Below are 72089 nucleotides of genomic sequence, written 5' to 3'. Positions count from 1 at the left end.
AATAAATATTAATAATATCTTCCTTTTAAGTACTAAAAAAATGAAGTACTGATACATGCTACAACATGGATGAACTTTGAACACATCTTGCTAAGTGAAAAAAGCCACAAAAGACCACATATTTTATGATTTCATTTATATGAAATGTCTAGAATAAGCAAATCTATAGAGGATAAAAGTAAATTAGTGGGGGAAAATGGGTAGCATGACTGCAAAAGGGTACATGGTTTCATTTAGGGGTGATGAAAATGTTCTTAAATTGAGTATGGTGATGGCACAAGTATGAGAATATACTAAGAACCATTGTGTTGTTCAATTTAGGTAAATGGTTAAATTATATGGTAAATTTTCTCAGTAAAGCAGTTGTTCACCCCCAAAGCAATGATCGTACAAAGAAATAATGATAAATATATAACTATATAATTATATATATGTGTGTACTAACGCGTATTACACATAGTCATGAAAAGGCAGTTAGTAAAAACCAAACCTGAAATGACACAAAGGTTATACTAAACAAATACAGATTTAAAGCATCTATTAAAAATATCTTTGAATAGTTAAAGCAAAAAGTAGTCTGAATTAATCGTAAATGCTAATCTTATCTGATAAATGGAGAAAATAATAATGAGAAGTTTAGAACTAACTAAAATTTAAGAAAACTATTTGATGGTCTTAGCAGATTACAGGTGACAGAATAAAAAAGTCAGTAAATTGAGGGCAGGTCTGTAGAAATTATCAGTCTGAAGAACAGAGGGACAAAGAACGAAGAAAAATGAGCCAAGTTTCTGGGGACCTGAGTGGAACAATATCAAACAATAAACTAATTGGGACAAAAAAAATTTGAAGAAAAAGACTAAAACCTTTAAAATGATATGAAAATTACATTTAGATTCCAGTAGCTCAGTCAACCACTAACAGCATAAATATAATCAGCAGGCACATTAAGGAAAGTTAGTCAAATTGTAGAAAACTAAGATAAAGAGAAAATCTTGAAAACAACCAGAAGGAAAAAAATTATATACATATGAACAATGGGAAGAATTTTTGCTGATTTCTCATCAATAATGATTTAAGCCCAAAAGAACAAAATATGTCCAGTGCACTGATGGATTTATAACATATGTGGAAGTAAAAGATCTGACAACAATCATCAAAGGATGTGAGATGCTAGACGGAGTTATACTGTTTAAGGTAATTGTATTTGCAAAGAAGGAAGTGGGAAATTGGATGTGAGGCTGTGAAGTGAGAAAGGGAATATAAAGTAATTGCATGAAGATGATGGAGCTGTTACTATTACAGGAGACGCTGTATAATAAGTGCGGACTACATTAGTGAACAAGACACTTTGTCCCTATTTTAAGTAGGGACAAAATAAAGTGACATAGTGAGTCTTGCAAGGAAGACAAATGAATTACACCAATGTTTATTTGACTGAGGTTGTAAATAAGTAATAAGGAACATTACAGTGTAGAATTTGATAAAGATGATATGGAGCGTTATTTGTGATAGTGATACAACAGCAGGTGGGTATTATATTTTATAACATTCAGCAATTTTTTCTATAATGAAGTTTATATATTGTTTTATTCTCAATTAGTGGTGACCTTCTTTGAGGCTATAACTCTCTTGTTCATCTTTGGATCTGTAACTACACTTAACCCTGTGTCTGACACAGTACAGACTATACCTTCAAAGATCATGAAATTTTCAACAAGAAAAATAAATTCCACAATAAAATAATTCCTATACAGATTATTGCCTTCTACCAAGTCCTGAAAAAATAAAGTGTTAGGTAATGGGTTGAGAATAACGTCCAGGTATATTTTCAGGATACCCAGGTTGGGAGTAAAACTTAGAAACAAAACAGACTTTCTTTAGTACAGGTTCTTAGAATGCCCTTTTCTATTAATAATTTTAAGTATTAGGAGAAGTTTGGTCTCCTGACTTTGAGGAAACTTTCTAGTATTTCCTTTGTGAGTAATTTTGGGAGCCTGGTTTTCACCAGTTTCTCTGATTTGGCCCAAGTTTAATCATGAGTAATATTAAACAAACTTGCAATTTTAAAAAAGTGAGAACTACATGCTGATTACTTGTTATTTTATGATACATGAAATCAGAAAAAGTCTAACTCTATTGTATTTATTATATTTTGTTTACTTTGTATAGTATAGAGAATAACATAAAGTATGTGTTATCATATTAACTTTAATTACACATTTCTTAAATTACCATGGTTTTATAACATTTTTTTCCTCTTTGGTCATTTGAAACTGTTTTGAAAAGAAAAACCATTAAAAAAAAAAAGAAACATTGAATTTTTATCTCAGAAGTTTCCTTTTACAAGTGATTGGCTATTTCCTAAGTGTAGAGCAGGGGTTCCCAACCCCTGGGCCATGGACCAGTACCGGTCCGTGGCCTGTTAGGAACTGGGCCGCACAGCAGGAGGTGAGTGGCCGGTGAGCCAGCAAAGCTTCATCTGTAGGTACAGCTGCTCCCCATCGCTCACATTACCGCCTGAGCTCTGCTTCCTGTTAGATCAGCGGCAGTATTAGCTTCTCATAGGAGCGCAAACCCTCCTGTGAACTGTGCATTCAAGGGATCTAGGTTGTGCGCTTATTATGAGAATCTAATGCCTGATGATCTAGGTGGAGTTGAGGCAGTAATGCTAGCACTGGGGAGCGGCTGCAAATACAGATTATCATTAGCAGAGAGGTTTGACTGCACAGAGAATGTAATAAATCAATTGCTTGCAGACCCATATCAAAACCCTATCAGTGAGTGGCAAGTGAAAACAAGCTCAGGGCTCCCAGTGATTCTGCTTTATGGTGAGTTGTATAATTATTTCATTATATATTACAATGTAATAACAATAGAAATAAAGTACACAATAAATGTAATGCGCTTGAATCATCCTGGAACCACCCTCCTTCCCCGTTGGTGGAAAAATTGTCTTCCACAAAACTGGCCCCTGGTACCTAAAAGGTTGGAGACTGCTGGTATAGAGTATGATGTTAATATATTTCTCTAGTTCCAATAATTCATTTTAACACTTATATGATAATTTTTTACTTTTTTATGTTAAGACAGTTAATTTTTTTTGCAAGTGACAGTTGGAAGAAGGAGATTTGTTCAGATTTTTTAAAAAGTTTCAATTGAATCTGTTGACACAACTAGCAAACATATGGCAAAGTAACTTACTTACATTCCAGTAAAATGCTTTCATCTTCTCAGATCTTAGCAATGTCATATAGCTTCCAGATATATAATGTAAAACTGATTATAATACATTGGACTGAAAAGTAAACTAAGGGCTGAGGGTATCAATATTATAATACCAAACCTTTCCCATCTAGATTATTTAAATTTATACCAACTAGGTTAGTAGTTTTTCTTTTTTTTTTTTTTTTTTGTGGTACGCGGGCCTCTCACTGTTGTGGCCTCTTCCGTTGTGGAGCACAGGCTCCGGACGCACAGGCTCAGCGGCCATGGCTCACTGGCCTAGCCGCTCTGCGGCATGTGGGATCCTCCCGGACCGGGTCACGAACCCGTGTCCCCTGCATTGGCAGGCAGACTCTCAACCACTGCATCACCAGGGAAGCCCTAGGTTAGTAGTTTTAGTTACCAAACATAGCTGATTGTTTCTATCACATAACCACTAATTTATCCAAAGGTGGTTATTGAGTCTTTATGACTATGCTAGACAATGCCACTTCAAAAATAAAATAAAGCATAATCATTGCCCTAACAATATTCACATTAGGTCATCTAGGGAATTTATTTTTAACGGAACTACTTCAATGAACTATAAATGACAAAATAGGCCTGGGTAGTTTTGGCCCAAAGTAGATATTGCTTTCTAAATTATTATATTTATAATAATATTAAATTGAAAAACATAATCTGAGAATAGTTGAGAGATTTAGAGATGGCATTAGCATATTGATATAGAAGTTGTCAAAAGAAGTTTAGAAACATTTATTGATACATAATTATAAAGAATTTATATCTCCAGGTGTACATCAGTCTGAGTGTACAGCAGTATGAATCATGAATAAAAAATAATATACTGAATTATCTCTGAAAATTGTTTTGGAAGAGCCGATTACAAAAAGCATCCCATGATCACTGATTCTGCAGTGGCATTATGTCAGGAAGTGTTCCATGTCAAATTCAGTTTAAATAATGTGTCTTTAACCAAGGTTAAGTTTTTCATTAGAGTAATTGTCAAAATAAAGTAGCACAATTATGCATTGTGATATCTAAGAGAGGCCTGGACTACCTTGAAAGACCTCTAATATTTATTTTACTACTAAACTCTATTTTACCAAATCTGTATTGAAAAAAGCGATATGTATGAACAGTTTGGAGCTTCCTATGTCACTTAGTTTACAAAGCCCATTTTTTCCTTTATATTGTAAATCTGAACATATAAATGAATTGAGAAAGGGTGTATTCTTTTGAAGAAGGTGTTCAGAAAATAGGTTATTATGTGGAGAAAAATCAAGTTGTTTTCTTCCTGAGAATATATAAAGGACAGGTTTACATTCATTTTAAACATTAAATATGAACGTGAAAGTATTCAGTTAATGCATATTATGATCATTGATTTTAGGTGTTAATTTGATTGGATCATAGGGTGTCCAGATATTTGGCTAAGCCTTCTTTCTGATTGAGTGGCATGCCTGAAGAGGACATGAAAGCTCCAAACCCCTTCTCTTATATCTTGCTGTATGAATCTCTTCCATATGGCTGTTCCTGCGTTGTATTCCTTTATAACGAAGTAGTAATCTACTAAGTCAAATGTCTTCCTGAATTCTGTAAGCTGCTCTAGCAAATTAATCAAAACCGTGTAGGGTGTCATTGGAACCTCCAATCTATAGCCAATCAGTCAGCACAGGTAACAAGGTGGACTTGTGACTGGTGTCTTAAGTGGGGGTGGGGGCAGTCCTGCAGGACTGAGCCCTTAACCTATGGATCCTGATGCTATCTCTAGGTAGACAGTGTCAGAATTGAGTTGAATTGTGGGACATCCAGCTGGTGCCAGAGAGTTGCTTGGTGGTGTGGAATAAGCACAGACATGATGAAAAATTTCTTTATGTACATTTCAAAAAAACATGAAGAAGAAGCAGCTAAGGCTGAGTGTAAGAAGAATGAAAAAGAAAAAGATAAATAAAAGACAAAATCAGGGATTTTGGGCTTCCCTGGTGGCGCAGTGGTTGAGAGTCCGCCTGCCGATGCAGGGGACGTGGGTTCGTGCCCCGGTCCGGGAAGATCCCACATGCCGCAGAGCGGCTGGACCCGTGAGCCATGGCTGCTGAGCCTGCGCGTCCGGAGCCTGTGCTCCACAACGGGAGAGGCCACAACAGTGAGAGGCCCGCGTACCACAAAAAAAAAAAATCAGGGATTTTTATATCTCGTATGGGGCACCATTTCAGTGTAAATGTGGTACTACTCTTCCACACTGAGAAAGTGAATTTTTTTAACTTGTGTAGTGAGAGGATAGGATAGCACAAACTGAACTGGGTCCTAATTCTGTCCAATTGAATACTTTATTGTAATGATGGTTACTCTTCATGGTCATCTTAGTCTGCCCCCACCATTTTTTTTTTGAATAAAACTTGTATAGAATGGGAATGATGAAGGAAAAACATCTAGATCTAGACCTGGATCTGTCTAATCTTCTGTTGGTTCTGTTTCTCTGGAGAACCCTGACTAATACACACATTATATAGGAAAATATATTTGTGATCCAGAGATGAGAAAGGACTTCCTAAAACTCTCAGAGTACTACCCTAAGGTATGATGTTGGTGGCTATGATTATATAAAGTTAAAATTTTCTGTTCAGTGACATATCCTATGCATTAATAGATCATAGATTGGGAAAAGATACTTATAGTTTTTAAAACTAGTAGCTAATATCTAGGATTTGAAGACATTCCTGTAAACTGGCAAGAAAAAAAGGGTCTTCAGTATCAAAATAGCAAAAAATATGAAGAGAAAATTTACAGAAGAGGATTTCCAAGCCACACACATTAGTAACCAAAGGAAAGGAAATATCAATGAGGTATTACACAGAAGTCATTAGAATGACAGAATAAGCAGTGGAATGAAGCCACGTGTTGGTAGTTGTGTGAGGACATGGGAATTCTCATGCACAGCTGGTGCAAGGGGTGGTGGGTGTAGCCGTATTGAAGAAGAATCTTTTAAGACTTATTCAAATTAAGTAGACTCAGGTCTTCAGACCTAGAAACTTGGCTTTTGCGTGCATATGCAAAAGAAGCTCCCACACAGGTGCATATGGGGACATGAATGAGGTTGCTCATTGCAACTAAATATTGGGGGAATAAATGAAAAAATTGTCTGTTACAAGTTTCTTTTTGAGAACCATTTCTGTGTTAAATGAAGTAGGACTAGTAGATCAGGCAAAAGAAGAACATTTGAGTGCTGTTTGGCTGGATTTTCGCATCTTACGAGAAAAGAAAAACAAAGCTTAAGCATAGGATGAGGAAAAGCTATGCATGTGTGTACTGCATTGTGTTCAAGAGATAAGCTCCATGGTTCTCTGCTCTACTGTAATTAAGATAGTTGTTAATACAATCAGTGTGCTAAGAGGAGATGGACTTTCTTTAGACAGATAAAATATATGAAGAGAAGAGTTAAGGGATCATGGAAGAAAATAGAAAATAGAAATCATGGAAGAAATAGAAAATAAAGGATTGGGATCTGAGAAAAAGTGCCTGTTGGAAGGTGAAATTTTCCACGTTTTCTATGCCCCCAGAGAAACCTGTAGATTCTTCTAGTACAGAACTTCATCTTATTGTAATTATTTGTATACTCTGGTCTTCGCAACTACACTGAAGAACCCTCCAGGGCAGAAACCATATTTCTTTTCTTTTCTTTTTTTTTTGCGGTACGTGGGCCTCTCACTGTTGTCGCCTCTCCTATTGCGGAGCACAGGCTCCGGACGCGCAGGCTCAGCGGCCATGGCTCACGGGCCCAGCCGCTCCGCGGCATGTGGGATCTTCCCGCACCAGGGCACGAACCCGTGTCCCTTGCATCGGCAGGCAGACTCTCAACCACGCCGCCACCAGGGAAGCCCGGTATTTCTTAGTCTTATATCCATGGTTTCCTAGTACAGTAGCTGACGCACAGTTGGCTTCCAATAAATCTTGGTTGAGTGAACATATTGCCTGATTACAGAAGGCATAACTGACTGAATCTGTGTTTTATCTCTTGTGGTGAAGGCTTTTGGTTCCCCTCCCAGATACATTCAACAGCCTCCACTATCCCATCATCCAGCTTCAGTGCTTATGGGTTAATTGTTTATACTTTCACCCTTTTCTGGGGACTTGCCCTTAACTTGAAGGTGCTTTCTAGGATGTTAGGTACTCACCCTAGACATGAGTTTCACCATTGGAAAAAAAATTGAGGTAAGAGAGATTAATTTATAATTTTGACAGGATAATTCAAATTAAATTTATAAGATTCACATGCAAGCCCAATGTAATTGTGCACAGTAAAATTTGTATAAGTATGGACAGCATTCCCCAAATAAGTGGTACAAATTATTTCTAGGGAAAGAAATGTTCCCAAATTAATGTTGCCTTATTAATGATTCATGCATTTAGTGAAAAAAAAAATCGTGTGATTTTTTTTTAAATTGATTCTCTACTAACACAAATCTGTAAATCTTGAAAATATAGAAATTATATTGACTTCCAAATCTGTTTTATTAGAGAAGGAATATATCATTTCCTACCCACGGTTATGTGACCAGTTAATATTTAAAATGTTGGGAAAGTAACATGACAAACTGCAGTTTCTTTACTGCTCCCCACTCAAAGCAATTTATGTATTCAAATAGGTTAGAAATAACTTTCTGTTATCAGTTGAAATATTTCATCATGTCACCTACCTACCATAACAGTTCAAGATGCTGAAACTTATTTGAATATCACGCTGGGTTGGTGAGAGTTCAATTAATTATTTTATTTGGCTGTCACTATGCAACTCGTATTTCAAATTTTTAAATAGAAAAAAAAAAAGCTGTAAATGAGACAGCTTATAGGATGTGGCAGTGACATTGCTGACTTCCAGGTCAGTCATAGTTAATTTTAGGAGGGAAAAAAGGTAAGTACAAAAATCGTAATTTTTTTAAAATTTAATTTAGAAGCCAGGAAATGGAAGTTATACTTTTTTCAGAAGTAGAAAATTATTGTTGGGGACACCTAGGCTGCTGCAGTGTTTTTCATTTGGGGCCTTCAAAATCCGTTTCAATGTTGCAAGTGTTTGTTTCATTTTCTTTTATTTTTGGTGATAATTCTTAGTAAAAAGGAAACCATGGGCTCTGCAGAAAGAACAGTTGAAAAGTTTAGATCAACTTAAGTAGTCAGGTTGGATTCACTGTTGAAGTAAGTAATATTTTCTGATATCGAGGATGATATTAAAAGGCAGAATCAATGTTGATTTAGCAGTGTAAAAATTATCAAAAATTAAAATTGAGTATATTATTTTAAAATAAATGGATGTACCTTTCAGTTACAAAACCAGGTATTTTTCCATGACATTATTTGAAAATTACAGTATTTTAACAAATTATGGAAGAAAATAACTGAAATTCAGTTTAAAATTCTAGCTCCTGAGACAGAATAATGCTATAAAATATTGAAGACACTTAATTGGAGAAAAGCTGGAGATACACATAGATGAAGAAAAGCATTCAACTGTACCCTTTAGTCCATTATATCACTTTCGCAGTAATTAGGTCTTGTGAACACAGTATCTTAGGGCACCTCATATGCGGCACCTTTCTGGGAGCAATACAACAGACTATGAAAGAAGCAAAATGTGTATATATGTATGTGTATATGCCCTCACTTTTAGTAAATAATCACATGTCCAAGGAAAATGCAGAAGGTTGGGTTTAAAACCTGAAGAGCAACTTAACGTGACAAGAGGACATGAATACCTTGCTGTTAACCAAATAAGACAAGTTTCACTGCTCAGGCGCTAGTGCAAATTCATTTAAAGTCAGCAGAGCCAATTCCAACAGAGCTGACACTAGAATGATTCAGATGTTAATCCTGTTGTGTAGTCGAAGTGGAGTCAAAGGCTTGATGATACCTAGAAAACTTATGTTTCTCAAACGTACTCAATTTTGAGGAAAAATGTCAACCAAAGTTTATCTGTGAAGCGTCTGTGAAATTTGGTTAGACCTGCTTTGTGTTCACTTGTTTTCTATTTAAAAATAGATGCTCCAAAACTTTAAAATATATTGTTATTCCATTTTTTAAAATTACTTTTAAGAGATAAGAACATGTAATTCACATAAAGTCCCGAGCAGTCATAGACACATGTAAGTTTCTTCTCTAGATAAGAAATAAACCTAGAATATGAGAGTAACATAAAATATTAAGTTTTTTTTTTCAGACAGATTACATTCTGTGTCACCAAACATATTTTTCTATCATTTTGATGGAAAATGTTTCATCCGTTACTTTCCTATGAGTATATACCCAATTCAAGATTGTTTTGTATTAGAATGAATATTTATGGAGTATACTTACAAATTGGACAGTCTGCATTGTCTCCATCTTTTTCTTGTCATCAGTCAGAGAATTCAGAAATAAAAATTATCATCACTAGAAACCTTAAGAGGAAATAATGTAATCTAAGAAAATTTAGTCCAGTTGCACAGCATGTGAATATGTATCTGAATGCATATGAAAACATACATGTGAAGGTTTTAAAATGGCCACCGATATTTTGAAATTCCTGCCATCGAGGTGGGGGGGGTTATTTTGGTTTTTTGCCATTTAAGTTGTAGGAGTTCTTTATATATTTTGAATATTAACCCCTTATCAGATATATGGTTTACAAATATTTTCTCCCATTTCACTCTGTTGTTTCCTTTGCTGTGCAGAAGCTTTTAGTTTGATATAGCTATCACTTATTTATTTTTATTTTTGTTGCTGGTGTTTTCAATGTCATGTCCAAAATAGCATCGTTAAAACCACTGTCATGAAGCTTTTCCCTGTGTTTTCCTCTAGAAGATTTACAGTTTCAAGTGTCATATTGAAATAATTAAACCATTTGTGGGTTCATTTTGTGTATGGTGTAAGATGTGTCCGATAAGTGTCCAATTTCATTCTGTTGCATGTGGATATCCAGTTTTCCAAAATCATTTGTTTAAGAGACCATCCTTTTGCCTTTGTGTATTCTTGGAACCCTTGTTGAAGATCAGTTGACTGTATATGAGTAGGTATATTTCTGGGCTTTCTATTCTATTCCTTTGATCTATATGTCTGTTTTTATATAAGTATGATGCTATTTTAATTATTCTATCTTTGTAATATATTTTGAAATCAGGAAGTATGATGCCTCCAGCTTTGTTCTTCTTTCTTAAGATTGCTTTGAAATGGGCAAATGGCTTAAATAGACATTTCTCCAGACAAAAGGTACAAATAGCCAACAGGTATATGGAAAGATGTTCAACATCCCTAATTGTCAGTGAAATGCAAATCAAAATCACAATGATATGTAACTTCATACCTGTTAGAATGCCCATCAAAAAAAAAAAAATGAGAGATAGCAAATGTTGGCAAGGATGTGGAGAAATTGGAACCTTCACACTATTGTTTGAAGTGTAAAATTGTCCAGCCTCTATGGAAAACAATCTTGAGGTTTCTCAAAAAATTAAAAATACAACTATCATATGATCTAGTAATCCCACTTCTGGGTATTTATCCAAAATAATTGAAATCAAGATGAATAGATATCCACACTCCCATGCTCATTGCAGCATTACTTATAATAGCCAAGATATGGAAACAACCTAAATGTCCATTGATGGATGAACAGATAAAGAAAATGTGGTATACACATACAATGGAATATTATTTAGCCTTATAAAAAGAGAATTCTGCTGTATGTGATAAAATGGATGGACCTGGAGAACATTATGCTCTGTGAAGTAATCAGCCACAGAAGGACAAATACTACCTGAGTCCACTTACATGAAGAGTTTAGGACTGACATGTACACACTACTATACATGAAAGAGATAACCAACAAAGTGCTACTCTATAGCACAGGGAACTGGGCTCAATATTCTGTAATAACCTAAATGGGAAAAGAATTTGAAAAAGAATAGATGCATGTATATGTATAACTGAATCACTTGACTGTACACCTGAAACTAATACAACTTTGTTAATCAACTATGGTCCAATATAAAATAAAAATTTTTTAAAAAGGAGTCAAACTCATAGAGCAGAGCGTAGGATGGTGATTGCCAAGGGCTGAAGGGAGGGGAAAATGGGGAGTTTCTGTTCAAATGGTATAGAGTTTCACTTATACAAGATGAATACTTGTCAGAGATCTGCTGTGCAGCATTGTGCCTGTACTTAACAATTCTGTAGTGTGTACTTAAAAATTGTTAAAAGGGTAGATCTCATGTTAAGTGTTCTTACCACAAAAAAAGAGGGTGTTTATGTCCCCACTTTTTAGAATTGGGCAGGCTTGTGACTGCTTCAAACAATAGAGGATGGCACAAGTGATGGTATGTGACTTCTGAAACGAGGTCATAAAAGACTGTGCACTTTTCTCCTGGATCTTTTGAAGTACTGGCTTTGGAGACATTTACTCTCAGTACTCAGTCTTGGAACCAAACCATATGATTGGGTGAGCCGAAGCCACAGTTGGCTAAGCCCTTAGAGCCATCCTAATCAAGGCACCAGATATGTGAGTGAAGAAGCCTCCGGATGGCTCCAGCCTCCAGTCTTTGTAGTCTCCCCTGGTGCTGATGGAGCAGAGACAAGCCATCCCTGCTGTGCCCTGTCAAGCTCCCTGACTCACACACCCTTGAACACAGTAAAAACATTGTTTTATGGCATAAACTTGGGATGGTTTGTAATGGCGTTAATAGGAACAGTGTATGCATTTCAATGTGTTTTAAAATTAAATAGTACCCTAATCTTATAATAAAATTTAAAACTCACTCTAATTAAAAATAAATCTTTTGATGACTTTTTTCTGAAAGTAGAAATAAACTTCCATGAGTTGTATATAATTCTAAATATAATTCTAAGCCAGGGCATACTTTGAAATGAAACTTCTATGGAGTAGTTGGTAATATGTAGCTTGAAATCTGTGTCTAGGAAGAGAAAAAAAAAAAAAAAAGGCAAAATCTCACAGCCCCCAAATGGAGAAACAAACCATTGCATTAGAAACTTCATATTAAAATATAAATTTATAGAATGCTTTATAATGAATGATATTTCATTTAAATATGATCAAAGTAGAAATACTAAATTGTGAATTTTAGTATTAGGTATATATCCACCTTTCAGTAAAAATATTTAAATAATCCTTGCAGATAGAGCCTAAAATAATACCTTGAGCATTTTTGTATGTGTGCCCTCAAGGGGACACCTATCTTACTAATAAAAATAATAAGTGGAAAATATAATCATATATAAAACATGCACTGTAATTCATTTAATAAAATAATTGAATGTGTGACCTGTTAAATAATTCACGTGGACTTGTAGGGTTTAAATAGTGTGAATGTTTGTGACTTCTTTAGGGATGTGACATTTAATCTGCTGCCTGAAACATGGAATAGAACCCATTAAGCAAAGTTCCTAGAGAAGATAGTTTTAGGTAGAGGCACCATGAAGCCCTAAAGCTCTTCTACAAGAAAAGAGACATCTGTGCCCTGATGGGAGGGGAATTGAGCAGTAGCATTGTGAACAGTGATGAGATAATTCATTTCACATACTTTGCACATAGCTAAACATTCTTATCTCAAGAACAGTAAATATTCTTAGTTTTACTAAAGATATGTTCTCAAAAATTGCTGGGCTGTGTTTTTGTTATTTGTTATTTTGTTTTTGCTGGGCTGTTATTTTTGTTTTGTTATTTTGTTAATATTTATAGGAACTCCATTCTGGCCATTTTAGATATTGACTGGGAATTGTGTGTATTGGCTGATTTTACAACTCTAGGTAAACTATGCACAGAGGATTGAAAAAAAGTGACATTTTTAATATATTTTTCTGTGATTTACTTAATAGAAAACAAATGTCTTCAAAAAGATAGGAAGATGGTAATAGATTTGTGGAGACCATGATGACTACTCCCTGGGAAACTTTTTAATCAACAGTAATTTAGAAGGAGGTTACTGATGAGAAAAGGGCATCTTTTACGTGGAACAAAAAGCAATCAACTCTAGGTATTATTTTCTATTCACTAGGAAGCATTGAATGTGCCAGACTTTGACTTAAAACTTTTTCTTGGAAGACACTTAAGTTTCTAAATGTCTTTTTACAATTTGATCAAAGACATTAAAATGTAATCAGTAAATTTGAGAATAATCATGTGTATTTATTCTCTTTCAGAGAAACAAAACAATTCAAGCATATATACATCATTACACAAACAATATTACTATTTCTTTAAAAATTGTGTTGCATTAAAAAAACACATTGGAATATAGAACTAAATCAAGGACTATTTTGAAATGTGATGACGTGTATGTGAATGTGCTTTGTATACATTCTCATTTTTAACATTCTTACTGTTAATTAATAGTTTCTCTAACAATAACAAACCAAACCAAAGTATCTTGCATTTTGTTTAGTTACTTAAGATTTAACTTATCTAGTACTGATTCTGCTTGTCCCACAATGAGCTAATCACTAAGTTAAATTGATTCCTCAGTACATCTTCTGTTTCACACTGTAGTCAACGTTCTTTTTGCTGAATCCTATGCCTTTGATGACCACATTTTCTGTTCCTCCTGCCTTCTTTACTAATGGTTCTTGTCAAATCAGTCTTCATAAAATCACTTTATTGTAGGCACTCTCCTGTTCAGTAAACCAAAACTACACTATTGGTATTGAATCAAGTCTTATCTAAGAGTCCTGACATCTGGCAACTTTATAATATATTCTAAATAACCTTCTATGCTCCAACATGAATTCTTCTTTAAAAAGAAAGTGTCTCATTATTCGCTCTTCATTGTCAATGTGTGCTAAGGAAAAAACAGGATGTAAATTTCTATCTCTCTTTTTATAGGAAGATTACAACCCTTCTTACTTGTTTCTCCTTATTTCTCTCCTGCACACATGGAAAATGTCTTCCAGATGTAGAAAATGAACTTTCCATTTGCCTGTGTTTGACTCTTCTCCTTAGCCTAATGCTATATTAATCGAATGTAAAAAAAGGTCTAGGTACTAAAAAACAAATAAGAGTAAAAATATTCCTACTGTAAGAATGGTCTCTGTTCCATGGTATATATGACTTTCCTTGTAATTTAACCAAGCCAACTCTAGGCAGCATGACCTACTCAGAAAATAAAAAGACATCAAAAACAGTATCATGTAACCGTTCATTTTTTATTTTCCCACCCTACACTTTTGTGTTCATCTCTTCAGCTCAGAAATATTGTCTCTAACTCAGTAGGTTCTCTCCTGGATTTTCATGTGTTAATATCTCTGTAGAGTGTTCATTGATACCTACTGTTTGATATTGACATTTGTTATTGCCTTGGGTGACCCATCATTCAAGCTCCAAGACCATAACACACCAATTCCTTAAGGTTTTATATTTGTTATAGAATTTATATTTCTCACCATCCATATAAAGCTGCCTGGGTATATCCCTTACCAGCTCTTCTTCTCTGGCAAAGCTGAGATGTTAGTTTCTAGGGCAAATGATAAGGAAACATTGCTATAAAGTAAGATGGAATGAATGCAAGAAACATCCATTTATTCACTCAAAATATTAACTGCTACTTGCTATGTGTGTAGCAGGGTTTCCAGTGCTCAGGATGCAGTTGTAAATGAAACAGGAAAACACTTTCTATCCTTCTGAATTGTTATTCAATAGGATGAAGACATACACACAAGAAAAATATGAATAATACAGACTACATATATTAGTGACAAGGGATAAAGATTCAGAAATTATGAAAGAGTGATTATACAAGTTAGAGATGTGTGTGGAATTATTGATAGAGTGAGTGTGGATGACCTAACTGAGAAGGTAAATTTTTGAGTAAAGATTTGTAATAAAAAGGCCCTTAAGACAGCAGCACACCTGTGTGCTCACGGAGCACTGAGGAGCAGGCTGGGGTGGCTGAAGTAGAAAGAGCAAGGGTGGAAATAATAGGAGACAAGATCGATGCGGTGATAGATCATGCAGGATGTCTTAAATACTGTGTTTATTACCATCAGAGATATATAAAGCCATGAGAATGTTTAAAGAAAACAAAAACATGATCCCATTCCTGAGTTACATGCTGAAATTCTGGTAGCTGTTTTGAGAATTGGGGGGCTGAGACAGAAGACTGGATAAATGGCCGCTGCAACAGTGTAGTCAAGAGACTGGTGTCTAGAGTGAGGACAGCGTGAAGAGTGAAAATGGTCAAATTCCAGACACCTCTTGTTAGGATATCATCATCTGGATTTACTGTTCACTAGGTCTAGGGAGTGAAAGAAGGAAAGGAATCAAAGATGATAAGAAATATTTTGGCCTAAGCAATTGGAATAATGTAGTTGGCATTAACTGAGATGCAATAACTACAGGAGCTGCTTTGGGAGTTTGGAGTACCAGGATCTCAGTTTTGTATGTGATGTGTGTGAGGTATTGAAGTAGGCAGTTAAATATAACTGGAATTTAGGGAAAGGTCTGGCTTAGAGATATGCATATGCAGGTCATTAGCAAATGAATTGTATTAAAACCATAATGCTGGTTAAATCACCTAAGGATTAAGTTCTGGGTCATCTGACATTTAGAAAGTAGGTTAATGAGAAAAATGTGAAAAATGCAGTGAGAGGTTTCCAAAACGAAAGAGGGAAAGTCAGTTGATGTGGCATCTTGGATGCCATGGGGAAAAGTATTTTAAGAAGCAAAAAGTAATTCCCTGTGACAATCAAGTATAATAAGAATTGTGAAAGAGCTACCAAATTTAGCTTCTTGGGAATCATTGGCAACTTTGGCAAGAGCAATTCAGGAGTAGTGCAGGAAGAAATTTTTTTTTTTTTTTTAACATCTTTATTGGGGTATAATTGCTTTACAATGGTGTGTTAGTTTCTGCTTTATAACAAAGTGAATCAGTCATACATAAACATATGTTCCCATATGTCTTCCCTGTTGCGTCTCCCTCCCTCCCACCCTCCCCATCCCACCCCTCCAGGCTGTCACAAAGCACCGAGCCAATATCCCTGTGCCATGCGGCTGCTTCCCACTAGCTATCTACCTTACTGCGTTTGTTAGTGTGTATATGCCCATGACTCTCTCTCGCCCTGTCACAGCTCACCCTTCCCCCTCCCCATAACCTCAAGTCCGTTCTCTAAGAGGTCTGCGTCTTTATTCCTGCTTTACCCCTAGGTTCTTCATGACATTTTTTTCTTAAATTCCATATATATGTGTTAGCATACGGTATTTGTCTTTTTCTTTCTGACTTACTTCACTCTGTATGACAGACTCTAGGTCTATCCACCTCATTACAAATAGCTCAATTTCGTTTCTTTTTATGGCTGAGTAATATTCCATTGTATATATGTGCCACATCTTCTTTATCCATTCATCCGATGACGGGCACTTAGGTTGTTTCCATCTCCGGGCTATTGTAAATAGAGCTGCAATGAACATTTTGGTACATGACTCTTTTTGAATTTTGGTTTTCTCAGGGTATATGCCCAGTAGTGGGATTGCTGGGTCATATGGTAGTTCTATTTGTAGTTTTTTAAGGAACCTCCATACTGTTCTCCATAGTGGCTGTACCAATACACATTCCCACCAGCAGTGCAAGAGTGTTCCCTTTTCTCCACACCCTCTCCAGCATTTATTTTTTCTAGATTTTTTGATGATGGCCATTCTGACTGGTGTGAGATGATATCTCATTGTAGTTTTGATTTGCATTTCTCTAATGATTAATGATGTTGAGCATTCTTTCATGTGTTTGTTGGCAGTCTGTATATCTTCTTTGGAGAAATGTCTATTTAGGTCTTCTGCCCATTTTTGGATTGGGTTGTTTGTTTTCTTGTTATTGAGCTGCATGAGCTGCTTGTAAATTTTGGAGATTAATCCTTTGTCGGTTGCTTCATTTGCAAATATTTTCTCCCATTCTGAGGGTTGTCTTTTGGTCTTGTTTACGGTTTCCTTTGCTGTGCAAAAGCTTTGAAGTTTCATTAGGTCCCATTTGTTTATTTTTGTTTTTATTTCCATTACTCTAGGAGGTGGGTCAGAAAGGATCTTGCTTTGATTTATGTCATAGAGTGTTCTGCCTATGTTTTCCTCTAAGAGTTTGATAGTTTCTGGCCTTACATTTAGGTCTTTAATCCATTTTGAGCTTATTTTTGTGTATGGTGTTAGGGAGTGATCTAATCTCATACTTCTACATGTACCTGTCCAGTTTTCCCAGCACCACTTATTGAAGAGGCTGTCCTTTCTCCATTGTACATTACTGCCACCTTTATCAAAGATAAGGTGTCCATATGTGCATGGGTTTATCTCTGGGCTTTCTATCCTGTTCCATTGATCTATCTTTCTGTTTTTGTGCCAGTACCATACCGTCTTGATGACTGTAGCTTTGTAGTATAGTCTGAAGTCAGGGAGCCTGATTCCTCCAGTTCCTTCTTTCGTTCTCAAGATTACTTTGGCTATTCGGGGTCTTTTGTGTTTCCATACAAATTGTGAAAGTTTTTGTTCTAGTTCTGTGAAAAATGCCACTGGTAGTTTGATAGGGATTGCATTGAATCTGTAGATTGCTTTGGGTAGTAGAGTCATTTTCACAATGTTGATTCTTCCAATCCAAGAACATGGTATATCTCTCCATCTATTTATATCATCTTTAATTTCTTTCATCAGTGTCTTATAATTTTCTGCATACAGGTCTTTTGTCTCCTTAGGTAGGTTTATTCCTAGATATTTTATTCTTTTTGTTGCAATGGTAAATGGGAGTGTTTTCTTGATTTCACTTTCAGATTTTTCATCATTAGTGTATAGGAATGCCAGAGATTTCTGTGCATTAATTTTGTATCCTGCCACTTTACCAAATTCATTGATTAGCTCTAGTAGTTTTCTGGTAGCATCTTTAGGGTTCTCTATGTATAGGATCATGTCATCTGCAAACAGTGACAGCTTTACTTCTTCTTTTCCAATTTGGATTCCTTTTATTTCCTTTTCTTCTCTGATTGCTGTGGCTAAAACTTCCAAAACAATGTTGAATAATAGTGGTGAGAGTGGGCAACCTTGTCTTGTTCCTGATCTTAGTGGAAATGCTTTCAGTTTTTCACCATTGAGGATGATGTTTGCTGTGGGCTTGTCATATATGGCCTTTATTATGTTGAGGAAAGTTCCCTCTATGCCTACTTTCTGCAGGGTTTTTATCATAAATGGGTGTTGAATTTTGTCAAAAGCTTTCTCTGCATCTATTGAGATGATCATATGGTTTTTCTCCTTCAATTTGTCAATATGGTTTATCACATTGATAGATTTGCGTATATTGAAGAATCCTTGCATTCCTGGAATAAACCCCACTTGATCATGGTGTATGATCCTTTTAATGTGCTGTTGGATTCTGTTTGCTAGTATTTTGTTGAGGATTTTTGCATCTATGTTCATCAGTGATATTGGCCTGTAGTTTTCTTTCTTTGTGACATCCTTGTCTGGTTTTGGTATCAAGGTGATGGTGGCCTCGTAGAAGGAGTTAGGGAGTGGTCCTCCCTCTGCTATATTTTGGAAGAGTTTGAGAAGGATAGGTGTTAGCTCTTCTCTAAATGTTTGATAGAATTCGCCTGTGAAGCCATCTGGTCCTGGGCTTTTCTTTGTTGGAAGATTTTTAATCACAGTTTCAATTTCAGTGCTTGTGATTGCTCTGTTCATATTTTCTATTTCTTCCTGATTCAGTCTTGGCAGGTTGTGCATTTCTAAGAATTTGTCCATTTCTTCCAGATTGTCCATTTTATTGGCATAGAGTTGCTTGTAGTAATCTCTCATGATCTCTTTTATCTCTGCAGTGTCAGTTGTTACCTCTCCTTTTTCATTTCTAATTCTATTGATTTGAGTCTTCTCCCCTTTTTTCTTGATGAGTCTGGCTAGTGGTTTATCTATTTTGTTTATCTTCTCAAAGAACCAGCTTTTAGTTTTATTGATCTTTGCTATTGTTTCCTTCATTTCTTTTTCATTTATTTCTGATCTGATTTTTATGATTTCTTTCCTTCTGCTAGCTTTGGGGTTTTTTTGTTCTTCTTTCTCTAATTGCTTGAGGTGCAAGGTTAGGTTGTTTATTCGAGATGTTTCCTGCTTCTTAAGGTGGGCTTGTATTGCTATAAACTTCCCCCTTAGAACTGCTTTTGCTGCATCCCACAGGTTTTGGGTCGTTGTGTCTCCATTGTCATTTGTTTCTAGGTATTTTTTGATTTCCTCTTTGATTTCTTCAGTGATCTCTTCATTATTAAGTAGTGTATTGTTTAGCCTCCATGTGTTTGTATTTTTTACAGATCTTTTCCTGTAATTGATATCTAGTCTCATGGCGTTGTGGTCAGAAAAGATACTTGATACAATTTCAATTTTCTTAAATTTACCAAGGCTTGATTTGTGACCTAAGATATGATCTATCCTGGAGAATGTTCCATGAGCACTTGAGAAAAATGTGTATTCTGTTGTTTTTGGATGGAGTGTCCTATAAATATCAATTAAGTCCATCTTGTTTAATGTATCATTTAAAGCTTGTGTTTCCTTATTTATTTTCATTTTGGATGATCTGTCCATGGGTGAAAGTGGGGTGTTTAAGTCCCCTACTATGAATGTGTTACTGTCGATTTCCCCTTTTATGGCTGTTAGTATTTGCCTTATGTATTGAGGTGCTCCTATGTTGGGTGCATAAATATTTACAATTGTTATATCTTCTTCTTGGATCGATCCCTTGATCATTATGTAGTGTCCTTCTTTGTCTCTTTTAATAGTCCTTATTTTAAAGTCTATTTTGTCTGATATGAGAATTGCTACTCCAGCTTTCTTTTGGCTTCCATTTGCATGGAATATCTTTTTCCATCCCCTTACTTTCAGTCTGTATGTGTCTCTAGGTCTGAAGTGGGTCTCTTGTAGACAGCATATATAAGGGTCTTGTTTTTGTATCCATTCAGCTAATCTGTGTCTTTTGGTGGGAGCATTTAGTCCATTTACATTTAAGGTAATTATCGATATGTATGTTCCTATTCCCATTTTCTAAATTGTTTTGGGTTCGTTATTATAGGTCTTTTCCTTCTCTTGTGTTTCTTGCCTAGAGAAGATCCTTTAGCATTTGTTGTAAAGCTGGTTTGGTGGTGCTGAACTCTCTCAGCTTTTGCTTGTCTGTAAAGGTTTTAATTTCTCCATCAAATCTGAATGAGATCCTTGCTGGGTAGAGTAGTCTTGGCTGCATGTTTTTCTCCTTCATCACTTTCAGTATGTCCTGCCACTCCCTTCTGGCTTGTAGGGTTTCTGCTGAGAGATCAGCTGTTAACCTTATGGGGATTCCCTTATGTGTTATTTGTTGTTTTTCCCTTGCTGCTTTTAATATGCTTTCTTTGTATTTAATTTTTGACAGGTTGATTAATATGTGTCTTGGCGTATTTCTCCTTGTATTTATCTTGTATGGGACTCTCTGTGCTTCCTGGACTTGATTAACTATTTCCTTTCCCATATTAGGGAAGTTTTCAACTATAATCTCTCAAATATTTTCTCAGTCCCTTTCTTTTTCTCTTCTTCTTCTGGAACCCCTATAATTCGAATGTTGGTGCGTTTGATGTTGTCCCAGAGGTCTCTGAGACTGTCCTCAGTTCTTTTCATTCTTTTTTCTTTATTCTGCTCTGCAGTAGTCATTTGCACTATTTTATCTTCCAGGTCACTTATCCGTTCTTCTGCCTCAGTTATTCTGCTATTGATCCCATCTAGAGTACTTTTAATTTCATTTATTGTGTTGTTCATCGTTGCTTGTTTCATCTTTAGTTCTTCTAGGTCCTTGTTAACTGATTCTTGCATTTTGTCCAATCTATTGTCCATTCTATCTCCAAGATTTCGGATCAACCTTACTATCATTATTCTGAATTCTCTTTCAGGTAGACTGCCTATTTCCTCTTCATTTGTTAGGTCTGGTGCATTTTTATCTTGCTCCTTTATCTGCTGTGTGTTTTTCTGTCTTCTCATTTTGCTTATCTTACTGTGTTTGGGGTCTCCTTTTTGCAGGCTGCAGGTTTGTGGTTCCTCCTGTTTTTGATGTCTGTCTCTAGTGGCTAAGGTTGGTTCAGTGGGTTGTGTAGGCTTCCTGGTGGAGGGGGCTAGTGCCTGTGTTGTGGTGGATGAGGCTGGATCTTGTCTCTCTAGTGGTCAGGTTCACGTCTGGTGGTGTGTTTGGGCGTGTCTGTGGCCTTATTATGATTTTAGGCAGCCTCTCTGCTAATGGGTGGGGTTGTGTTCCTGTTTTGCTAGTTGTTTGGCATAGGTTTTCCAGCACTGTGGCTTGCTGGTCGTTGAGTGAAGCTGGGTGCTGGTGTTAAGATGGAGGTCTCTGGGAGATTTTCGCTGTTTGATATTATGTGGAGCTGGGAGGTCTCTTGTTGATCAGTGTCCTGAAGTTGGCTGTCCTACCTCAGAGGCAGAGCCCTGCCTCCTGGCTGGAGCACCAAAAGCTTTTCATCCACAGGCTCAGGATAAAAGGGAGAAAAAGTAGAGGGAATTAGTAGAAGTATGAGGAAAGAAAGAAGGAAAGGAGGGTAGGAAGGAAGGAAGAAAGAAAGAAAGAAGCAAAGAAGGAAAGAAGGCAAGAAGGAAAGAAGGGAGGGAGGGAGGAGGGAAGGAAGGAGGGAAAGAAGGAAAAAAGACAGAAAGAAAGAAGATACAGTAAAAATAAAATACAGTATAATAAAGTTATTGAATTAAAAACTTCTTATTTAGAAAAAAAAAAAAAAGGGACGGAAAGAACCTAGGACATATGTTGGCAGCAAAGCTATACAGACAAAATCTTACACAGAAGCATACACATACACCCTCACTAAAAGAGGTAAATGGGGAAAAATCCTAAATCTTGCTGTCAGAGACCACCTCCTCAATTTGGGATGATTCGTTGTCTAAAGGAGGGAAGGAAGGACGGAAAGAAAGAAAGAAAGAACGAAGGTAAAGTATAATAAGGTTATTAAAATTAATTATTAAGAAAAAATTTTTAAAAAAACATGGACGGATAGAACCCTAGGACAAATGGTGGAAGCAAGACTATACAGACAAGATCTCACACAGAAGCATACACATACACGTTCGCAAAAAGAGGAAAGGGGAAAAAATCATAGATCTTGCTCCTAAAGTCCACTTCCTTAATTTGGGATGATTGGTTGTCTATTCAGGTATTCCACAGATGCAGGGTACATCAAGTTGATTGTGGAGCTTTAATCCGCTGCTTCTGAGGCTGCTGGGAGGGATTTCCCTTTCTCTTCCTTGTTCTCACAGCTCCCAGGGCTAAGCTTTGGATTTGGCCCTGCCACTGCGTGTAGATCGCTGGAGGGCGTCTGTTTTTTGCTCAGACAGGATGGGGTTAAAGGAGCCGCTGATTGGGAGCTCTGGCGCACTCAGGCCGGCGGGGACGGAGGGGCACAGAGTGCGGGGCGGGCCTGCGGTGGCAAAGGCCGGCGTGACTTTGCACCAGCCTGAGGCGCGCTGTGCGCTCTCCCGGGGAAGTTGTCCCTGGATCCCGGGAACCCGGCAGTGGCGGGCTGCACAGCCTCCGCGGAAGAGGGGTGTGGAGAGTGACCTGTGCTCGCACACAGGCTCCTCGGTGGCGGCAGCAGCAGCCTTAACGTCTCCCGCCCGCCTCTGGGGTCCGCGCTTTCAGCCGCGGCTCGCGCCCGTCTCTGGATTCCGCGCTTTCAGCCGCGGCTCGCGCCCGTCTCTGGATTCCGCGCTTTCAGCCGCGGCTCGCGCCCGTCTCTGGAGTTCCTTTAAGCAGCGTTCTTAAACCCCTCTCCTCACGCCCCAGGAAACAAAGAGGGAAGGAAAAGTCTCCTGCCTCTTCTGCGGGTGCAGGCTTTTCCCCGGACTCCCTCCCGGCTAGCTGTGGTGCACTAACCCCTTCAGGCTATGTTCAAGCCGCCAACCCCAGTCCTCTCCCTGCGCTCCGGCCTCAGCTCTCAGCCCCGCCCGCCCCGGCGGGTGAGCAGACAAGCCTCTCGGGCTGGTGAGTGCCGGTCGGCACCGATCCTCTGCGCAGGAATCTCCCCGCTTTGCCCTCCGCACCCGTTGCTGTGCACTCCGCAGCTTCGAAGCTCCCCCCTCCGCCTCCCGCAGTCTCCGCCCTCGAAGGGGCTTCCTAGAGTGTGGAAACTTTTCCTCCTTCACAGCTCCCTCCCACTGGTGCAGGTGCCGTCCCTATTCTTTTGTCTCTGTTTTTTCTTTTGCCCTACCCAGGTACGTGGGGAGTTTCTTGCCTTTTGGGAGGTCTGAGGTCTTCTGCCAGCCTTCAGTAGGTGTTCTGTAGGAGTTGTTCCACGTGTAGATGTATTTCTGGTGTATCTGTGGGGAGGAAGGTGATCTCCGCGTCTTACTCTTCCGCCATCTTCCGCCTCGGTTTTTCCAGGAAGAAATTTGACTGGAGGAAGAAGTGGGGAAGAGGAACTTGAGATAGCAACTAAAGAATTTTCCTATTCTGTCAAGAAGAGAAATTGGGCAATCTGATTCTTGTTGTTTTGGTTTGTTTTTGTTGTTGTTAGCTTTGTTTTGTTTGTAAAAGAGAAAAATATAAAATAATATCTGTATATTGATGTGTATGCTCCAGTACAGTGGAAAAAAGGGATGATGCAAGGGAGAGGGCAAGAATACAAGCTGTAGGAGCAAGGCCCTGGAGTAGGCAAGTGGAGATGGAATCTTGTGCAAAGGTAGAGCTTAAACAGTAAATTCACAGTAACTGGAAAGAAGATGGTATAAGGCCACTGATGACCCAGAGCACTGATGTGGTAGAAACGTATAAAACATCTTTTCTGATTGCTTCCATTTCCTGGGTGAAGGGAGAGCCCAGCTCTTTAGCTAAGATTAAAGCTCAGGGAGGAGGTTGTGAAGATTTAAGCAAATCAAAGTATGAAAGTTGTCTAGGAGCAGAGGAAAGAAAATGAACCAAGGAAGAAGAATATATTAGATGGCGTTACGAGCCTACTCTGGTTTCTGATCATGAGTATGAAGCAACACAAGTCAGAATGGGTCTGTGTTTTCCTCCAGTGGTGTTCAGCTTCATGAATTAAGGATTATTGCAGCCAGAGCAATGGAGAGCATTTGCTAGAAACATACAATATGGTGGTCAGAGTGTATGATGTTTGGTATTGAAATTTTAAAGCACTAGTTGTTATGATGAGGCTAAATGCGTGACCATAGAAGTCAGTCATTGGATAAGACCAAGTCAGATGCTCAGTAAATATTGAATAATTGTTTTGTTTTGGGGTATTTATAATAGCAAAATTGGAAAAAATATATTGCTCGTCAATAGATTGCTAAGAAAAATACCATAAACATATTCTTTTGAATATTATTGAAACAATATAAATAATGATGCAGGAAAGTATCTGTTGACATGGAAAATGACCATGGCAAATTTGAGAAATAGTTTACAATGCAGCATGCATAATATAATAGTTTTTTGGAAGATTAATCACATAAATGTATATACGTTTATTGATTTAGCTGAATATATAAAGAATAGTGATGCTTGCTAGACTGTTCAAAGCTGAGTCATCAGTGGTTATAGCTTTAATATTTATGAGCATATATATTTTTAACAAAACTAAAGTACCTTTGAGAACAGTTAATATTCAGATGGACACTAAACACATTTTTAAATTAAGAATTTTTTAAAATTAGTTCAGATTCTTTTCTTTCCTCCAAATAAAAGGAAACTCTCTTTATGTAGAACTTCCTCATTATTCAACTTCTTTTTAATATTACTAAATATCTAAATATCTAATGATCCTTTCTACTTGGATGTAGGCAGCTTTGCTTCAAGACACCTCTCTAATTTAATTTTTTTAACTTCAAAATGCAAATTTTGACACTTTAATTTTATCACTTACTCTGAAATATAGATTGGTTTCATCAGATCACCCCACTATTTTGTGAACTATGAAAAATAATATAACAATGATGTCAATCATTAATGATGGACACTGGATTTTTTTCTCTTCCCCTGAGCCACTGGAGCTCACCATTTTTCTCACTCCTTTGAACACACCTTTGTTTTATTTTGCATTTATTCAAAAGATAAAATTCAGTTGCATAACTTTATTACACTGCCAGTGTAAATTCTTTAGCTATACTTAGGGCTAAACTGATCTGAAGCTAGTGACAAAACTTTAAATAAAAGCATATAATTAAAGTTATGCTGAAATGTGAAAATGATATATTTGTATATCTCCACACATGTGATTAAATGCTACTGCTTAATCATGATTAGTAAACACATGATAGAGCAAGAAAACGTAATTTTTTTCCCTCAGCTTATAACTGAATTAGATCCTAGAATCAGGATTTATTGATGATTCATGGAAATTAATTTCTTTAAAAGTCACATTAAGGACATAAACAAGCATTGTGGCTACCCAGGGCAGAATTAAGCATAAAAACATATTGCCTCTGAGGCAGAACAAAATCATTTCTTGCAGGGAAACAATATTGCAGAGTCACAGCATGAGACTTGAATTCTATTTCAGGGAAGAGACTAAGGGACGAGAAAAAAATTAATAATAAGCTTCTGTCCATGATTACGGAAATCTAAATTCCCTGGCTTGGATATGTGTGCTGGGGTAAGAGAACTACACTTGCTCTATGTTATTTGAAACTTAATTGGCATCATGTTTCTATCACAAAATTACCTCTTCTGCATTCATTTTACTTAAAAATAAATTGGTTATTATGATTAAGTATTTAGACAATTTTTTTGTTTTGTTTTTTGTGTTTTTTTTTTTTTTTTTCGGTACACGGGCCTCTCACTGCTGTGGCCTCTCCCTTTGCGGAGCACAGGCTCTGGACGCGCAGGCTCAGCGGCCATGGCTCACGGGCCCAGCCGCTCCGCGGCATGTGGGATCTTCCCGGACCGGGGCACGAACCCGTGTCCCCTGCATCGGCAGGTGGACTCTCAACCACTGCGCCACCAGGGAAGCCCTAGACAATTTTTTAATCTCCCCTTGTTAAGTTGGCTTGGAGAAAATTCTGTTTTACTTTTTATAAGTCAGAGGAAACAGAAACAGTTATGTTTTCATAATTCTATTCAGGGTAGTTGATGGTTTCATGGCACAGTATTGTAACATATTTTTATATGTTGTTATATGTCATTTTGCCTTGAATATATATGCTTGTCATACCTTGCTTCTTCCACTGTCTGCTGTATCTGTATAACTTTAACTCAGAATAAGGGCTCAGGTCAGTAGTTTCTCTGAGGTCAAAAAAGAGAAATGATATCATATAGCTGAACTAGTATGTGAGCAGTTTGACTGCACGTCAGCAGCTGGAGTGTACTACCCCGGAGTATTTAGTCATCCAACAACATAATCAGTCCTAGGTCTGAATACCAGCCTACTTTCCAATATGGGATTTTTACTTTGCCATACTTTTCATTATGGTGTCACCTGGATTGCTTTACTTTTTTTTTTTTTTTTACTAGTTCCTTAAAAGCAGCCTTTCTAGCTCTCAGATAATGAAAAAAAGCAAAAGAATAGCAATATCCAGAAAAAACAGTTGAATACACATAATCATCATGAAACTTCACACTGTGATATGTTATCTCTGACGCAGAAGAGCAGATGTACTATATTCAGTTTTAATATCTTGGAAACAGCATGGATTCAAAATTGTGCATTCGTCATTCCCCGTAGGAAACTATTTCATTTCCCATAATTTTCTCTTTTCATCGCTACCCAGCCTGTATTCTCTCTTTTTATTTCACGTGTTCCTTTTTGCTATGATTTTTTATAGATGCTGGAAAGTTTCCAGTGTAACCCTTCTGAAATTCTGGACTCATCTGTAATTTTTCTTTTGATAAAATTATTTGTTTAAAGCTTTTAAAATGCTGTTTTACTTCAAAATTATTTTATGTACTTAAAGACAAGGAAATCTGGATAAAATTTTATTTTGGGATTCTCCTAGGGAATTACCATTCAGATTTTAAGCTACCCTCATTCATGCTGGGCTTTTTGATTAACTGGTTAATTCCCCTTAATACCCCTCAAGATTTCTATGCTTATTAAGATTAGCTGTCTCAGCACTAACTTTTTGGGAGAACTGAACCTCTGTAGCTTCCCTGATGTTGAGCTTATTTAGAAAAGCACAAGGTATGACCCTAGCAAATGCTTGGAATTTGTTGGACCACTGTGGTCTTGTGTCTCACTACCACCCACCTCTTTTTATTCATGAATAAAACATGCAACTAAACTGTACTACTGTTTACAATACCTGTATAAAATATTATTTTCTCCCCTTTAATAGTAAGGACATATTGCCAGAAATGCAAATAAGTTTGGTGCTAGATTTCCTTTTCATTTTAAACTTTCAAAGTGTTCATAGAAGTCAATTATTGTCATTAAAACACATGAATGAAGATGACCTCTAATTCTAACAAACAATTCCAAATAGCTTTGACTTTGGAACCCTGAAATTCCAATACTGATAATGGGTAAAATTCAAGCAGAAATTTCATCATGCAAAACGTGATATTTCAGTACCGGGCTAAACTGTAATTTGAGTTCTAAACTATCCATGTATCAGAACACGTATCAAACCCATGGAAAACACAGGGAAATATGCAAACAGGCTGAAACAATACAAAAGGACTTGATTCATTGACAATCTCATTAAAGGTTCATACTTGACCTTCTCCATTTTACGTACCTACCACCTTGCACAGTGGTTAGCACAACATAGACACTCACTTGTGGAAGTAATGAAAAATTAATCACCCAAAGTCTGTCTCTATAATGTAAAAGCATTAGCTGCTAAAAGTTGGAAGGTAGAAGGATTTTCTGAAAAATTAAAGGTACTAATGATCTTATTTTACCAACTGGGCAGTAAAGAAATATATAATATTATTGGTGGAACAATAAATGAGAATATGAGCATATTAATTTCATAAAACTTATATAAATAACAAATTAAAAGGCTATATTAGAAAGATTTTCATCTTTCCCATTCTGAATATAGGTGATATTTTCTTTTTCTCTTAATATTTTATCAAATACTTTAGCTCTCCTGTATCTTCTACTGTCTTCCCTGCCATTGTCAAATCTGAGTTCCTGTGTATCAGCATTATTTTATTTGCATTTTAATTTAACAAAATATTTTGTTTAGAAAACCTCATTGCTCTTACTAGAATGTAAATTGGTTGAGCCACTATGAAAACAGGATAGAGGTTCCTCAAAAAATTAAATATAGAACTATCACATGATCCAGCAATCCTACTTCTGGGTATATGTCCAAAGAAAATGAAAATATGATATCAAAGAGATATATGCACACCCATGTTTATTGCAGCCTTATTCATAGTAGCCAAGGTATGGAAACAAGTGTCTGTTAATAGATGACTGGCTAAAGATGTGGTGTTTGTGTGTGTGTGTGTGTATATATATATATATATAAATATATATATATTATTATTATTATTCAGCCATAAGAAAGAAGGAGACCTTGCCATTTGTGACAACATGGATGATCTTTGGGATTTTGGCATCTTTTTAGGTTATGCCGCGTGAGGGCTCTAAAGGGACAGTGGGATGCTGGGGAAGGAATGGCGCATTCCTCTCCCTTTGCCCCCTGTTCCTGTCACTTGGTTCCAGGAGCATGTGGTCCATCTGACCAGAACCAGCCCCTTGCTGCCCCTCAGAGACACCCTGCCATCCACATCCACCCCTCCTCAGCAGTCTGAACCTCAGTTCTCCGGGACCCTTCTCCAAGCTACAGCTGAAATGATTTCAGACTTTTCTCTTTGTTCTCCACTGTTCCCCGGCACTAGGGCGTAGGAGCAGCTTCCTGCAATTTACCAACGCCATTTACCCCCCGTATTCCCACTTGGCCTTTTAGTTCTCAACTGGCAGATCAACAGTTCATAATATTCTGCTTGTTGATGCTTCCTGAGATCCTGACTGATATACCATTAGTTTTATATAGAGGAAATTAACATAAAGTTCATGAGTTAAAAGTGAACTTTTATCTCACAAGAATAGAAAGTCTTTGGGAATAATATAAAATGGAAAAAATGCACCAATGAAAACACAAGATTATTTTTTAATTGAACGTTTCCTAACAATTTTATGTTTTAATTCAATCATATGAATACTAATTTTTGAATATAGCCAGTACATTTTTTGATTGATTTAGTTATCCATGTATATTTTAACCATATGTGCATATGTCCTATAAGCATGTACAGAATAATTTTTAAAAGACTTTAATGCAAGTGGCTAAGTAAATGATGTTTTAATCCTAGAAGGTGTTGATTTATCATTATTGTTAGGAAATGACATGCTTTAGTGAACTGAGCTTTCAAAATCTATGATTAAATCTAAAAAATAAAAATATTTTCTGTATATAACTATAAAAATATTTTCTGATATAATGGTATCTTAATGAAGCAAGCTACAAATCTGTGTGGAAATAATTTCCTGCAAAAACAAAATAGGAAAGATGTGGGAAAAGAAATGGAGTCTATTACTTGATCCCTTTAATTCAGTTGTACCATTGCCTTTCTTTCAAACAAAACCAAGATGATATGTTGTGTTTTCTCAATCAAACCTAAGAAAATTATAGAACTTATACAGTGTCTGAGCTTGCCATTACAAAATGGTACTGTAGGAGATTTGAGCCATTGTTTAACCATTTCATCAACTTTGTGAGTGTTGTGAGGATCATTTGAGATTAATGCATATTTCTCTAAGAAAATTATTCCAAAGATAATCTTTCTTGATTAATTGATTAGTATTATTTTAATTTAGAAAGTAACTTTTTTTCTTATTCAAAATAAGGCTACACAGGTAGGTACATTTCATTTGGGCAGCAATTTCAAATCCACCTTTATATCTCTCATGCACAAAAGTAGTACCTGATACAGTGAAGGGAAATACATATTTACTGAATGATATAATCCATTTCTCATATGTTTTTGCAAAAGTCATTTCATTTATATATCTTAAGAAATGAGATTCTTTGTTTTATTAATCACAAAATTTAAATTGTAAGACGTTCAGTGCTGCTTATTTTAGCTCCTTATTTTTACTGAGGTTTTCAGTCCAAATTTGTAGGGAGAGTTGACAATAGAGTGAGAAAGTGAAGCAAGAGAATTCTCTAGGAACGGTATGCAATTTGCTTTTCTTACTTCTGTTATGTAGTGTAAATACTCTCCAAAATACAACCTGATGATACTCTTAACAATTTGTAGAAGAAGAAACTAGGATGATGGTAGACTTCATGTGTTGTTGCCATAGTTAAACTTTTCCAAATAACTGAATTTGGTTACAGTTTTCTTTTTCATAAAAGTACCTGCTGAGTAAAAACTTTGCAAAGGCTTATAACATTCTGTCTCTCTGTTTTGTAAGTACTATCCAAAGACTTTCAAATAGTTTTAGCCGTTTTAATTAAATGAATAAATTTTGTAATTCTTAGTATCAATATTGACATTTATTATTGACCACTCGATCAAAGTTGGAGGGATGGAAATTTTAACTTGCCAAATAGTTATGGCTAATTTTACTACGGCTTTAATCTTGAGAATAAATTAAACTCTCTAATGAAGAAAAATTTAGAAGACATTTTGTTCATTTCTGTCTTCAAAAAGTTTATTTCTACAATTGCTCCTTTGAGAGTTCACTGCAGTTTTTAAGTGTAAATGGACTAGGGTTAAAAACTACTGCATTTTCTCTTTTTTCTATATTGCTTTCTTCAAAATATAGATGCTATTCAATTCTACTTAATTTTCTTAGTTTGTTACTAGGTTATGTATGGAAATATATCAGTTTTGAAGAAACTGAAGTTTAGCATCTGATTAAATTGCGGTTTGGTAATTGCGTTTATTCGAAATGTTCACAGAGGGAAGAAACATAAGTATTATAAAAACTGAGAATCAGGTACTTTGGCACTGAGAGAGAATCATCCTAAGGACATCAGATAAGTATCTGATAAGCTGTAAAACACCTTGTTAACAAGGGGGCAGAGGTAGTCATATGTGTGGAAGCAGGTCTAAGGAGCCTTGAAAATGAGCAGACCTACACGTAGTTATTCATATATATGCATTTACTCCAGGTGAGTTTAGGCTCCAGATTTGATTTTAAAGCTTTGAAATATTTGAAAATCATTTTTATTTTACCTTTTACACTATTTTAAGATAAGTTTTGGTATATTTAGATATGAAGTTAATTTTCAGAAAGAGAATTTCTATTTATATTACTGGCGCACAAGGAAAATAGAATTGAGTTAGTTTCCAGGAAATAGCTCCCATGTTGTCAACACATAAAACATAGCTTTATTTGACATGCCAATTTACTCGCAAAATTTTGAGACTAAGAAGGGAAATCCAAGTGCATTTTGTCATACATATACTGAAAGTGATGATAACATGTTTTTAGAGGAAAGTGTTATTTTCCTTATGTAAATCAAGGAGAAAAATATAATTAAACTAATTCTTATATACGTATGCAAAGTGCCTAAAGAAAATTTTAAAACAAGTATTGTGAGCAATTGCACAAAGGTAACATTTTAATGAATTCTAATATTTTCGTCATACAGTAAAATAAAATGGTATCTGAATATAAATATAGGTAATCAAAATAAGTGAATATGCAGGTGTGCTTGTAGTGATACCTTATTGCTTTTGACTGTGCATTGTTAGTAACACATTTCAATTTACAATAATAGAGCGACTTCGTTAGTCCTGTGAACCACAACTTGATATTTGTGTAATTGCTAGTAGCATGTGAATGTTACATAAGTGTTGAGATACTTCATATTAGGAAATCCTAAGATCTATTTGACTATCTAGGAACTTTTGTCATACACTGCCTTCCAGCTCAAATCAGGAATTTTATTTTTATTTATTTAATTAGTTGTTTATGATTTGTTCATTCATTTATTTTTATTCTTTTCTTTTGATGGGTATTGTTTGTATAAAGCTCAAAATTTGAAAGGTACAGTAAGATATTGATTGTTGCCAAAACTTGACCTCTGTTCACCGGTGCCGAATAGAAATGCAGAGACAGAATTTTGGGTGAAGTAGAAAAGAGTAACTTTTATTGCTTTGCCAGGCAAAGGGGGCCACAGTAGGCTAATGCCCTCAAGACTGTGTGACCCACCCTGGAAGGGGTAGTGAGGAGTTTTCTGGTGTTCAAGGAGCAGGGCGTGGTCAGCTTGTGGACAGTTCTTGGATTAGTTGGCATCAAGGTGAAGCTTCAAGCATCATCAGCCTTCTGGATTCAACCAGTCTAGGGTCTGTGCTTGTGGTCAGCAGTTTTCATCTGGAGGGGATCTGCTTCCTAGAAAAACAACTTAGGAATGTGTGTCAGGCCTTTATCTGTATCCTTCGGGGAACTGGGATGCTGCTGTGTGGTGGATTTAGGGTCTAGATTGTTACCAGTTTCCCAGCCCAACAGCTGTTCTTTGTTTCTACATCTTCACATTTCCCATCATTAACTCCTGAGTCAGCATTTTACTTCAAAAGACACACAGGGGCTTGCACAGTTTCATGATGAAAAGAAGACTCTTTCCTTTTTTCTGTTAGATTTGTCATTTCCACCATTACTTTCTACTTTCCAGCTTTATTATTGTTATTATCATTATTATTATGTAATTTATGGACTTAAATGACATGTTTTACTCCAGCTAGTAAAAATTTGGAAATCAGCACACTTAAAATATCTCACACTTTATACTTCTTCCTTGTTTGTTCTTATAAAAGTCACGTTATGTTCACATTATGTAAGCATAACACCTCCTTTACTTTTAGTGAAACAGATTTAATGTCCCTTGGCTGTTCATTTGCCAGTTTTCTCTTGGTGGATAATATGTGTTCCCTGAGAATTTCTTCAGAATGAACTTACAGTTCAAATGAAGTTACTAGGAACTCTGGTTTCTCGTAAGTTAAAAAATAATTGCTCCCTTGTCCATGTTTCATTCATGTTTGAATAGTGGTTTGGCTAGCTCTAAATTTATTATGTCACACTTTCTTTCCTTGAAGATTGTATAGGTGGTTTTTCATGATCATTATAACATTGAGTATTGCTGTGGAGAAGTTGAAGGTCAGCCTATTTTTTCACCTTATAGATGAATTAAATCTATTTTCCTGGCTGCCCAAAGCATTCATATCTATATAAAATTTGAAATTCAGTTAACTTAAAGGGTTTATTTTACAGTGGGTACTTTTAGGTCAGCTTCTCCTAGGATATAGTGTTCTCTTTAAAGAAGTAAATTCAAGTGTTTTTTGACATCTGAAAAGTTGTGTTTTTTTTTAACTGAATATCTAATTTTTTTTTTTCTCGTTTCACTATTTTATTTGGACCCGTTGGTAGATGCTAGTTGAGTGTATTAGATCTTGTTTGAAAAACTACTGCTTGTTTGAAGTTTCTCTGTATTTTGCTCTGTATTTTGTTTATTCGTACTTTATTTTGCTCAGTTTTTAAAGTCTTGTCCTCTGTGTTTTCTTATTGCGATTTTAGCAATGTCTTACATTTTTGCTGCTTCCAATTTAGTCTTTATTTTTATGAGACTTTTAAAATTTAATTTCTTTTCTGAGTTTTAACAACTCTTGTTTCATTTCCTTCTCACCATTTCATCACCATGAAGAAATGTTTAATGCTCTTGTATTAACATGACTGCTTCAATACTTTTATAATCAATTGTGATATTTTTGTGATGATTTGTATCTGATCTACAGCAGTACTTTTGTGGTATTTTTCCTTTGGTTATTTTTCATTCCTTTCTTTCTTCATTCTTTGTCCTATTCATTATATTTACTTTTTATCAGTCTATTATCGTTTCTATTGAATTATTGCTCTTCTTTGAACCAGATTATTCTTCATGGGGGGTGGGGGGTGGAATTCAGGTTCATGTTCCCAGGTTACTAGAATTTCCCTTTTAGGATTATTCGGGTGTGAATGAGGTCTCCCCAGCCAGTCAAGAGTAGCATCACAGGGCTCTCAAACCAGAGTAGCTCTCCCCGCTCTGCTGTCCAGACACATAAACAGCCCGTGTGGCTTTTTCACTCCTGCATATCAAGCTACCAACCCAGCAAAGTCTCATGGCTGGGTATTTGCACTTTATTTCCACAGCTGAAGAGAAACATGGTTGCTTTCCACTTCAGGGTGTACTACTTACTTGACAAGTGTGTTTTGTAAGCTTTTTCAAGATCTGTGTCCATGGATGTGATAATCTATATTTTCCTGCACCTATTTGACCTTCAAAAAGTTTTGGAAACAACCTCTCCTCATATTTTGGGATTCAGAGTTTTAGATATCTGTTGATTTCTTCAAAGTTGACATTTTATTTTTGTTTCTCATTTTTCTGTTTTCTTTTGGGTGATTTCCAAGAGAAGAAGAAAACAAATACAATTTTTAAATGGATGTGTACACACTGCTATATTTAAAGTAAAATGCCTTTCCATGAAAAAGGAAAAAGAAAAAAATTAGCAGAAATACAATACATAATGTAATTAGGAATATCAACAAGAACAACAACAACATAAATAAATAAATAAAATGGATGTTTCTCCAGCTTTTAGGAGCAAGAAAATAAGTTTTATTGGTCACTGAATTTTATCAGACACATGAACTGATATCAAAATTAGACATTTGTAAATCTAGAATTGGCCTATATTTTATATGCTGATTTCACCACTATGAAGCTCTGTTGTATCTTCTCTTAATTTCTCCTAGTCTAAGTCACTTTAGGTAATATATCTTTGTTAATCATTTTCTTATTCTCAGTATACTTTGTCTCCACTTTTTCCACTCTAGGTTTCTATACTTAGCATACTGCCTCTAATTTCTCTAGTTTACATTTTTCTTTCTGTGTGTTTATCTATTTGTTACATAACTTTCTTCAGGCCAGAGTCTAATTCTTCCAACTCTTATAATTGACAGACTGGCAAAAAATAGTTCAAAAAAATAGAATCAAACTTTGTTATTTCTTTAATTTATAGCTGAACACACATGTTGACTGAAGAAAAACTCACAACCTAAAAGTTGCGAGTTAAGCTGTACTCCGGGATCTTACTGAGAATTCTAGGACAGGCGGCAGCCTCTCAGATATCCCTTAGGAGCTTCTCTGAAGAGGTAAGGGAGGAGCCAGGATATATAGGAGTTCCTGCTGTGATTTTTGATCCCTTGCTGTAATCAAACATCACAAGATTATTGCTAATGACAAAGAACAGACACCTCAAGTTAGTGATTTCAGTGCTTTTCTGTGTATGAGAGGATGCAAAGATCTGGGTTCACTCAGATTATTCCTTAGATTTGAATCTAACTATCTAGGGCCAGTATCCAAAGCACAGAATGCTTCCTGTTTTTCTCCATTCTGAATTCCCATCAGGGCATACTGTCCCGGGCAGCTGCAGGGGCTGATGGCTCGATCCTTTTAGAACTGGGAAGGTGGGCAACATTCTTTGTTTACTGGAAGGGCAGGGAACATTCCCTGTCCACACACCTGCACCACATATACACACAACTCATAGTTTCTCCAATAACAGTAGCCTCCTACTTATTTCCTCCCACCTAGATTCCACTGGGTACATACATTTTCCACCAATCCCTTTCCTTCCCCCATTTAATCCAGCTGTGTTGTGGATCAATGTCAAATCTAGGTGTTTTCCCTGAAAAAATAGTATGGGAGTCCAATATAAAGATATAGATGAATTTGTTAAATTTATTTTACTTGGTACAGGATCTTCCTTCATACTGTAGCCCAAATGATTCTTTTGATTAAGAAATAAACATTTCAGACTTTCTTTTAATTTACAGATTTGGAATTCTCATTTTTTTGTTTTGTTTTTGGGGTTAGTTTTGCCTCTTGGCAAAATAATGTTTCTTTAGAAAAAAATGAATTGGTAAGTGTATTATAAATTCATCAGTGAATCGCAGCTGTGATTTTTTTTTATATTATGCTTGAAAAAAATGAAAGTTAAGCCCCAGATTCCTTTAATAGTTCTATTATCTTGGGTATCACTTTATGGTTTTTCAGATAGATATATAGTGACATCTGAGAAAAAAATTTCTTTTTCAAAATACATAATGTTTGAAAATGGTTTTGATACTAGTTTCAGTGTCCTGGAATTTCACGAAAGGAATCGGACAAAGCAGGGTACAAGACTTTAAGATTTCTAACTTTGAAGAATGTCTCCAGTTTTCTTTTAGGAAGGATATAAAGAACCATTGTAGTACAACTTCTGAGCCACATATGCTCAAGATATGGTTACATACTTCTAAGATATCAGTAGACTAAAAAGAACAGTGACCAGAGTGAAATGCAGGAATGTTGAAAAATCAGATGAAAAATCTATTTGGAAAGGATAACCTGACTAAACATTGTTTCTGAACCAAAAGAGAAAAAAATCACAAAGAATAAAATAATAGGGCAAAAACTTTTGGAAAAAATGAGCAAGTATGAAGTAAATGAAAAGAAATCAAACTTGAAGATTAAACAAATAGATTCCATTCTTTTTATGAAACATATTGCAGCAAATTGTTCAGGCAATTTAATGTCGTTGGCATATTAATGAAGTGACTGTGAGTACAATATTATCTTATGGAATTACCAAAATTAGTCTTGAACATATGAGCTTTTAGTGGTTAGAATTTAATTCCAAAATCATAAACACCTAAGTAGTTAACTTTCATGTTTGAATGAGAAATGCTTGTATTTTCTCAGTTAAAACATTGGGCTAACATTATGAGTGTGTTAGCAAGAGTAGGCTATTGTGATGAAATAAAGAGAGTCAAAGTGTATAATGATTCCCATACAATGATTTTTTGTTTTTTGCTCATATATCAGTTCAGGTCAGGGTCCTATAGGTCAGATTTTGATATTGTAAGAACATCAGTTGTCACCCTGCTGAGCCTGGAGAGGATAGGAATTGTGAAGGGTATCTTTCAGGATAATTGTCACTCAGAAGATGTAAAACACAATTAATCCTTTCTATAAAAAGAAACAGAATAGTCACACTTGACTCCATGCAGATTGAAGTCCTGTCATAAAGCAGATGCTTGAGTTATCTTGGAAACAGGATATAAAAGGGCATGTTAAGCCCAATGATTCCATGAGAGAAAAGAGTCATTAAATTTCTAATGATTCAGGCCTGTAATGAATATATAATCTATATATTTTTTAATTTTAAAATTTAGGTTCTTTAAATGGAATATTTGGATACCATTTTTTGAGTTGTGAAATTTTAACAAGATGTTTTCAAAAGATGAGACATTTCTCTCCATTAATCCTTGCTTCTACTGAAATGAAGCTTACAAAAGTCAGAGGCAGATGGAGCCTTCATGCCCCTCTTTTTGCTGTCATACCTATGGAACAGCAGGGTCCTCCAAACGAAAGGGCAGGAGTGATATTCCCTATAATGAATAGTGCTATTTTGTTACTTGACCTTCTAGACAGCCTGAAAATTTCAAGTCAGAGATCAGTGTGGAAAAGCAAATTGATGAGTGGGAACACTGTAATCTTAGGTGATACCTCTTTAAAAGGTAACCAAAACTATTTCTTTGCTCCCTGGATAATGGTAAACTGTTCAAAGAACTTAAAAAAAAAAATCTGGTGGAGTTTGAGGGAAGTGAATATTCTGAATGGCCTTTTTAGACCATGAGTTATGTTAAGAATATTGAGGCCACCTTTCTTCATAAATGGTTATTCTAAATGCTGAATATACCCAAAATTAGAAATGAGAGTAATCTAAGACTGTATGTAAACAAAAGCTTGGAGGACTTGGAAGAACTTCCAAGAAACATTCACAAAGAAAGAAAAAAATCATGAAGGGCAAAACAATAACATGTAAGACAGGGCCTAAGCTGGATCTTAGTGGGATTTGGACTGGGGTCGAAGGGCACATTATCAGATATAAATCCGAGAAAAATACAAACTTGTAAAAAAAAAATGCAAAGTAACTGAAAGCATCTTTTCTGAAGTTTTGTGAAAAGGTAGGATCAGAATTAAAAGTTCCTTAAAATGTACTAGTTTACATTTTTGTTTTGTTTTCTTTTCATAATATCTACTGACCGAAATCCCTTAAATCATATGTGTGTGTGTGTGTGTGTGTATGGAAATATGAAAAAATGGAGATATTTCTAACATGGAAAAAGATAATCATTATGCATAACTTTCTGAAGATTTTAGAAAATTACTCCAAAATTATCATATTATATTAATATGTATCATAAAAGTGAAAATACCAAAGCACTTGTTTTATAGAGTAACAACATTTTTATCCGGATACAAAGAATTGTATTAATGTAGTCCCTTTTCTTTTCAGTGAATATTTCTGTAATTCAAATTAGCTCATGGATGACTGGGGAAAAAAGGAATGACATTGTTAAAAGATGGAAGCCATGTTAGTCCCTATGGTGTTTTCCCAGCACCCTTATGTTTTCTGCTCCCAAGCAAAGCAACTAAAGATACAGAATACTAAACCAGCCAGCCTCAGCAAGCCCTGTTAAAACTCAGTGCCAGTCCCATCCCATGGTCTTCTTTTTGTCTTAGTTTGGCCACATGTTCTGTTCACGTAGTGCTGATTGCACTGTTCTCCCTGATAATTTGCACATTTTATCCTTGTTTTCATAAATTGGTAACCCCATCTTTTCCTTATACACCATGTAAACAAGCTACATCCACCTTTTTTTTTTTAAATTGTAGTTGATTTACAATGTTGTGTTACTTTCAGGTGTACAACATAGTGATTAATTCCTTTTTTGCAGATTATATTCCAGTATAAATTATTACAAGATATTGGGTATAATTCCCTGTGCTATATAGTAAATCCTTGTTGCTTATCTGTTTTATGTGTAGTAGTCTGTATCTGTTAATCCCGTACCCCTAATTTGTCCCACTACCCCTCTATTTCCCCTTTGGTAACTATAAGTTTGTTTTCTATGTCTGTGCGTCTGTTTCTATTTTGTATATACATTCATTTGTCGTATTTTTCAGATTACACATATGAGTGATACAGTAATTGTCTTACTCTCTCTGTCTTATTTCACTAAGCATAATATTATCTAGGTCCATCCACGTTACTACAAGTGGCAATATTTCATTTTTTTATGGCTGAGTAATATTCCAGTGTGTGTGGGTGTGTGGGTGTGTATACATACATACATATATACCATATCTTCTTAATCCATTTGTCTGTTGATTGGCACTTGGGTTCCTTCCATGTGTTGGCTATTAAAAATAGTACTGCTATGAACATTGGGGCGCACGTATCTTTTTGAATTAGTGTTTTAATTTTTTCTGGATATATACCCAGGAGTTGAACTGCTGGATCATATAGCAGTTCTATTTTTAGTTTTTTAAGGAAACTCCATACTGTTTTCCATAGTGACTGCGCCAATTTACATTCCCACCAACAGTGTATAAGGGGTGTCTTTTCTTCACATCCTCGCCAGCATTTGTTATTTGTAGACTTTTGGATGATAGCCATTCTGACAGGTGTGAGGTAATACTTCATTGTGGTTTTGATTTGAATTTCTGTAATAATTAGTGATGTTGAGCATCTTTTCACATGTCTGTTAGCCATCTGTATGGCTTCTTTAGAAAAATGTCTATTCATGTCTTCTGCTGATTTTTTGATTCAATTGTTTGGTTTTTTGATATTAAGTTGTATGAGTTGTTTTTATATTTTGGATATTAATCCCTTGTTCGCTGCATCATTTGCAAATATTTTCTCCCATTTCATAGGCTGTCTTTTCATTTTGTTAAAGGTTCCTTTTGCTGTACTTCCACTTTTTTAAATGGTAAAGCCATTCATTAAGTCTAATATTTTGTTATATATTAGGAATTCAACATGTTATTTTAGCTGCATTAGTGCTTTTATTATTTTTATCAGGATAATTAAAGCATTAATATTCTTGTTGCAAAGTTTCTTAGGACTTTAGTTGGCCTGCCTCAAACCTGTTTCTCCAAATATGTTTCTTCTGTTTTCATGTGCATATTTGCATCATACTATTTTATTCAAAAATACATATATGACATTATTGAAAATTGTATATAATAAAGCAATTAGGACTCATAATGGGTACTGTAATTGACTCAGTACAAATAGTTGATTATGACTATCATTATATTTAGTAAAACATGAAAGATTACATCAAACATCATTGATCATTATAAGAAAACATAAAAAATATGAAACTAAGGTCTATTTCTTTTCTGTTATCTTCTTATGATTGTGTTCAATCTAAACTCTTGATTTTTGATAATCAAGTTCTGGTTTAGAAATGGAGCAGAAAGTTGGTCACATGGCAGCCTACCCAGGTTAAAAACTATAATTTTATTACACTATAGTTATATATTGGATTGTGACTCAGAACACACACAAGAATAATTTTCTGCTGCAGTCAATCCTACAGAATGTTGTATGCATGCTTTCATTGTACTTACAAGTATTAGCCTTGGCTTTTACTTAAACCGTGAGATGCCAACACTAAAAGAGCATAGGAGGAGAGGCAAATTGCAATTACAACAAAATAAATATCTGGACAAAAGTCTCTAGATATGCTGATCTGGAATTAATAGAAAACTATTCTGAATGAGGGAAAACTAACAGGGAACTGAACACAGTTTGAAAATTCTTTTCATCTATCACAACCTAATGACAACATTTAAATGACAGAACTGGACAAACACAGTTGCAATAACAAGCCTTAGAGTTAGTGTCAGAGCTGAGAATGCAACATTCAGTCATTTTTTGAAACAGTGTTCTGACAGATATGATCTGAACTCAATTTATTTCTTACCTCAAAAAGACTTTTAAAAGCTGAAAAAGAATGATGCCAATTTTGTAGGATTTCTGCACCTACAGAAATCTGTAGTGTCTTTTGTCAACACAGGGCCTTACCTTCCTCCACTGATCAAAAAAATGGGTTAATTATCTTGCTCTTAAACAGCTGTTTAAAACTTGTTCTTTGAAATCTTGGATTTTTTTCTTTCTTCTAGTTTATGTGTTTAAAATTAAAATTTTGATTTGGAAAAAGGGTGATTAGATATATACTCTAGTGATACACTGGGTACTGGGAATATAGAGCTAGTGGTTAAAAGACATAATTATCACAGTTTTGCTTTTATTCTCTGTGATAAATCATGTGTAAAATGTAATCAAATCCCATTAGAAATTTAGAAGATTTATTGTGGAAGCCGGAATAATTCAGAGACCATATTATTAATACTATTTTCCTTTGATCTGATTACTATCTAACGTATAATTTACGTGTATAAATTAAAATCTCTTTTGTTGTCTTCAGTTTTGCCATTAACTAATTGTGTAAACATCTGCTTTATGTGTATAATGAATATTTTTTAAATATTTAGAACTATTTAAAAAATCCATTTCTATTATTTCATGAAAGATAAATTTAACTTCTAGAGGTATCCAGATTGTTTTCTCTTCTCCCATAATAACTGTTAAAATAAATCCTATTAAAATCTCATAAACCTACCCTTTCATTTCAGGCATTGATTCTCTCTCCTTATTTCTACCCCAGGAATCCTTAGATTGACATCTTTGGTTGTAGTTGAACTTGCGAAATATATGCCCCAGGAAGTATTTTCAATCTCCAATAGACTGGTAATATAACCATTCCTTGGGTGAAGGAGTGGGAAAGAAGGAGTGGGAAAAAAGGAGTGCATCCACTCCACTTTTTGAGAAAAATTAGCATTATAACGGGTTCAAAGCAGCAATGGTGGTGAGGATTCCTCACACATTTTCAAGAGTTTTTATTTTGCAATAATTAACACTACCTACACACACAGAATACACTAGTTAATTAACTTAATTAATTATGTAGCTAGGTACCTAGCATTACACTTAGTGTACCACAGGCATCTTCACTGCTTCCTTGACTTAAAAGAAGAACATAGTATTCTGTGTGCACACACTAGATGCAGAGTGCTCTGTGGAGGAACATTTGACACCTAAAGACAAACATCTGTTAAGCATCTATGGTTGACTCTCAAAACACAGACTTGGTTGTTGTCAGGAACTATTACCACCCGGCAACAGATAAGAAGTTTTACCTTAACTTGCATTTCTCAGGAATTGATCAAGTAATAATAAAGATCATCAAGCAATTGGAGATTGGTGGAGGTTTCTTTTTGAAATTTTGAAAGTTTATAAACACTGTTGAAGCCTCTGAGGATCAGACAACATCATGATGATGTGTGGGTTAAACGGTGATTGAGGGGATCTGGTTACCTAGCATCTTCACCAACTCTTACTATTGTTCTATTTACTAGTAAATGGGGTAACATATTTTTTCCTTTGTTCTTTTAAAATCTCTATTTGTGAGACCATAGTAGTGGTGATGGGACTAAGGCTGAGACATCTGATATTATTAATATATATTTTAACTTAGACTTTAAACTCTAAATAAAAGATTCCTAGTAACACATTAGTAAAAGCATGTTTGAGTTTTTGAATAAAGCCCTAGCAAATTTAAACATTAAGGCAAAATCTGACAAGTGAAAATTTCCATGTATCTTTCCAAACAGGGGAACAAAATCTAACATTGTTCTAAAAATTATAATGATTTATGGGAACTCAAATTCCCTAGAGCATATTTAAACACAAAGACATATATAGAGAATAAAATACATTTACATTTACAATAAAATACATTGTAAAAATTGTACAGAACTTATTTTACCTTAATAGATGTGTGTATGTCTGCATATTGCTCAAGTATACAGGGAATTTATTCTATCTATTTTATGCATGAGGAAACAAAATTTCTGAGTGTTTTTTACATTAGAATATATTCACATACCACAAAATTCAACAGATTAAGGAAATTAATGTTTATCCTGTCAAGTTAAATGTTTTATTAAATTTTGAATATTCTTCAGTGCAGTAATATGACATTGTGCAAGTGAATTAATATAGTGCTTTCTAAATATTTTTCTGGTGGGAAATTTGAAAGGAACACTATGTTTTAGTATGTACATTTCTTAGAAACCTTGATTTCTGTCTCCAGACTGATTAACAATAGAAAATTATGCAGCCAATCATAAACTAGACTGAAATGAATATTGACAAAGTACTGTTTAACTCACATGTTTGAATGGAAATTAAACAAACAATAACTTAAGTCTCTAAGAGTGGGACTTATGAACCAAATTCTGCTAAATACATTGCCACACTCAGAAAATTACTTCAATGTTATTTATGCAAAATAATCACCCATTTTGGAATTAATTGACTTTCCATGATTTTTCAAGTAGTAACTTTATAAGGGATTGGGGTTGTTTTTATGCATTGCTATTAGTTATATGGCTGCCTGTGTAACCGGATGATTTTGAAAGTTCTGAATTGAATCTGTCACTACAGAAGTGTTTGTTTTTCGTTTACAGTTAAGATCTTTGAATTTCTAACCAGAAAGTATATTTTTGATTGACAAAATTCATTATGGAATAGAAAATTGAACACAATTTTATCTTAATTCATTACAGTTGCCATCTGAAGTAAAAAGACCTTCTAAATTGAGTTATGGCCAAATAGCTTTATTTGTTGCCTACACTTATATCCATACTGTTCTTTCTGTGTAAAAATGCTCCTCTTCCCTGACTCAAAAGAATACTTGTACTCACATTCAATATTTAATTTAAATGATCTTCTCTCAAGTAGCATTTTTAATCTCCGTCCAAAGACATAAGCGCTTATTACTCATAATTTTATGCAGTTACTTAAATTCTAGTTAGTAGCTTTGGTTATTTGCATAAGTGTTCTTATTACCACTAGTCTGTGAGTCCTGAAAGGTAGAAACTCTGTTTTTTTCACCTTTACCACACAGAAACAATGACTGGCACATAACAGACATTTAATAATAGTGGGTTGTATCAATGTGTTTATCTAGATTATTAAGATGAAAAGGGCAAAATAAATACCATCATTGCATTAATTTAACTTGAATCGTTTTTTTTAAAAATTTATTGGAGTATATAGTTGCTCTACAATGTTGTGTTACTTTCTGCTGTACCACAGAGTAAATCAGTTATACATATATATATATATATATATCTCCACTCTTTTTTTTAGATTCTTTTCCCATATAGACCATTACAGGGTATCGCGTAGAGTTCCCTGTGCTATACAGCAGGTTCTTATTAGTTATATATTTTATATATAGTAGTGTGTATATGTCAATCCCAATCTCCCAATTTATCCCTCCGCCCCACCTTATCCCCTGGTAACCATAAGTTTGTTTTCTACATCCTTGACTCTACTTCTGTGTTGTAAATGAGTTCATTTGTACCCTTTTTTCTGAATCTTTTTTTTCTTCTTTCACTTCAGTGAAAAATCTGTAGCATCCTTTATGCTTTTCTTCCCACAGTATCCATTTCTTGTCTTTTCCACTAAAAAGTACAAAGTGAAGGGGTTTGTTAATAATTGTGGCAAAATTACAGTGGTCATGTTTGATTACACTGATAGTTTCCATCCCCAAATAGCATTTCCATTTCCAAAATGAGCCCGCCTATTATCTTGTTTCCAATAATCAAGGAACTGTTTCCCTGGCTAAGGCTACAGATAGACAGACTTCCTGTTCAAATTGAATTTGTACAATTTCAAATATCTGTGATTTCAATCTGTATAATAAACACCTGAACAATTTTAGTAATGAAACTTTTTTCCCCCCAAGGGTAATTACTATTGAAAGGGTGATATTCTATCTGTTTGAATAAATCATAGTCAGGACTGAAATTCCCTTGAAGAATAATTTGTCAACATAAAGCAAGGAAACTTAACTACCAGTAATTCAACTAATTTGACTATAAAATAATCTGCATTTGTATACAATGACACATGAAAGAGAACTTGACCAGGAAATTTGGAGATCTTGATCCTAATCCTATTTCTTCCCTTTCTTTCCCATAAATAAAGCAAATCCCCCTTACTTCCTTTGGTCACATTGGTCTAATAGTATGATGGACGGATGGATTTCATTAGATTCCCTTCTAATTCTAAAATATCATTTTATAAATTAATAAATTTGGGTGATAAAACTTGCTTGTTAACTTGCCACTTTTAAAACATAGTAGGTGCTGGCAGACATGACTGAAACCGTGCAACTCAAATTGGGACTTGAACCCACATGCCAGAACTCGAACCTGGCCTAAACCCAGACTGGGACTTGATCCCTGCCAAAACCCTGATTGGAACTTGAACCCATGTGGCTGGGACTTGAATCCATCCAAAGCCCAAAGTCTTCCAAATGAGATCACACACTGCTTTCAGGACTTAATTAACATTGTCCAGGAGAGATCACATCTTGGGTCACAAATCAACCCTTGGTAAATTTAAGAAAATTGAAATCATATCAAGCATCTTTTCTGACCTCAGTGCTATGAGATTAGAAATCAGTTACAGGGAAAAAAACGTAAAAAACAAAAATGCATCGAGGATAAACAATATGCTACTAAATAACCAAGAGATCACTGAAGAAATCAAAGAGGAAATCAAAAAATACCTAGAGACAAATGACAAAAAAACATGACAGGGCTTCCCTGGTGGCGCAGTGGTTGAGAATCTGCCTGCCAATGCAGGGGACACGGGTTCAAGCCCTGGTCTGGGAAGATCCCACATGCCACGGAGCAACTAGGCCCGTGAGCCACAACTACTGAGCCTGCACGTCTGGAGCCTGTGCTCCGCAACAAGAGAGGCCGCAACAGTGAGAGGCCCGCGCACCGCGATGAAGAGTGGCCCCCACTCGCCGCAACTAGAGAAAGCCCACGCACAGAAACAAAGACCCAACACAGCCAAAAATAAGTAAATAAATAAATAAAATTAAAAAACAAAGAAACAAAAAAACATGACGATCCAAAACCTATGGATTGCAGCAAAAGCAGTTCTAAGAGGGAAGTTTATAGCAATACAAGCCTACCTCAAGAAACAAGAAAAATGTCAAATAAACAATGTAACCTTACACCTAAAGGAACTAGAGAAAGAAGAAGTAATAAAATCCAAAGTTAGTAGAAGGAAAGAAATCATAAAGATCAGAGCAGAAATAAATAGAAACAAAGAAAACAATAGCAAATATCAATAAAATTAAAAGCTGGTTATTTGAGACGATAAACAAAATTGATAAACCATTAGCCAGACTCATCAAGAAAAACAGGGAGAGGACTCAAATCAATAAAATTAGAAATGAAAAAAGAGAAGTTACGACAGACACCGCAGAAATACAAAGCATCATAAGAGACTACTACAAGCAACTCTGCCAATAAAACAAACTGGCAGGAATGGACAAATTCTTAGAAAGACACAACCTTCCAAGACTGAACCAGGAAGAAATAGAAAATATGAACAGACCAATCACAATTACTGAAATTGAAACTGTGATTAAAAATCTTCCAACAAACAAAAGTCCAGGACCAGATGGCTTCACAGTTGAATTCTATCAAACATTTAGAGAAGAGCTAACACCCATCCTTCTCAAACTCTTCCAAAAAAATTGCAGAGGAAGGAACACTCCCAAACTCATTCTGTGAGGCCACCATCACCCTGATACCAAAACCAGACAAAGATGCTACAAAAAAACAAAATTACAGACCAATATCACTGATGAATATACATGCAAAAATCCTCAACAAAATACTAGCAAACAGAATCCAACACCACATTAAAGGGATCATACACCATGATCAAGTGGGATTTATCCCAGGGATGCAAGGATTCTTCGATATAGGCAAATCAGTGTGATACACCATATTAACAAATTGAAGAATAAAAACCATATGATCATCTCAGTAGATTCAGAAAAAGCTTTTGACAAAATTCCACACCCATTTATGATAAAAACTCTCCAGAAAGTGGGCATAGAGGGAACCTACCTCAACATAATAAAGGCCATATATGACAAACCCACAGCAAACATCATTCTCAATGGCGAAAAACTGAAAGCATTTCCTCTAAGATCAGGAACAAGACAAGGATGTCCACTCTTGCCACTATTATTCAACATAGTTTTGGAAGTCCTAGTCATGGCAATCAGAGAAGAAAAAGAAATAAAAGGAATACAAATTGGAAAAGAAGAAGTAAAACTGTCACTGTTTGCAGATGACATGATACTATACATAGAGAATCCTAAAGATGTCACCAGATAACTACTAGAGCTAATCAATTAATTTGGTAATGTAGCAGGATACAAAATTAATGCACAGAAATCTCTGGCATTCCTATACACTAATGATGAAAAGTCTGAGAGAGAAATTAAGGAAACACTCCCATTCACCACTGCAACAAAAAGAATAAAATATCTAGGAATAAACCTACCTAAGGAGACAAAAGAGCTGTATGCAGAAAACTATAGGACACTGATGAAAGAAATTACAGGTAATACCAACGGATGGAGAGATATACCATGTTCTTGGATTGGAAGAATCAATATTGTGAAAATGACTATACTGCCCAAAGCAATCTACAGATTCAATGCAATCCCTATCAAATTACCAATGGCATTTTTTACAAAACTAGAACAAAATATCTTAAAATTTGTATGGAGACACAAAAGACCCCGAATAGCCAAAGCAATCCTGAGGGAAAAAAACGGAGCTGGAGGAATCAGACTCCCTGGCTTCAGACTATACTACAAAGCTACAGTGATCAAGACAATATGGTACTGGCACAAAGCAGAAATATAGATCAATGGAACAGGATAGAAAGCCCAGAGATAAACCCACGACCTATTATCAACTAATCTATGACAAAGGAGGCAAGGATATACAATGGGGAAAAGACAGTCTCTTCAATAAGTGATGCTGGGAAAACTGGACAGCTACATGTAAAAGAATGAAATTAGAACACTCCCTAACACCATGCACAGAAATAAACTCAAAATGGATTAGAGACTTAAATGCAATACCGGACAATATAAAACTCTTAGAGGAAAACATAGGAAGAAAACTCTTTGACATAAATCACAGCAAGATCTTTTTTGATACACCTCCTAGAGTAATGGACATTAAAACAAACAAATGGGACCTAATGAAACTTAAAAGCTTTTGCACAGCAAAGGAAACTACAAACAAGATGAAAAGACAACCATCAGAATGGGAGAAAATATTTTCAAACGAATCAATGGATAAAGGATTAATCTCCAAAATATATAAACAGCTCATGCAGCTCAATATCAAAAAGACAAGCAACCGAATCCAAAAATGGGCAGAAGACCTAAGTAGACATTTCTCCAAACAAGACATACAGATGGCCAAGAAACACATGAAAAGCTGCTCAACATCACTAATTATTAGAGAAATCAAATCAAAACTACAATGAGGTATCACCTCACACCAGTTAGAATGGGCATCATCAGAAAATCTACAAACAACAAATGGTGGAGAGGGTGTAGAGAAAAGGGACCCTCTTGCACTGCTGGTGGGAATGTAGATTGATACAGCCACTATGGAGAACAGTATGGAGGTTCCTTTAAAAACTAAAACTAGAATTACCATATGACCCAGCAATCCCACTACTGGGCATATACCCAGAGAAAACCATAATTCAAAAAGACACATGCACCCCAATGTTCATTGCAGCACTATTTACAATAGCCAGGTCATGGAAGCAACCTAAATGCCCATGGACAGACTAATGGATAAAGAAGATGTGGTACATATATACAATGGAATATTACTCAGTCATTAACATGAACAAAATTGGGTCATTTGTAGAGACGTGGATGGATCTAGAGACTGTCATACTGAGTGAAGTAAGTGAGAAAGAGAAAACCAAGTATCGTATATTAACACATATATGTGGAACCTAGGAAAATGGTATAGATGAACCAGTTTTCAGGGCAGAAATAGAGATGCAGATGTAGAGAACAAACGTATGTACATCAAGGGCGGAAAGTGGCGGGGTGTGGTGGTGGTGTGATGAATTGGGAGATTGGGATTGACATATATACACTAATATGTATAAAATTGATAACTAATAAGAACCTGCTGTATAAAAAAATAAATCAAATTTAAGAATTAAAAAAAGAAAAGAGGGCTTCCCTGGTGGTGCAGTGGTTGAGAGTCCGCCTGCCGATGAAGGGGACACGGGTTCATGCCCTGGTCTGGGAAGATTCCACATGCCGCGGAGTGGCTAGGCCCATGAGCCATGGCCGCTGAGCCTGCGCGTCCAGAGCCTGTGCTCTGCAACGGGAGAGGCCACAACAGTGAGAGGACCACATACCACAAAAAAAATTTTTAAAAAAAGAATAAAATGTGTTCACAGAACTTAGTTAATCTAAGAAAGAAATGGAAAATTTTATTTGAGCCAGTTTGAGGTTTATAACCCAGGAACAAACTCTCAGGAAGCTTTGAGAACTGTTCCATGGATTAGAGATCAAAGCACAGTTATATAAGATTTTGAGACAAAGGACTGTCCATTAAATTAAGTATTGTTGCCAGTTTACACAATCTAGCAAGCAGTGGGTCATGGGTCATCATGGTCCCTTACAAGATTAAGAAGGAATGTTATCTTTTAACGAGTTGTCTTGTTGGTGCTAGGAGAATGTTACTGGTTTTTTTTGAACTAAAATATATGGTCTATTTTTAAATTTTTATTTTTTATAATGAATTAAACTTTATTAATCAAGTCATATACATTATTTATTTAAATTTCCAGTCATGTAATTATATTGAGAATATTGCTCTTTATGGTTGGGCAGTTATTTCTCCCAGTGGGGGAGGGTTGGTTTATGCATAATGCAAATACACACTGCACAGTAGAGAGGGGTGAGGAGGCCAAAGGGCAGAGAAATTTTTTATATTTAAGTTTTTCTTGTCTTGCCATAGTATATGAATTTTGTTTCATGAATGGAAATTCTGGATTTGAAATAAACAATAATCGAAATAACAAATTTACTAGAAGGACTCAAGGGTACATTTGAACTGGCAGAAGGCTTGAAGATAGGTTACTAGATTGATAGAGATAATGCAATCTGGAAACAAAAAGAAGAAAAATGAACAGAGCCTTAGAGAAATGTGTAAGCTTTAAAGTGCATCAAAATACACATAATGGGGGAGTACCAAAAAAGAGAAGAAAAAGAGAAAGAAGCAGAAAAAATATTTGAAAACATAATGACTGAAAACTACTCCAGTTTTGCTGAAAAAGTATTTATCTGCATATAGAAGCCGCTCAAACTCCCTGAAGTATCGAAAACACAGAGAGATCCATGCCCAAACACAGCATAGTCAGAATACTGAAAGACAAAGACATAGAGCTTATTTGTGTGCTAGCATCTTTCCCTAGATTCTTTAATACCACTAGTGTGCTCAGGGCCACATCTGGATCCTCACCCATCCAAATTCTCATTCTTAGACTGCGGAACATCCGCATATAGTAAAATAATTATTAAATCCTGTTTACTAAGTCTGTCACAGATTAACAAAATCTATCTCTTTATTCTTTAGTATTTTTAAATTGTCCGTATTGGCTTTTACTTATATCCCACAGAAAAGCTTTCCAAATCTTCCATGCTTCTTGAGCTTCCAGGCCAATTCCACGTTTCTTCTTCTATTAATAGTTTTGTACTCAAAAGGTTGACATCATATAGCAAAAACTCCTGAGCTTATCTTGTTTCCAACTAAAAATGTCTTTTGGGTATCTTTACTTATACAATCTTTTATTCTTATGTCAGAGTAAAGTTTTTTCTCCTCTCTATGCCAAGGCTGTTTTCTCAGTTTATACCTTAGTGTTTTGGGTTTTTTTCCCAAACTTCTTCATATATTTTACCTTACCAGTTTTCTAATCCATTTCATTTTTTGTTCTCTGGATTTATCTGACCATTTATTGCCTCTCTTCTTCCTGCAGAACTGATCAGTTTAGGGCTATATAAACAAACAAAAGAATTTATGAGTCTTTTTCTAAATTGAATTTCACTCGGACATCTGTAAAAATGAGAATAATTACCTTTGTTTTCATTTCCTCAACATGCAGTAAGGCTTATTTAACTTCTGATTTCATTTATATTATTTTTTCCTTCTAATTTCTTTAGGGTTTTTTTTTTTATTTCGCAGAACATTTATTCTTTAATTATTCTTTTGTTGTGGAATTTTAACTTGATTGTACTACCATCGAATTCTTTAAAAATTTTTATTGTGCTTTACTATCTGATATGTAGTATAATTTTCAAAATCATTTCCAAATATAATGAGAACTATTGGAGTTATTGACCATTGCAACTACTGTGTTGGGTATGCCTTGATTTGGGGGCGTTAAATGTTTTCTATATTAAAATGTTATTTAATTTTTCTTTACCTTACTATTTATTTATTCTCATAATTTACTCTCTTATTGCTCTACATATTTTAAAAATATATTATTAGGTATACACATATTAAAATGTTAATAGTTAACCAACTTATCATTATATAATGATATTCTTTTCTCAAATAATATTTTGCTTGTGTTATTCACTATTAGTATAGTTACTCAGCTTTATTTTGGTTATAGCTTTTCAATTATGTATTTTCCCATTTTTCTCTTTCAGTCTGTGTGTTTTAATTTATATATATTTTAGGTATGTATATTTAAAATATACCTGCAGTAACAATGTTTTAAGTAACTATAGAAATATATTTCATTTTCTTACAAATGTCTGGAAGTAGGCCAGAGTTTTTCAAGCCTCTACTTGCATTCCACTCATTAAATGCAGAAGTCAAGTGTCAATGTGGAAGGGGAAGACAAAAGTTGTGAATTCTGGGACTAGTGGTTCAGGAGAAGGAAGGACATTTTAACTGCCTCCCACAATCTTCCTCCAGGACATCAATAATTCACTTTCCTTCTACATGTAAAACATACTGACCCACACCCAACCCTAAAACCATCAGGGTTTCATCTATATAATTATAATGTTTAGACAGACCTGAAGTCCAAGATCTCATAATCTGAATTATGACCAGATGCAATTAATTTGGGTAGAGTTCTCCCAAAGAACAATTCATGGGGCAGTTCCCCTAAAAGCAAGGGCTAGCGTTCCAAGAGGATAAACTCCAATTTGCAAGCACTTTTTTAAGCCTCTGCATGCATCATGCTTGCTAGTCTCCCATTGGCTAAAACCAGTCACATGGGAAATCCTAGCCTCAGTGAGGGAGGGACTGTACATGGGAATGAATATCAGGAACTGAGATTTATTGGCAGCCGTATTTGAAATAGTCTACCACATGCTCTTTCTTTAAGCTTTTCAATTGCTCTTTCCTCCTGATTTTAAGAATATCAAAATTTCTGCTGAAACCTTGTTTCTTCAGTTATTTCTTTGAGACCTTGCATAATCAGTCAGTTCCCAAATTGGAACTTTCAGCTACATAATCTAACAACTCCTTACCTAAACCATGAATATTTCTGAAGCACTGACTTTTGTAGTCTTTGATTTGCATACTTATTCAACTCTTGAAAGCCTGTTGTTTCATAGTAGGCATATAGGCCTCTCAGGTGTCTTATTGAAACAGCAGAGAATCAATACATTTTATTCCCATAATCACAGAATGTATAGAAAACTTTTAGGTTGTATTATATTCTTACTTTCTTCTCCTTAAGTAGATATAGTTCAGTCCATAAAGTTCCATTCTGTAGAGAGGCTGCAGTTACTTTTCTTTATTTCAAGCATCTTAGATGTTTGCATATCATTCATATGATCACAGTATTATAAATCATGTGTAGAATGTAGGTCAGATCATTTGTACTTAAACTAATTTGCAACAAAATAAGTCCCCAGAAACTTTATCCGAAAATGTTTTTGTTTTGTGCCCTGATAATTATTATAGAATATTAGAATGGAATAGAATAGAATAATAGGATATTTTATTCTTGTACATTGCTTTTATCCTTATGTGTGTAACATGTGCTATGGTACTTTCTTTCCAGTTATCAATTCATAGTTTGGAGCAATATCACTTGTGAAAAAGTTAATTAGGGCATCATACTGGAATATGAGCTCTTAGTGAGCAAGGGATTTTTTGTCTATTCTGTTTCTTGCTTTTATCTTCACTACCCAAGAGTAGTGCCTGGACTATAAACAGAAGCTCCAAGATGTACTGAATGGATGAATAGAAAAAGTAGAGGTGGAAAGTAATATGTTCATATTTTTTCAAATAATAATAGGAAAAAAATAAGGATAATACTAGAAAATGTAACTTGTGAAAACCTGTTCTAATAACTAGAGAAATATACGGGTTCCCAAACAAAATGCCCAAAATATATTTGTATAATAAATTTTGGAAAATATTTATGGGAAATTTCAAATTTTTCTACTCTCTAATTTTGGGCAAGTAATTCAATTTCTCTTCCTTTTCTTCTTTCTTTTTTAAACACACATACACACTCACACACAGCTTTCCATAAATTCAGTGATTTCAGTCATAAAGAAAAGTGAGCCTTTTGTACACTATTCTCTTAATTTTATTTTAAAATTTGCTATGTAATTTATTATTTAAAGTGTTGATTAATGTGGGAAAATGGCATATTGTAAAAAGAAAAAATAAGTTTTCTAATTGTCATTTCTGAACCCTCCCAAAATATTTTAAGCGTACATGTTTAATATCTCATAGTATATACTGCTAAGGCAGAATTAATTTTAATTTTAACTAAGAATTTTTCCACAGCTCAAATGTAAGAATGCCTGGAGTAAATGCAGTCATCCTACCTGTTAAGATAACATCTATATTAAAGTACAATATAAATTATATTCCATTTAATGCTGTATGAGCAGTATGTAACATGGGGGTGAGGCAAACTGTATTTTGTGTATTTTGAAATGCAAATTTTTAAAAAATAGATAAACACCTATTTCATCATGTAGAAGACATATTGGGTTCCTGTTTTCTCTGCTGTATGGGCCTAATGATAATTTCCTACTATATTGTCAACCCTTTATTGGATATATAGCCAATATATTCCACATGGACTATTAATACTTCTAAAGCACTGACTTTTCCAGCCTTTAGTTTGCATACTTACTCAAGGCTTGAAATAAGTCCTCCAAGATATTGTATAGATGTGCATGTATATTATTCTATTTTTGATGTATTGGTAACTGGATATCTACTCTAAGCTTATCTTCATGGTCCTTAACATAAATTGTTCTCAGATGTGCAAATGTTTGACTTGTTTTCATTTCCAATGTGGCATTCAGTTTCAACTTCCATTTTCAATTGTTCAAAGGTGATTTATTTCATTAAAATTAGGAAATATTTTAAACAAATCAAAAATTGTAATGGCAACTTCCCTAAGCAGCTGGAGAAAATTTAATTTTTCTCCTCTTCTGTAACACCAAGGAACTTTATGTACAAGTTTCTTCTAGTAATTATATTTTAATTTTGTACATATTTTTTCCTAACTATTGTTTGGAAACTTCAATGGTAGTGACCATTTCTTATCAATATTTGAATCCCCATGACTTAACATAGTGCCTATTTCATAGTTATTATGGAAATATTTTGTGAAATAAATCAATATTATGTACCAATTTAAAAATATTGCAAATTTGGGGAGCTATATTACATACAACTAATAACTTACCATTGTAATTTATTTTACTCACAATACTTTCTTTATTCAGCCTAACAGTTCTAATAATTTCTGTTAAATCATTTGAGCTGTGACTATACAAAATATGATACAGTTCCATTTATTGGAAATAAAGAACATATATATTATTGAAAGTACTATGTACAGCATTTAAAAATAGAGTCTACACCAGTAAGGTAAATGAGATTGTTGGAACACATTGCCTTTGTCAAAGTTAATGATCCTATATATATATATAATGCCTTGGAAGATAATTACCAAATTTTACTAAATAATAATAATAGTTAAGATTCGCTAGAATACTTATGGTTGAGTGTCCTGATTCTTAGCCATGATAATTTGTAAATAATTTATTTAGATTATTATTTTTTTATTTTTACCCAGAATATGTAAACCTGAGATTTCAAACTTCATGTTCCAAATTAGATGTGAAGAGATATTTCAATAAATGGAATCTCTACCGAGAGAAACAAAATCACCATGGAGGATGCTATAACATATAAAGACAATATATAAACTACACATTAATTATTAATTATATATTAAATATATTATAATTATTAATAATCATATAATAATTATGTTAAATATATTATCATTTTGTATATTAGTGTTGTATGTTGATTTCTAGTTAATAATATATGCAGTATATAAAACTACATATTTTAGGTCCCTTTAAAACACTTATTATGTCAATGTACAGATATTATTCTTAGAATATAAAGAAGTGAAAAACAGCAACAACCACTAAAATTTGGTGAGGGCATATTACCCTTTACATATGAGTAAAGGCTGCCTTGGATGCATTGTATAATGACACCATCTCTGAAGCAGCTGATTTAGGGCACTGAGAAATACGTAGCAGTTAAGACATGTGAACAGATTTGTTTTGACCATTTGCTTCTTGTTTAATAATCTGGTCCTAGAATACAGTCTGTTTCAGAATTTAAAGTTTCCACAAGCTAGACTCCCACTGAAAATCCAGGAGTCAAGAATCTTAGTCAAACTGATCTCGGAGAGACAGCAGCAAGCAGTCTTGAAGCGGAGTCTTAGTTCCCTGCCCAGGAATGGAACCTGGGTAGCCTGGATGAAAAACCAGGAATCCTAGCTGCTAGAGCACCAGGGGCTGGAGGATAGAAGTAACATTCCCTTGGCTCTTGCCCCATTTGAAAAATGAATTTCTCAAAAAGGCAAAAGCTGTAAAAAACAGGTACAAAAGTTTGTTATCAGAGACAGCATAACATGTGGGAGAGCAGACAGAGAAACAGTTTGTTTATTTAAGACAGAAGCAAGGCAGAAACACGCAGTAAGAGAAAGGTGTGGAAGTCCTCCCTAATGAGGAGGAACGCAGTAAAGAGGCAGGTAACTCATTTACATAGGGCCGTTCTTCCGGGTATTTGTTTCCCTTTGGCCATTTATCTCACTTCTTATCCACACCTGACGTACCCTAGGTTCCTCCCCAATGTGCATGTGCAACTTTTTGCCAAGATGGATTCCAGTGCAGAGGCCTGTGGGAGGTTTGACAACACTTATGGGGTGACGCCCCCTCCCTTTTTGACCCCCGATGAGCCTTCCTGCACATGTACAGTTGGGGAGGCTTCCTTGACCTCAAGAGTGACAGATGTGGTCCTCTTATCTCTTTACTCCAGCTGAGCTCAGCTCTTGCTACTTTGTCCTTGGAGTGTCTAGGGAAAGCAAAGCTCTAATTACTCCTCTCAAATCCAGCTGTCCAGCCCCCGGGGCCCATCTCCCTCCTACCTCAAAACCTCTCTGAGGACTCCACTTGCAAATTATTGTTTCAGCACTGCACAGTTTGTAGTAGACATATGCTGTCTTGTTTGCTCATTTCCCTACTTTAAGGAGCTTGCCCCTCTCTTTCATCCACAAGGTTAAAAAGAAAAGAGCCACTTGGACACAATACAAACCTGCATTATATATCTTAGTACATATCACAGGTATTTAGAATATTGGAATATTACAACCATAGTCTACCTGTTCTCTTGAAAAGGCAAAAAAGTACACCCAAGATTTTTGATTTCAGCTCCAACATGTGAAGAGCTTAGAAGTCATCACTCCAATTTTTATAAAAGAAAAATCTAAACAAATGGAAAATCAATGATTTTTCGTGGTCATATCAAAGAATGGAGAACACAGGAAAAAACCACTTGCAGAAATCTGGAGAAACACATAACTGCACAGAGCCACAGCCAAGATCTTCTTACACAGAACAGAAGTATCTGGACCTATAAATTGGCAGGGACATTTAAATAGTAATTTTGATGAATTCCTGGAGGGCTACCTTCAGAGTGAGAAACTCCTAGCCCCCACACTTTTATGCCTCCAGAAATTTGATGGAATTTTTATACTGAAGAACTAAGGAAGATCCTCTCAGTTTTGGCAAGGAGGGAAGATGATTAATCATTGTGAAATCCTCCCAGAATGTTCTGCATAACAAAGACCTACTCTCAGAGGAAAAGACTTTTCCTGAGCCTTGTCTTACCTGGAGGAAGGGCACTTCTCCCATGCCAGCTGAAGAACTTTCTGTCTTAAGCCTTTCTGTCTTTGTACGGTGGAAGGTGGGGGGGTTTGAGATAAGAATTTATAAAGATCAGAGCCCGGGGACCATGACTGACCAAACGAAAACAAAGAGATTTAGCCCTAAGGTTATAGAGCTCTTCCACTCCCCTACAGCTTACCACCACCGAAAAGGCTTCAATATAACAACAGTGAATTCAGCTGAAGAAAGTGGCAAGAGACAGACTTTCTCCCAGGAGTATTACTTAGGGAAGTCCAAAGTAAACAAGGGAGACAAAACAAGGATGTTCTGTCTACACAGCTACAGCAAACATTGAACACAGCCTACCCCTATTCATGTTAGCACAAAACCTCACATTAAATGACATTAAAAGTACACAGTTGAGATTTATTTTTTAGAAACTCAGGATTAGAAACTATTGGCTCTGTGCTTAAAATAAGCAACATGCATTTTAGGAAAAGACAATAATGAGAGAAAATGTGTTCATTCTTAATTAAGTTCATAGAGTTAGGATTATATATTGACTACTTCTGATTTTTCAAGTATCATATTTAAATGCTTTTCTGCTTTATATGTTTCCATTGGAATTATTTGTTTTCTTGGAATTCTACACTGCCATGAAATAGGAGCCTACTCTTTTGTTGTTGTTGTAGTCAAATACAGTCAAATATGTTTGTCCTGTACATCTTCTTATATAACTTACATATGTTCTGAATATCATATTTCTCTAATTAAAAAAATATATAATAGTAATTTTATATGTAGTGAATGTAATGTTATACCCTCCAGTATAGGAAAGCAAAAATAGGTTTTGAAGAGAGAAACTTATATTAAAAGTTAACCTCAAAAACAGTTTCTTGTAGAGAATATACACACACGTTTGTTGTATCAACAGTGGCTATTAAAATTTCATGATTGTGTTAATAAAATTATAAAATTTTGAGGTATAATTTATGATGAATTTTATACATTACACTTAAGATCCTTGATTCCTGTGTAAAGGAAATCTCAAACACAAAACACAAAATGTTAGTTTCACATCAGATTTACAGGGTAGTTAATGGAACTACTACCTAAGAAGCTATTAGCAGTTGCTTAGGGAATAAGTATGCACCACCAGGAACTATTACTCCAGTGTGTTTTCTTGAGCAATTGTACTCATTTTGGTATTTTACATTGTTTCTACATTGAACTTACTTTAGGTCATGCTAATTGCATACTTGATTATTTCTCCACATTATTTAATGCACTATCTAGTGGGGAAAATATGCAATACTTGGCATATTCAGAGTTTTTAAAAATACATGTTTATTATAAAGAAACCTTGTAGCAAAAAATCTACAGATGAAAAATTCAAATATAGAGTACTTATATAAAGAGGAAAAATGGTCTATATCAAGATTTCTAAACATGGGCTCACACTGAAAAATATATTCCAAAGATGACCTTTAGAGAAAAAAAAATTGTGTGTGGGTTCTTTGGTCATACAACTTGGGATGTGCTGCAGAGTTTGCTTAAAGCCCTTCCTCGAGAATATTGGAATGAAAAGATGTTTCTTTCTCTCAAAACAACTACACAACATCCAAGGTCTAATGACCATGCCTTAGAAAAAACTGTTTTAAAAAATAGTTAATATATGTTAGAGATGTTAACATCAAAACCAATGATAATAAGAACAATAATAATAGTTCTAATAAGAATTCTTTATCAATAGTACACAAAACTTTGATTTATATCTTATAATAAAACAGATATAATTATAGGACATTTAAAAATCCATATTTTGAGCCATAATATCTACCTAAAATAGCGTTTTACCCAAATATTTATATTTTATAATATTTACAAATGTTAATACATAGTGGATAGCAACCTCAAAATAAATCTATGTGCATCACATGTAAGGTACATTTTAGATGACTATTTGCTTTGCTTTCCTAGCCTTTCAAATAAGAAAGTTGCCAAAAAGAAACAAAAAAACAAATAGAGGTCAATGACAGCATCTCCATGCAGTGGAGTCAAAGTAAGGAGGAGAATGTGAAATCGAGGCACAAAGGAATTTTACCATGAGTGTTTGGGGTCCACATCTGCAGGCATACCTGCTATATTTAAGGGCAAAAATCCTAAATAATTACAAGACCACTGAAAATCATTGGGGCATAAAGAAAGACTACATACATGGACTTTTTAAAAAAAAATTTTATTTAATGTTTTTTTGAATTTAATTTTTTTTTCTTTTCTTTTTTTTTTTTTTTTTTGTGGTACGTGGGCCTCTCACTGTTGTGGCCTCTCCCATTGCAGAGCACAGGCTCCAGACGCTCAGGCTCAATGGCCATGGCTCGCGGGCCCAGCCGCTCTGTGGCATGTGGGATCTTCCCAGACCAGGGCACGAACCCGTGTCCCCTGCATCGGCAGGCGGACTCTAAACCACTGCACCACCAGGGAAGCCCTTAATTATTTTTTATACAGCAGGTTCTTATTAGTTATCTATTTTATACATATTAGTGTATATATGTCAATCCCAATCTCCCGATTCATCCCAACAACACCACCCCACCCTGCCACTTTCCCCCCTTGATGTACATATGTTTGTTCTCTATATCTGCATCTTTTTTCTGCCCTGAAAACCGGTTCATCTGTACCATTTTCCTGGGTTCCACATATATGCATTAATATACAATATTTGTTTCTCTCTTTCTGACTTACTTCACTCTATATGAGAGTCTCTAGATCCATCCACGTCTCTACAAATGACCCAGTTCCGTTTATTTTTATGGCTGAGTAATATTCCTCTGTATATATGTACCACATCTTGATCCATTCTGATGGGCATTTAGGTTGCTTCTATGACCTGTCTTTTGTAAATAGTGCTGCAATGAACATTGGGGTGCATGTGTATTTTTGAATTATGGTTTTCTCTGGGTATATGCCCAGTAGTGGGATGGCTGGATCATATGGTAATTCTTTTTTTAGTTTTTTAAGGAACCTCCATACTGTTCTCCATAATGGCTGTATCAACTTACATTCCCAACAACAGTGCAAGAGGGTTCCCTTTTCTCCACACCCTCTCCAGCATCTGTTGTTTGTAGATTTTCTGATGTTGCCCATTCTAACTGGTGTGAAGTGATACCTCATTGTAGTTTTGATTTCCATTTCTTTGATAATCAGTGATGTTGAGCAGATTTTCATGTGCTTCTTGGCCATCTGTATGTCTTGTTTTGAGAAATGTCTATTTAGGTCTTCTGCCCATTTTTTATTGGGTTGTTTGTTTTTCTAATATTGAGCTGAATGACTGTTTATATATTTTGGAGAATTAATCCTTTGTCCGTTGATTCATTTGCAAATATTTTCTCCCAGTTTGAGGGTTATCTTTTCATCTCGTTTGTAGTTTCCTTTGCTGTGCAAAAGCTTTTAAATTTCATTAGGTCCCATTAGTTTATTTTTGTTTTCATTTCCATTACTCTAGGAGGTGGATCAAAAAAGGTCTTGCTGTGATTTATGTCAAAGACTGTTCTTCCTATGTTTTTCTCTAAGAGTTTTATAGTGTCCAGGCTTACATTTAGGTCTCTAATTCATTTTGAGTATATTTTTATGTATGGTTTTAGGGACTGTTCTAATTTCATTCTTTTTTCTGTAGCTGTCCAGTTTTCCCAGCATCACTTATTGAAGAGGTTGTCTTTTATCCATTGTATATCCTTGCCTCCTTTATCAATGATAGGGTGACCGTATGTGCATGGGTTTATCTCTGGGCTTTCTATCCTATTCCATTGATTTATATTTCTGTTTTTGTGCCAGTACCATATTGCCTTGATTACTGTAGCTTTGTAGTATAGCCTGAAGTCAGGGAGCCTGATTCCTCCAGCTCCATTTTTTTCCCTCAGGACTGCCTTGGCTATTCGGGGTCTTTTGTGTCTCCCTACAAATTTTAAGATTTTTTGTTCTAGTTCTGTAAAAAATGCCACTGGTAATTTGATAGGGGTTGCATTGAATCTGTAGATTGCTTTGGGTAGTATAGTCATTCTCACAATATTGATTCTTCCAATCCAAGACCATGGTATATATTTCCATCTGTTTGTGTCATCTTTGATTTCTTTCAGAAGTATCTTATAGTTTTCTGAGTACAGGTCTTTTTTTTTTTTTTGTGGTATGCGGGCCTCTCACTGTTGTGGCCTCTCCCGCTGCGGAGCACAGGCTTCGGACGCGCAGGCTCAGCGGCCATGGCTCACAGGCCCAGCCACTCCACAGCACGTGGGATCTTCCCGCACCGGGGCACGAACCCGTGTCCCCTGCATCGGCAGGCGGACTCTCAACCACTGCACCACCAGGGAAGCCCAGTACAGGTCTTTTACCTCCTTAGGTAGGTTTATTCCTAGTTATTGTATTCTTTTTGTTGCAGTGGTGAATGAGATTGTTTCCTTAATTTCTCTTTCTGATCTTTTGTTGCCAGTGTATAGGAATGCAAGAGATTTCTGTGGATTAATTTTTTATCCTGCAACATTACCAAATTCATTTATTAGCTCTAGTAGTTTTCTGGTGGCATTTTTAGGATTCTCTATGTATAGTATCATGTCATCTGCAAACAGTGACAGTCTTACTTGTTCTTTTCTGAGCTGTATTCCTTTTATTTATTTTTCTACTCTGATTGCCATGGCTAGGACTTCAAAAACTATGTTGAATACTAGTGACGAGAGTGGGCATCCTTGTCTTGTCCTGATCATAGAGAAAATGCTTTCAGTTTTTCACCATTGAGAATGATGTTTGCTGTGCGTTTGTCATATATGGCCTTTATTATTTTGAGGTCAGTTCCCTCTATGCCCACTTTCTGGAGAGTTTTTATCATAAATGGGTGTTGAATTTTGTCAAAGGCTTTTTCTGAATCTATTGAGATGATCATATACTATTTATTCTTCAGTTTGTTAATATGGCATATCACATTGATTGATTAACGTATATTGAAGAACCCTTGCATCCCTGGGGTAAATCCCACTTGATCATGGTGTATGATCCTTTTAATGTGTTGTTGCATTCTGTTTGCTAGTATTTTGTTGAGGATTTTTGCATCTATATTCATCAGTGATATTGGTCTGTGATTTTCTTGTTTGTTGTATCTTTGTCTGGTTTTGGTATCAGGGTGATGGTGGCCTCATAGAATGAGTTTGGGAGTGTTCCTTCCTCTGCAATTTTTTGGAAGAGTTTGAGAAGGATGGGTGTTAGCTCTTCTCTAAATGTTTGATAGAATTCAACTGTGAAGCCATCTGGTCCTGGACTTTTGTTTGTTGGAAGATTGTTACTCACATTTTTAATTTCACTACTTGTGATTGGTCTGTTCATATTTTCTATTTCTTCCTGGTTCAGTCTTGGAAGGTTGTGCCTTTCTAAGAATTTGTCCATTTCTTCCAGGTTGTTGATTTTATTGGCATAGGGCTGCTTGTAGTAGTCTCTTAGGATGCTTTGTATTTCTGTGGTGTCTGTTGTAACTTCTTTTTCATTTCTAATTTTATTGATTTGAGGCCTCTCCCTGTTTTTCCTGATGAGTCTGGCTAATGGTTTACCAATTTTGTTTATCTTCTCGAAGAACCAGCTTTTAGTTTTATTGATCTTTCCTATTGTTTTCTTTGTTTCTATTTCATTTATTTCTGCTCTGATCTTTGTGATTTCCTTCCTTCTGCTAACTTTGGGTATTGTTTGTTCTTCTTTCTCTAGTTCCTTTAGGTGTAAGGTTACATTGTTTATTTGAGATTTTTTTTGTTTCTTGAGGTAGGCCTGTACAGCTATAAATTTCCCTCTTAGAACTGCTTTTGCTGCATCCCATAGGTTTTGAATTGTCGTGTTTTCATTGTCATTTGTCTCTAGGTATTCTTTGATTTCCTCTTTGATTTCTTCAGTGATCTCTTGGTTATTTAGTAACATATTGTTTAGCCTCCATGTGTTTGTGCCATTTTTTTCCCTGTAATTCATTTCTAATCTTATAGTGTTGTGGTCAGAAAAGATGCTTGATATGATTTCAGTTTTCTTAAATATACTGAGGCTTGATTTGTGACCCAAGATGTAATGTATCCTGGAGAATGTTCCGTGAGCACTTGAGAAAAAGTGTAATCTGCTGTTTTTGGATGGAATGTTCTATAAATATCAATTAAATCTATCTGGTCTATTGTGTCCTTTAAAGCTTCTCTTTCCTTATTTATTTTCATTTTGGATGATCTGTTCATTGGTGTAAGTGAGGTGTTAAAGTCCCTCACTATTATTGTGTTACTGTCGATTTCCTCTTTTATAGCTGTTAGCAGTTGCCATATGTATTGAGGTGCTCCTGTGTTGGGTGCACATATATTTATAATTGTCATATCTTTTTCTTGGATTGATCCCTTGATCATTATGTAGTGTCCTTCCTTGTCTCTTGTAACATTCTTTATTTTACAGTCTATTTTATCGGATATGAGTGTAGCTACTCCAGCTTTCTTTTGATTTCCTTTTGCATGGAATATCTTTTTCCATTCCCTCACTTTCAATCTGCATGTGTCCCTAGGTCTGAAGTGGGACTCTTGTAGACAGCATATATACGGGTCTTGTTTTTGTATCCATTCAGCAAGCCTGTGTCTTTTGGTTGGAGCATTTAATCCATTCACATTTAAGGTAATTATTCATATGTATGTTCTTATGACCATGTTCTTAATTGTTTTGGGTCTGTTTTTGTAGGTCCTTTTCTTCTCTTGTGTTTCCCACTTAGAGAAGTTCCTTTAGCATTTGTTGTAGAGCTGGTTTGGTGGTGCTGAATTCTCTTAGCTTTTGCTTGTCTGTAAAGCGTTTGATTTCTCCATTGAATCTGAATGAGATCCCTGTCGGGTAGAGTAATCTTGGTTGTACGTTCTTCCCTTTCATCACTTTAAGTATATCATGCCACTCCTTTCTGGCTTGTAGAGTTTCTGCTGAGAAATCAGCTGTTAACCTTATGGGAGTTCCTTTTTATGTTATTTGTCGTTTTTCCTTTGCTACTTTCAATAATTTTTCTTTGTCTTTCATTTTTGCCAATTTGATTACTATGTGTCTTGGTGTGTTTCTCCTTGGATTTATCCTGTATGGGACTCCCTGTGCTTTCTGGACTTGGGTGGCTATTTTCTTTCCTATGTTAGGGAAGTTTTCAACTATAATCTCTTCAAATATTTTCTCTGGTCCTTTCTCTCTCTTCTCCTTCTGGGACCCCTATAATGTAAATGTTGTTGCATTTAATGTTTTCCCAGAGGTCTCTTAGGCTGTCTTCATTTCTTTTCATTCTTTTTTATTTATTCTGTTCTGTGACAGTGAATTCCACTATTCTGTCTTCCAGGTCACTTATCTGTTCTTCTGCCTCAGTTATTCTGCCATTGATTCCTTCTAGTGTAGTTTTCATTTCAGTTACTGTATTCTTCATCTCTGTTTGTTTGTTGTTTAATTCTTCTAGGTCTTTGTTAAACATTTCTTGCATCTTCTCGATCTTTGCCTCCATTCTTTTTCCGAGGTTCTGGAACATCTTCATTATCATTATTCTGAATTCTTTTTCTGGAAGGTTGCCTATCTCCACTTCATTTAGTTGTTTTTCTGGGGTTTTATCTTGTTCCTTCATCTGGTACATAGCCGTCTGCCTTTAAATCTTGTCTATCTTTCTGTGACTGTGGTTTTTGGTCCACAGGTGCAGGATTGTAGTTCTTCTTGCTTCTGCTGTCTAGCAATTTCTGATACAGAAGAACTGTAACATATTCACTGGAGCTCAGAAAATGAAAATGAGATTGTATTAGAGAAGGAGGATCATAAAAGCCAAAGTTGGACACATGGACCACATGTGCAAAGGTCTCAGAGACTGTCTAGACGTGAAAACTCACCTTCCTCATCTAGTCTGTGGCTAATTTTCAGTGAAATTTCAACTCATAGACAAAATATTGAAAATGTGTTCTAAATTATTTGAAACACGTATAATAATTCTAATCAAGGATTTGTAGAAAAATATTGTAAAATATAGTATCACTGGTAATACATGATTTATTTAAAACCAAACTAAATGCTCCGACCATTTTATTGTTTTTGCCTTTTCACCATATTTAATTAAAGCATTAGACAGTCATTTGGTAACCAAATTAGTTTTATAATATTTTAATTTTAATGAAATTATAATTATGCCTGGCTGTACTTTGACAGTAAAATTGAATAGAAGATGCCTTCCAATCCATTATGGTATTCTTAGCTTATTGTACTTCTTGTGTTGACTTTATCATATCAGGTATAACTGAAGTGCTTGAGGAAATCACCCTGATTAGTCCCTATAGTCATGTCAGTCTCCATGACCCATTGCCTTGTATAGTGGGAATCAGAACTAATCTTTCAGCCAATTATCTCTTATTGCCCTCCTAGAACATTATATTGCACAATTTTACTACGAGGAGGAGCTTGAGCAATTCTAAAAGTTCCCATTTAACATCACAGTTAAAACCAGGTGAAGGAGAGATTTGGTGGACATCATAGAAGAATGTTAAGTCAGAGTCTTCTGTTTACACATAATGTACATTGACATCATGCCTTTGTACTGTGGGGATGAAATGACAGAATACCCATCCCAGTATCATTTTCTAACTCATGATGTACCATTATCGTAACCTCCAAGAATCTCCATATCTTTCAATTTATGCCTTTGGGCCTTTTAAAATGCGCTCTCTAATCTGCACAAGAATCATGGTACACTGCGGCCCATGTCTTAATAGAATATCCTGTGTGTTCCATGGTCACCTGGCCCTGGCTCCAAGCCACCTGTATAGTCTTCACTTATAACATCTATTCAGGTATCCAGGAAAATACAAAAAGTTTCTCATTAACAGAAATATAAAGAAATATATTACTTTCTCTTAGGTTGTTCTATTTTCTCTCTTTATAAGTTTTCAGTGGGGATACTAAGAACAGCAAGGAAATAGTAATTTTTCCTTACTTTTATTTATTTTTTTAATGCTTTTCATTCTCTGTCTCTTCCCTTGGCCAATTCTCCCTGGTCTAAGTTTAAATCTTGAAAATCCCCCCATAAACTTATTTGGGACTTTCACCACTTGATCCCAAGGATTACTAGAAAGCCATCCTGAAGTCCAGTTCTCATCAAGTTTTCCACTCTCTCTTTTCTGTCAAGGAAGTGAAACATGAGTCTGAAAAACAATCTTACTACTGCTACAAAGTTGTAAGATAAGGGTTGATCTCTCAAAACTAGATCTTATCTAACACTAAACTATACTAATGATTCAAAGGATAAAGGCAAAACCAGATAAAATATGCCTGAAATCCAAAACTTCTGGAACCAAAAACCAGGAGAAATAGCTGCTGAAGTTTTTCTTTTTCCTACATCAAGTTGTGAGGTTTGAGCAATAATTTAAAAAACACTGTTTAAAATGCAACTTTTTTTTGATTTGGGGATCCTCCTTTTTTTATAACTATAAACTTAGAAAAACCAGGTCTCAAATTTTATGCACATTAATAATAAGCAATTTAGGCAGATAATGTACTGTTAAAAATATTCTATAAGGAGAAACTTCTGTATATATTTCTGCTAGGAAATATCATTGTTCTAGATTTTCTATTGTCAATTTAACCTGGAAACTATGATTTTCAAAATTCATTCATCAATGCTTTTCTAATCTCTACTTTAAAAAAAGTTATTTTATTTGTTTCATTTTTTAAATGAAACATAATAAAGCATAAATTATATAACAAAAAGCTATCCTAAATGCTTTCACTATTGAGAAATTGAGGGGAGTGATAAAGTCATGTGGTAATAGAAATCTTGGGAAAAGTCACTCTGAGAAGCAATTATATATTTGGAACATAAGATACATAGATGGATAGATAGATAGATAAACAGATAAATAACTTATGCTTGGTAGAAGCCAAACTGTGATTCCAGTATTTCTACTTTTTTAATTTATGAAAGAGATTAGTTTTTATTTACCCCATAATGATGTCATAAGCATAATGAGATATAGAATTTTTACTCTAATTGAAGAAAAAATTCTGATTCATAAATATTTTTCTTAATATAGAATGTAATTGCTTCAATTAAACTTCCTTGAATTAAATTTTAAAATGAACAGTATATATAAAAACAGAGTATAAAATTGAAGTGGAAATAAATGTATAACTGTTATAAAGAATCTGTAATCCCAATCATGCTTGTCTTTGAAAGCCTTCAGGCTTTCATAATTATGCCTCTTAATTAGTAGAAAAAGATTTGTGTTTTTGGTCAAGTTATTAAACAGGTATATTATAAGAGTGAAACTTGTTTAATAATAAAATAATAGTAAAATATATCTGGGCATTGTTCTGAATGTTTATGGTCTCCTAATAAATGAGTTAATAGAGAATCTTTGAATAAATATCTTGGCCTGAGATTTAATTAAGTAACACCTGAACCATAGCTGAACTACAGTGTAGTGCACAGTGTGAAATAGAATTTTCAGTGTAAAGGTTAATGAGTTAATTAGCCACATTTAAATGTTTAATTCAAACAAATGCTCAACCAGTTAACTGTAAAGTTCAGCTTTGTCCCTTTGTTTATTTCCTCTAAGATTCTTTCCCCCTCTGAAGTTTGCTAAATGGAATAGCACACAATACTGAGGAGAAGAAACACAAGAATTTGATTATTTTATTATGAATGCATATATTACAATGAAACACATGATCAAATCTGGTAAATATTAATGATCAGGTAATGATAAAGCAGTCAAGTTCAACTCAGCTTTTATAGTCATTGTTATATTACTTATAGTATATTTGAATTACCTTTCTTTGGTAGCTTGCAAATCATCTGAAAACCAAAGAATTCAAAGATTTTTAACAAATCCATTTTCCAGTTAGTGTCTTGTACCTCAGAAGAGTATTTCCACCCCAATCTTTTAAATAAAGTATCACACCCACCCTCACAAAGAAAAATGAAGGAAACAAAGCATGAATACACACCAGGTGCATCTTTCTCCTTTGTTATCTATTTATTCTTTACTTTTGAAATATGAACAGTTTTATTTCTAGCCTAAGGATGTGGGGAAACATCTTGAAGAGATCATATATGTACTGATTGTTTAGGGCAATTTTAGAAATAATAATGTACCATATACATTCTTTGCCAACAATGAGGAAATTATATGTGGAATTTTTTCCATTATAATATTTTTAATGCACTAGTCTTTTTTTTTTGTGGTACGTGGGCCTCTCACTGCTGTGGCCCCTCCCGTTGTGGAGCATAGGCTCCAGACGCGCAGGCTCAGGGGCCATGGCTCACGGGCCCAGCTGCTCCGCGGCATGTGGGATCTTCCCGGACCGGGGCACGAACCCGTGTCTCCTGCATTGGCAGGCAGACTCTCAACCGCTGCGCCACCAGGGAAGCCCTAGTCTTTTTATTTAAGTAATAATAAAGTAATATCCTAAATCTTGCTCATAAATGGAGCCTAATATCAATTTTACTAAAATGTACATAATATTTTTAACTGGTTACACAGCTCAACGTACCTCTATCTTTATGGCTGCTGTTTATTTTAGTATCCTGGTTCATCTCTGTCATTTGAATTTTTGATTTCTAAACCACATATTTCCTTTCATAACTGCCAAACCCACAATTTTTCCTTTGGAATGGATCCACATTAATTAGCTCTGTCTGCTTTTACCCACTGTATTTCTTTTATCTACAAACCCTTCTTACATTTCCGGCTTAAATGCAATTTGCTCATCAGCATTAAACACACCATCCATGATGTTACACTCAAAACACAAAATTGCAGGATTATTCAGAGAAAACAAGCACTTGACTCCTTTTCAAAACTGTCCTCAATTATTTCTCAATTCAAAAGAGAAAATTGAAGTCACACTTCTGTTACTATAACATGGAAGCAGAATTTCGGAAAAGCCACAAGAGTTGAGTCAGTCACAATTACTTCTAAAATATGATATGAATAAACTTTAAATAAAAAGGCGCAGCACTTGAAGTACATGCTTCAATTAAGAATTGAGGGTTAAATTCACTCCATGGTATAAAAGAGACTGAATTTAGAAACTTAAGTATAGCCAAAGGCAAGGCATAAGCTAATTTATACTTAGTAATTTAAAGCATATTTTAAATTTCAGAGTTATCAATTACTGTATAGGTGCGATGATCAGAGAATTATAACCATTCTAGAATTTTCATATAACCACCAATATGAATTACAGTAGTTAAGAGTTTCAAAGTTTCTCATAGGGAAGGTATGCTAGTTGATGTTCCATTTATAATTAATCTTTCTTTTGCAATTTCAAATATATACACTAATCACTGAATAAATATGAATTTAAGAGTTTTTCTCCCTCTTAATGACTCTTACAATATGCCTTACTAACTCTATTCCATGGCATAATATGTAAACAAAAAACTCGTGTCTACTCCCTTTTTAAATTTGCAGCTATCTTTTGAACTCTATAATGATTTTGCTACTGCTAATTGTGGAAGTGCTTATCGTCCTATGAATTACAAATTTTTCTCTCTCCTGCCCACTTAAGAGAATTCTGATTTCGCCCTCTCAGTTTGTTCCATGTCTATCCCTCTTGGGTGAGTTATGCTTTACCAGGCAGTTTTCTTAGGTGCTGGTGATGCGCTATCTGTGGGAAAAGGAAGGGGGAATAGACATGGGGTATGACTCTAGGACCCAGAGGAGAGACTTTATAGAAAGCTTGGAGGAAGAGGACTTGTGGCAGGTCTGGGCAGCTCTGCTTCATGCAGCCATTCAAGACTGAATCAGGTTTCTCTTGGCTCCACAATTCTTTCAGGGTATAGATTTTGTCCATCTTGTCAAAAGGGTTTCACCACCATTGTGTCTGGTTCCAGACGCAGGGCTGAGGGGAAAAAGGCAGTGAAAAGTGTGTAACTTCATTGTGAAGATATCACACAGAAGTTGCACATATCACTTCTGTTCATATTTTATTGGACAGTCCTTAGGTACATGGTTACACCAGCTTCAAATTTTGCTGGTTGGCCATGCATGCCACTAAAATTTGAGGTGGTACTTTCCATTACCAAAATAAAAATAGAGAGAATCGATATTTGAAGATAATTAACATAATCTGCTAAAAAAAATTCATTGCCCCTGAGATTTTCTTTCATCAAGAGAGAACACCTTGAACAGAAGCATCTCATTGACCTTAGCTAACAGAGAACTAAATAAGTAGCATCGGCCCCTTATAATGTTATTGTCCAACAAGAGTATTCACAGGTACACTTACTACAGGGAAATGAATGTATGACATGTAACTTAACTTTTGAAGTTTGAGTCTTAATAGTTAACAAGTACGTTTCTTTTTTTAAAAAATAATTTTATTTTATTTTTATATATTTTTGGCTGCGTTGGGTCTTTGTTGCTGCGCGCGGGCTTTCTCTAGATGCGGTGAGCGGGGGCTACTCTTCGTTGAGGTGGGCAAACTTCTCATTGCGGTGGCTTATCTTGTTGAGGAACACAGGCTCTGGGCACACAGGCTTCAGTAGTTGTGGCTCATGGGCTCGAGCACAGGCTCAGTAGTTGTGGCGCACGGTGTCAGTTGCACCGCGGCATGTGGGATCTTCCCAGACCAGTGCTCGAACCTGTGTCCCTTACATTGGCAGGCGGATTCCTAACCACTGCACCACCAGGGAGGCCCACAAGTATGCTTCTTAAGTAGTGATTCCACTGACAAATATATTTCATGTTCTGATTTGTCCCAGTGAGAAAAGATAGCTTGAATGGAGAATTGTTTATTTCATCATTAAGATTTGGTATAATTTAAAAACTAACCCCAGAAAATAAGGGACCACATTTGTATAAAAATGATTTGTTCTCTAATGATTATTTTACATTAGTAATATGCACATCAGTTATGAGAGTAGCATGAATAAATGAAACTAAATTAGTCATTATTAAAAATATACCCTTAAAATGCATACTTTGTCTCTCTGTTTATTCTGTTAATTCTGAAGAATATTTCCAGATTTCAGGTAAACACACTAAGTAATATTGTTTGCGTGTTAAACAGTTCTGAATTATGAACAGCCTCTTAAATGTAGAATATTCTGTTTACATGTAGGTTACTGGTCATAAAGCTGAGAAAATCAGCTCATGTAAGTTACATTAATTATAATTTGCAAACATTATTCTTTGTGCCAAGTTTATAATTGAGACCATTTATTTTCCAGGATGTGCAAGAGCAGCTGTGGGCTGTAACTGGGAGGAGTCATCTTTGCACTTTTCACTGTTGCTAGGGAATTGCCTAATTTTTTCTGTGATATTCCCTCATATAAGGATTCCAATTACAAATATGATGTTTTCATTCCACCCTGTGTATTAATCCTAAAGTCACTGTTTTAAAAGTTTTAACCCATAGGCATGCTGTTTTCTTCCAATTAATTCATAGTAATAGAATGCATTTATTCTGATGAGGCAAGGGCTTAATATACTGATAAATATACAATCTGACTTTCCTGGTTTTAGAAGTAAAAGTAAATGTAGACGTCAATTTTGGCAGATGATTGATGAAATTATCACTCTACAACAGTTCATTTTGTTAAGCTAAAAGGCACCTCAAGTTCTTTTTATATTTATGTATTATCCTTAAACCGTATTTTTTTTTTTTTTTGCCATACACGGGCCTCTCACTGTTGTGGCCTCTCTGTTGCGGAGCACGGGCTCTGGACGCACAGGCTCACGGGCCCAGCCGCTCTGCGGCATGTGGGATCTTCCCGGACCGGGGCACGAACCCGTGTCCCCTGCATCGGCAGGCAGACTCTCAACCACTGC

This window comes from Globicephala melas, chromosome 1 (genome assembly GCF_963455315.2).
Source record: "Globicephala melas chromosome 1, mGloMel1.2, whole genome shotgun sequence".
In the NCBI taxonomy this organism is placed as follows: Eukaryota; Metazoa; Chordata; class Mammalia; order Artiodactyla; family Delphinidae; genus Globicephala; species Globicephala melas.
Note: the sequence above shows the minus strand (reverse complement) of the source record.